The sequence below is a fragment of the Hydra vulgaris genome, chromosome 12, assembly GCF_038396675.1.
Source record: "Hydra vulgaris chromosome 12, alternate assembly HydraT2T_AEP".
Taxonomy (NCBI): Eukaryota; Metazoa; Cnidaria; class Hydrozoa; order Anthoathecata; family Hydridae; genus Hydra; species Hydra vulgaris.
Genome location: NC_088931.1, coordinates 19744648 through 19816736, shown reverse-complemented (window position 1 = coordinate 19816736; position 72089 = coordinate 19744648). Strand labels below are relative to the sequence as shown.

The following is a 72089-nucleotide window of genomic DNA, read 5'->3' as shown; positions in this document are numbered from 1 at the left end:
ATATATATATATATATATATATATATATATATATATATATATATATATATATATATATATATATATATATATATATATATATATATATATATATATATATATATATATATATATATATATATATATATATATATATATATATATATATATACTGTATCATTAATAATAGTAATTATTGACATAAAAAAATAGTGAAGGGAAAAAAAATTTATTTGACCCAATAATTAGTCCAGGCGATAAATTTCTCGGATGTTAAAAATTATGTTTTAACAGAAGACGCGTTAAAGACAAAAACAATTTCGTTTAATTACGTTTTTTGCGATTACAACATAATAACTAAAACTTTCAATAATTTCAAGCAAAAGTTTTGCATTTTTATCAATTGTAGTATAAATGAAGATTATATTTATTATTTTCACTTAGAATCTTCACTCCCCTGTCAGGTGACCAGACCGTTACTATTTACATGTGTATTGCTCCCCACTCAGGTGGCCATACTTTACTTGGAACAATTCAAAGTTCCATAGCAGAATACAAATTTAAAAAACATCATTAAAATTGAATTGGCATTTATGGTTACTATGGAGATTTTTATAAACAAGCAAGTTTTAATCCATCAAATGGATTATCTTTTTTTTATTATTATTATTATTAACTTTTATTTCGCTGATTAAATAATATTATAATTTTTCATATAAAATAAATAACATCGTAAACATAAAAAACCTTGATAAAAAACGCTTTTAATTTTTTTTTTTATAATATATATTACTGTTATAATCAGTCAGGGACTCAAAGAAGGTAAGGATGATGCGTTTATCATCACAACCTTTTCATGGAGCCCCTTTAGTCTCTCAATAAAAAAAATACACTTTAATTTTAAAGTAAAATAAAAATTCAATAAAGCAAAACTCTTCTTTTTTTTTAGTGTAAAAAATTGAAAACAAAAAAGTATTAAAACAAATAAGAAAAAAAGAAAGAAAAAAAAATGTAAAATTAAAAAATCTGAAAACAAATACTGTAAACTATTATATTTATGTCATGAATTAAGGAGATGCATTATAGTTTGTCGTTTAAACAATGAAATGCTTTTTAGGTCTTTAATATTTTTATTTTGGAAATGATTCCTTATTGATTGACCACGGTTTGTAATTAGAAAACTTGACTGCTGTGATTTAATTTTCCCTAGGTGATAGTTGTACCAGGTATTTGAATGCAGATTATATTTTTCAGAAAATGATATCAAGAAATTATCTGAAAAAACGCTTGGTAGAAGATTTTTTTTATACTGATACATAAAAATTAATATCTGTAATGCGTTTAAAAAGTTTCTAAATATCAAGAACCATCATGCTTTTCATCACTGGGGCCGGGTTTACTAACCTATTTAAATAGTTAATTGCTTTGCATACATGGTTTTGCAGACTTTGGGTGCTGGCCCATACAATATTTGCGAACAAAAGCTGACTATGTACAAGACTAAAGTAAAGCATATTACGTAATTTACTATAGAGAAAAGGTCTTGACTTATACAAAACACCTATTACAGAGAACATCTTTATTTCAAGAAGACCAATATGGCTTCTCCGTGACAGATTTTTATCAAAAAGTACTCCCAAAAATTTTGTGTATTTTTCACGTTTAATTTTATTTTTAATGATAAACAATTTAGGCAGCTTTAACGGAAGATTAATTGATTGCTTTTTTTTTATGAAAAAGTGTAAAGCTGGTTTTTTCACAATTTAAAGAAAATTTATTTGCTATGAATCAGAGGTTGAAATTTTCGATTTCAATATTCATAGTTTCAAACAAAGTCTTTGCATCAGGATGATTAAAAAATAAATTTGTATCGTCAGCATACATAATTGTAGATATTTTTTAGGAAGCTTTATGCATATCGTTAATATATATTAAAACAATAATGGACCTAGGATTGAACCCTGCCCACTGAGGAACTATTGAGGGCTCCTGACTTTTCTAGAAATACAAATTGCTTTCTATTAGGCAAATAGCTTTGAATCCGCTTAAATGTTGAGCCTGTTATACCGTAATATTTTCGTTTGGAAAGTAAAATATTGTGATCAACTGTATCAAAGGCCTTGGAAAGATAAATAAAAACTCCTAATACCAGTTCATCACTATCAAACGACTTTATATTTTGTCAGCAAGTATAATAATAGCATGTTCAGTAGAGCAATTACTTTGAAATCCGAACTAATTTTTGTATAATAAATTGTTTAATGTAAAGTACTTATTAACTCTATTATAAATTACTCTCTCAAATACCTTTGAAAATACTGGAAGTAGAGAAATAGGTCGGTATTTAGAAACATAACTGCAATCACCTTTTTTGAGAATTGGATTAATTTTGGCTAATTTAAGTTTGTCAGGGAATATACTACTTTCAAATGAAGATGATATTAAATAAAATAATGGTTTACTAATGCTGTCCAAAACATAAATAGCTACATTACTGGAATTACCATCATATCCACATGACTTGTTGCGTTTAAGTTCAATAATTGCTTTATTAAATTCAAGCCTAGTTATCTTTTCATTATTTATACTAGTGTTGAGTTTTTCTCCCAAAAAATTATCAAGTGTTTTATTTGTCTTAGTGTTCATTCATTCAAGACAGAAAGAAGTTTTGTCCATAAGACACTTTAAAAAAAGTTAATACTAATTTTACAAAACCTACATTATAATTTCTTTTAATGATATGTTTAACCGTTTTTTCAGCTTTTTTTTGTTGATACGATACTTCAACAGCCTCAAGCGATATGGAAAAAGTAGTGCTGAGTAGGATAGCAAAGTCTACCACGCAGTATTTAACTTAGGGTGAATACCTTCAAAGTCCATTAATTTTGTTTTAATCAGGTACAAAAGCTTTGGCGGATTCGTATGATGAGAATGTGTTCGGCTGATGTATGCTAATGAAGCAAGGCTGATTATTGGGAGAGGTCTTGCCCACTGGGCTTCAAAAACTGGTTGAAAAAAATCCTTTGATGCGTTGAAAATTACTTTAGAGTCTCCTGCTGCTTTATAGTTAGTTGCATTGAGTTTCCATCTAAAATATTGGAAAAAAAATATTCGTTGCAAAAGTATTGAGAAATGAAGTCATTGAAGACTAGAGAACAAAATCCTCAGCCACAGTTTGTAAAAATTTAAATAAGAATAAAATTTTTTAGTAATTCAGGTGTGGAATATAAAAATTATTATCGAAAATTGTTGAATATTGCCAAATAGCAGAATAAAGTAATTTATTTTTTTAATTTAGAAAATTATGAGTGGGTCAAGTGATCCTTGACCTGTGCAGCGGATGCCCATGCATTTATACGATTTTGACGGTCATTTATACGATTTTGACGGTCATTTATACGATTTTGACGGTACTGACCCAGCAACTCCCTTTCTTCTACTACTCACTCAAAGATAATAATTTAAAGTATGTCAACGTTAAATACCAATTACTTTTTGCACAAACTGTATGAAAAGAAATGGAATAAATTTAAAAGTGTGTAAAAAGAAATAGAATGAAAAGTCTGTGAATGTCATAAAACTAATGAAGCATGTGGTACTTTTTCAATTAAGCGTAATTAAAAGTTCATCTCTTCCTCTGAATATTAATGTTAATACTATTAATATAACCTTCCCAATGCAAATCTTAAATTAATTTATTAAAGTTGCACTAATGGTCTGGAATAATCCACCTGTTTTCTTTACTTTAGACTTAATAATTGCCCAGTAGTACAGACTGGATAAAGTTCCGGACGTTTAGGTAGATTCATAGTTTTAGACACCACCTCTATTTTGTTAGCATTACACTATTCCATTTTTGTTCAAGCGATAACTGGCTTAATCTGGTCAAAATGTAATGCAATATTTGTGTTATTAAGTTAAAGGAAAGAGACGTTTTTGGAGGCACTCTATAATGCATGTAACGCTCAAAGTTCACTGTTTGCAATGTAATAGATGACCAACTTTTCCTACCACAACTGCATAAAGCTTGCTAGATAAACATTTTTATGCCATTTAAACTTTTTAGGAACATTTTATCGTATAGCAGAGATTTTAAAACTTTTATCTGCAACACGTTTGAAATCACATTTTTAATACGCTTTCATCGAAGAATAAACAGCATTCATATTTGGTTTTTGTTTTATGCAACAATCACGGTTGCTTTTTTTGTCACTGTAATCTGCTTATCATCAGGACTAGAATATTTTATGACACGATAGGACGTGAAGCTAGCATCTAAATGTACTTTTTCAGCTGTGGTGATTCATACTTTACATCTTTGTGTTTGATCTCTGCCAGAAACACTCGGATTTACGCTTTCTGTTAGCTGGACGGCATTTATCGCTGCTTTCTCCCCATCTGTCACTGCCCCACTCTTCCTAATTTTTTTAAATTGCAGTCTGGAAGATGATAACTTTAATTTTTAATTGATCTAAGTGAAGCTTTCAGGTTTTTGTTACATTTGTGCACAATGATTTTCCGGACTTCAATTTTTTTTTTTTTATATGTATATTTTTTGTTAGACAACTTACCAGATTTTAATGAAACTTTCAGTAATTATTAATTCAACAATATGAATTAATGATAAATTAATATGAGTTAATTTAATTAGAAAGTTTATTATGACCATAGGCTTATAAGTGACGTCACGGTTTAGTAGCTTACGTGATCAAGTTTTGAAGTGTGCGTGTTTAAAAATTATACTGCCAGTTTAATTCATTTAAGTTCATTCATTAATAATGATAGTGATTTACTGATTTAAAAAATTGATGATATTTTCTCATCTTTAAAAAGTTTGGGTGGATAACAAGCTATATACACTGAGGCATATTCGTTTAAACGCATCAATTTTTTTCTCTTTATCTTAATTTTTTCTATGTATTGTCAACTGATATGCATGCAAGTTATTATCAAAATAATTGTTGTGTTGTGGGCTAATAAAAACCACAAAAAAAATTTTTCTATGTGTCTTTATTAACATGAGAGTATGTTTGATATACAAAAGCACATTTTTTAATTGGAATATATTTATAGACGCAATCAGGTTAATAACGGTAATTATTAATTTTTAATCACTTTTACACAAATAAATTGATAAATTTTACTGTAATTTGATCTTTTGCTATGCCAGTATTATTTTTATTGCGTTTTACGAAATGCCTTAAGGAAAGTATTTGAAAAATGCTAAAAAAATACAAATTAATTTATATCGTGGCTCAGAAATCTCACCAGCACTTTCTATACGAGAAAAGCAAAAAAAATTGGAAGATCTGACCATGTTGTACGAAACTACATTGCATGTTCTATTGCATGGTCTTTAAACCAAATGCATAGAACTAGGCATTCTATGAAATGGTTTAAAGACCACAACATCCCGGTTCTCGAATGACCAGCTTGTAGCCCGGATTTAAATCCAATCGAGAACGTGTGGGGAATGCTATCAAGAAAAGTTTATGACGCTAAAGCAGCCGGACACCAATTTAAAACTGTTACTGAGTTAAAGTGTAAAATCCTTGAAGCATGGTCCGAGTTGGATTAAACTACACTTCAACGTCTAGTGGAGTCAATGAAAGGCAGAATTTTTGAGGTGATCCAGTGTAATGGAGGACATACGCATTACTAATTTCCATCTTTTAACGTCAAAAATATGACTGCGTCTATAGATATATTCTAATTAAAAAATGTACTTTTGTATATCAAACATACTCTCATGTTAATAAAGACACATAGAAAAATTTTTTTGTGATTTTTATTAGCCCACAACACAACAATTATTTTGATAATAACTTGAATGCATATCAGTTGACAATTTATAGAAAAAAATTGATGCGTCTAAACTAGTATGCCTCAGTGTAGCTATATTCTTTAAACAAAAAAATTTAGCAAACCTATGTTTCTTATTTGAAACTTTTAAAAAGATATAGAATACTTCCTGATAAATTCAAGATACCTAGAGTTTACCCGACCTGTGAGGGAAATAAAAACTCAAATATGTTTTATTATAAACTAATTTCTGTATTATCCGTTTTCTGAAAAAAATTTTAAACAAGACATATTTGTAGATCAGTCAAAAGCATTGACTGAAAAATTGAGAAAGAAAGAAAAATTGAGATACTATGGTGTAATTAGGGTTCGGACTATTGTAGTTGTAACTGTAAAAATTTAATATATTAACACAATATAATACAATTATATTGTATCGTAATACCAGAGAAGTAATAAAAACAATATTGATTGGTACTGTATTGCTGTGATGAAAAGTAATAACTTATGTGAATGTTTTTTATCACAGGGCAAGCAAGCTGATCTTGGTTTGCATTTTAAAACTATAAACGTCTGCAAAATATTGCTTGTTTTATGATAGTCTTATTTATAGTAACAACATCTATGATTTAGCCATTTTAAATCATTAATATTGTTACTGTTTCTAAAAAATTAATACAATAACAATAGTTATTGTTTCTGTTATTGTTTTCATTACAACTACAATAGTCCGAACCCTATCTAAAACTTCGTTAAGTGTTTAGGATTTGAGTGTATATAAGAAGTAAAACGGTCTATTAGATCAATTAAAATTTCAGCTTTGGATCTTTACTATATCGCAAAAAATAGACAAAGTTAAAGACCGAAAACGATACTGCCTGTTTTATGAGTTTCAATTTTCAACGCCAACGACATTCGATCTTTGTCTAAATGTTGGCAAGAGGATACAGAAAGCGATGGTGTATATATTGTTGAAGATTAGTTTTTATTAACTTAAAAATACAATAATAATAGAAATAATTTTGAAAAAACTATCAATATACTATAAACAACTCAGGGGCGTGCATTAGAATTTCGGCTACATCATCTGAAGTACCTAAAAAATAAAAAAACCAAATTGCCTATTCGAATCTATGGTTGAAAATAATAATATTAATAATTCATTAATATGTATAATAAATGAAAGCAAATTAACGCAATATTTAAACAAACTAAGTACGGTTACCAAGTTACTTTTAACAGTTAAAAAATTAAATTATAACGGAATACTAAATAGTTTTACGGTTTCATAATTTTGTGATATGGCTTGTCAATTTGACTTGTTTCTACACAATAGTGTAAAGACTATTTAAATAACAATTTAAATTTATAAACAAAGGTTGAACTTATTTTCGAATTATATAACCTTTTTAAAAACTAGGTATGTAACGTAGGTGTAATGGATGTGTAATATAGGTTTATCGGAACCGGAGGCATTTTTTGAAACCCTATTCAGGCTCAGAATAGGCAGCGATATGTGCAATCTGATCGGTTGATTTTGAAGGAGAGGCTTATGCGCGTTAGTTAAAATAAAAACAAATTCCAAAAAGCATATTGAATCGTAATAACTAAAAGTAATTGCATAAAAAATCTAATAATAATGACCAAAAAATTATGATTTTACTAACTAATTTTGTACATTATACTTATACTTTTACAAAGTTTTACAAGCCAAAACATCCATGTTTTTCAAAAAATTTTCTTGAAAAATAAAGGTTTTGAAAAAGTAGTTTGTTTTTCTAACGGTTTTGATAACTCTGATAAGACATACTTAGTTTTGACAACTTTAATAATTATAAAAAAGAAAACCATTGTAACAAACTATAAAACAGATGATAAAATTTGACTATATTGCGATTTTCATATGATAGATTTTTCAAAACAGAATTATAATTTACCTAATAAAATAAATAGAATATTAATAACTTGGTATGATTTTTCACATTAAATTCCCACTCAGCTCTATCGTTCAGCTAGAAAAATATAGAAATAAAGTTACGTAATAGTTTTTCAGGACTTTACCCTAATGACTTCTATATATAAACTATATATACATTACTAAAACTTTTTAATTTTGAGAATATTGCTTATTAGTTGTTATAGCTAGTCTAGGTAATTTGAAACATTCTCAAATAAAAAATTATTTTAAGCAAGTGCTGATTTGGATTGGCCTCGGTATTGTATTGCAATAAAAGGTTACAAAACATAAGCATAATAAACTATAAGAAAAAGTCCACAAGTATGACCTGATGTCCACAAGTTTGTTTTGATATAGCAAAATGATTACCAAAACTTTTGGTAAAAAATAACTCTTAATATACCACACTTTTATGGAGAACTAGGGGTTACGAGGTAGAAACAAGAAAGAAAATTGCAAACGGACATAATCATGTTGTTGTTTATTTCAAATTTAAAAGTATTTCTTTAGATGTACTCCTAATCAGCTTTCTCAAAAATTTTTTAAAAAGCAACTTCTTTAGAGTTGGTAGAATCACATGGAACATGTAAGCTAATTCTGTAAAACATCAGTAAAAATTTTCTTTTTGCAAAAACTTAAATGTTTAACTCTTTATAAATAAAAAGTTTTTATTATTTACAAGTAATTAACAGATTAAAAAACGTTGTAGCATTATAAACTATCAGAAAAAAATTGATGCCCTAGTTGTTAAATATTTGTTTTAATATAGTAAATTAATCACCTAATGGTATAACTCTTAACGTACCACACCTTAATGGAGACCTAAAGTTAAAAAGGTAGAAAAAAGAAAAATTCCACACATGCAAAATCAGGTTGAATGTGCTGTTTAAAGAATTTATACATACTAAAAACTTTTTTGTTAGATGTAGCTGTTAAATTGAACAAAATACTGGTTAATGTTTTCTATTATTGGTAAAAAATCAAAAAAAATCAAAAACTACTATCTATCAGCAATTGATTTTAAATAATATTAAATGAAAGAATAAACTTTAATAAATTTATAATGTACTTATTATAATGTACTTATTATTAATAATATACTTATTACATTATCATATAACATTATTTTACATTATCATATAACATTATTTTACATTATCATATAACATTATTTTACATTATCATAAAACATTATTTTACATTATCATATAACATTATTTTACATTATCATATAACATTATTTTACATTATCATATAACATTATTTTACATTATCATATAACATTATTTTACATTAAATACTTTTGTAGAGCAAAAATAAATATTTGAAAAATGATAAAAAAAAGTTAAATACGCAATAATTTTTTTGTATAAAATCAAATTTTATTTTTTATGGACACCTCAGATAAGTTTACTAAAATAAATATAAATTTTTACTAAACATGAAGGCTACAACATAACCAAACTTAAGCCATTTCAGGTTAAACAAAAACACATAGCATTACAACTGACTCAGTTCTATTTTCTAATAATTTTATTGTCTTTTTTCCATGCTTTATATAAGGTTACTTTCTATATATATATATATATGTTTGTGTGCCACAAAATTTGAAATCAATTTTTGAAAGTTTTTTTCTCAACCAATTTTGCTCAAATTTTGCACACTTAATCATTTTCGATGACAATACAAGGAAATGGAAAAATTTGACCAAAAAAAGTTAATTAAGTTAATAAAAATTTAATTTGTATTTCCCCATACATTTTATTTATTTGATATGAATTGCGTATTACGTCACAAAAATCATTGATTTGCAAATTATTTGCAGTTTCGAAGACATTAAAGCGCAGCGATTCAAAACCTATTGTTTTAAGTTATTAAGTAATAAGTCTTAAGTTATTAAGTTAAAAACCTATTGTTTTAAGTTATTAAGTTAATAAGTCTTAAGTTATTAAGTTAAAAAAGAAAAATTTAGTAAAAACAGTAATTTTTAAATTTAAAAAAAAAAAAAAAAACAGTAATTTTTCCTTCTACAAAAGATAACAAAAAAAGAATTTCTAGGCCCAATAGAATTCTGCTTGCATAAAGCATGGATTTGAAAAAAGAATTTTTTTTTGATTTACTAGTTCGTTACTCGTTTTCAATAATTTGTTTAACTTTTATCACTTAGTTTGTTTTTTTTTTAATAATTTTTTTTTAGTAATTACAATACAAAAAATAGTCGTTAGCATTTTTTGATGCCATAATTCATCAATACTTCTTTTTGCTTGTAATGTCAGTGTTTATATGTAACTGTCCAAAAGGTACTGTTCAGTAGAAAACATAAATTTCACTTCTTTTGTTAAACTTTTCATTTTAAACTTGAAAACTCTGATAAGCACTTATTAAATAGTTTTGAAAGTATAGACGACAGGTCCGGAAAACACTTCTGCAAGACTATAACAGGTATGTTGTCCGGACCGCAAGCTGGAGTAGAGCCTAAGTAGGAAATCACTTTAGATACAGAAGCTGGAGTAATACGAATGTTAAGCAATCGATCAACCTGTTTGTCGGTTATATCAGGTAGAACGCCACTAGTGGAATCAAGAGATGATATTGATGAAAAGTTCTTAGCAAACAATCCAGTTTTGTCTTTAGGTGAAATGACAAAACCTGAACCATTTAAGAGAGGAGGAATAACAGATCTGAATCTTTAACAGATATTATTGATACTGTTAAAGATTCTCCAGAAGTCATGCAATAAAATACAAGGTTTAATGACTTGAGAATAACGGGCTTTGGCACTAGACAAAATCTTTTTACAATGGTTTCTAGCAATAAAAAACAGATGTCTGTTTGTGGAGAATTGTTTTGCTGATAGATATGGAAGTAATGGTTCGATTCGAAATTGCAACAGCGCAATGTAAGGAAAACCATTGAGAAGAGTGAGGCTTGACAAGGAATTGTTGATACAGAATAAAAGATTCCATGCCAGCCTCAATCCAAGAAGTTATGTAAGAAGCATATTTGTCAGCAGGAAGACGAAAGATTTCCACCCAAGGGCCACCGCAAAGAAAATCACGGCTTTAAGGTAAGAGGTAGGACGATAAGGGGGTTCTGATGATGAAGAAGAATGAGATAATAGTTTAAGAAAGATCAAACCGTGATCCAAAGCACCGAAGGGTAAATGTTGAGAAACTGAGCACTGACTAGGATCAGAAACAAGACATAAGTCGAGTAGAGAAGGTAAATGATTCAGATTGTCTGGAAAGCGAGTTGGAAAGTTGACTATTTAAGTTAGAGATTGGAAAAAGTAAAAGTTGTGGGTCTTAACTCCTGCAGAGTCACTGACACTAGAGCCAAGCCATTCAGTGAGATTCTTTTTATTTTTGTTAGCTTATAGTCTTTGTACTGTTTTAAAGGTAATGATGGTAATAATGTTCAAAAGATATTTATTTTCAAAATTGAATGAAAATAAAGAAAGGATACTAATTGCATCAGTAAACAACAACAGTCCAAGCTTTTTTATGCCGTGCGTAAGATAAATGAATAGCAATGAATAAAAATTTATTTTCAAATATTTTATCTGCTACACCTTTTTAATCTGCAAAGAAAAAAAATATAAAAGTTTACATAAATGTTTGAACCTATAAAAACTATTTACTGGTTTATTAAAAAAAGTAGAATATTTTAAAATCTATTTCTCAAATCTAAAAAGAATAGCCATTAAATTACTTAGAAAAATTCTATTGTTTTAACATTTACGTAAGAAATACTCAAAATAGTATTAAAATTTAGAGATTAAATAGAATTTATAAACTTGATCAGCTGCTGTCTCTTCTTCTTTCAGAAGGCTGCCATTAAATATAAAGATAAGGATATGTTCTATTTTTTTTTAATCTAATCCAATTCGCGTAACTTCTTTTTCAACAAGAATAGTTGTGTAAGTGTTTTTCTTTTTTTCTACCTAGTCTATAGAACATCCAAAAATTTTCAAAAACATGTTCAACCAAACTCAATTGTTCAACCAAACTCTGCAATTTTTCTAAAAGATTTTTATTTGGGACTAATATGAATAACGAAAAATTTCAAAAATGAACTGTTTCTAGAAGTTATATTGAAAACGAAAAATTACTGACCTGCCTATAGGTATAGTGGTTTCGGAAATGCAATCTGTTTTTGGTGTATTTTTTTTTTCTTTTTTAATATAACATCATATAATCATAACATCTTGTTGAAAACAAAATACATACAATATAAAACAAAAAAAATTTAAATAAATTTTCACTTTATTATAATATAGACAAGGAATTTTTATAATTCTACAAATTTACATACTACTCAATCATAGACCAAACATTCATAATATAAGTCTAAAAACCTAATATCACTCAGGGTGCTGCTCTAAAAAGACTAAGTGCAAGCCATAATATAGCAATTTCATAAAGTTATATTTAGAAATATACAAAGTAGGAAAAAAACATTTATTTATTTGAATTTTAAGGATTTCAGTCACGTGACGAGTTCCGTCCTCAAAGTTTTTGAAGTTTTAATACATAGTATTATCAGTGTTTTTAAGACATGTTCTTTTCACAGATTATTTTTAATTTAACTAAGGAATAATAAATTATTAAATTTCAGAAAATTTTTCCTTGGTTTTTCAGGAGTTAATATTAGGAATTGCAAATTACCGGACTTTTGCTATCCCGTGATAGCGGTAATTATTCAAAGTGTTTCCGGAATCCGGAGAAAATTTCGAGAAAGTACATTTAAATAAAATACAAACAATTAAAGTTTTTTTTTTTATTCTTTTCACTTTATTTTTAAAACAATTTTTGTAAGGTGACCTTTAGAAAAACCTTTGCATCCAAATGACTATCTGATCATCTAGTTTTAAACTTTGTAAAAATAATTCTGTTCAACTAATTAGCTAAACACTCTTTCAGCCTCAACACTAGATGGTCAAATAGTTAAAAGTGCATTATAAAGCGTTTCTAAATTATGTGATCTTTTGTTAGTTGCTTCAAACATATTGTATTCTTAACGCATAGCTTATTTTTTGCAATTGACTACAAAAACATTTACTTTTTCACAAATTTTCTAATTTTTCAGCCATAGATTCTGATGACTTTTCTAAACTGAGATTACTATTGTTAAGCTAATCATTATCTCCAATTTTTGACATTACTATTGTTAAGTTTATTATTATCTCGAATTTTTGGTATATTTTTAATTATGTGGGAAATTCAATCAGTTAATTCAATAGCTATATTTATCATCTCTGTTTTAGATGGTATGCAAAATAAGTTATTATACATATCACTTTTTAAGGACTGTGGTTTATCTAAAAACCTTAATAAATCAACAAGATCACTTTTCCTTGTTTCACATATCCTTTCAACTAAAGCATTTTTAAGGTTATTTACGGAATAGCAATTTTGAGCATCTAGCTTTGTAATAATAAATTTTAATTATCATCAGCTGTTAATAATGTTGCTTCCCTTCTACAAATCATTTCAGAACTTGGCTTAAGACTTTTTTCTGAACTTTCAACTACTTCCAGCTCATCATTGGGCAACATGAGTTTTTCTAAACTTAAATCCACCAGAAATTTACTAACTGATTTTTTAATAAATCTTTGAACCATGGCTAGCATTGAATTCCAACGAGTTTTTGAATCTAAAATAAGTATTAGCTCTTGTCCAAATTCACTTTTAGAACAACGTTTTAAAGTATCCATCTCTAAGGGAGATGTTTTAAAAGTTACAATAGTTTTACAAACTTTAACAAAAACCTTATGAAGCTCAGGAACAAGATCTGGAGCTTGGAAACTACTTTCATTTTTATCCTCATTATTATTATCATCGCCATCAAAAACATTAAAATCATTTTAAATATCTTCATTAACAATCTAGTTATTTTCAACTTTCTTTTTGTAAATTACATCAACATTCAACTTTCTTTTTATAAATTACATCAACACATGCGCAAAACAAAGTTGATATTTAGCAAAAGAAACATTTCTTAATTTTTTCATAATGGAAGCACCTTTTGTTATGCGAGCTACATCACTGAAAAATTTTTTATTAAAATGTCAAATTTTTTAATAAGTTTAAGGCAATCATTTGCATCGTGCAATACAATTATTCTCTCTAATCCAAGATTTATAAATCTAGTTTTAAAGTGAAGATTTATATTCATAAACTTATGCCATACTTTAAATATTCATTCAAATCTACACTAAACTTGATTTCTTTTTATTTTCGTTTAAGTATTTTTGTTTTTTTATTCTTCAACTATTTCGATATAATATTTATAAGGTTCATTACCTCTGCTTTAGGTTTTGGTAGGATTATTATGAAGCAACTCACGATTTTGATCTATATTGATATTTAACTATTGCACTTATAGAAAATCCATCAATAGCAGCATATCGAGCCAATCATTCTCTTGATAAAATTTATATTTTATTTTAGAATTATTTGTAGATAGAACACAACGTTTTTTATTTAGCGTTTCAGTTTCACATTCTTTATTGAAAAAAAGTAATTGCCGGCAGTGCTGGAAAATAATTCTAAGATTAATTGCCGGTGTGATAGTTTAAAATATTAGGTTAAAAATACTTCAAAAGCAAAATTCTAACATAGCTTAATGGGTAAAGCTTTTAGTTGTTTTTTTCGTAAAAGTTTATATTTAATTCAAACAGTATTAATTTTGATAAACATTACCCATTATTAGTGTTTATCAGTTATCATTTATTTTTATTTATTATAAATTAAGGCAATGTATTATGTAGGGTATTAGGACCACTTTTTTATATACTTCTAGATTTTTCTATTGAAATAGCTGATTATTATGAAGTTCAAATCTATTTTCTAGTGGCAGAAAACACATTTTTATACGAGGCATAGCGCTTTATTCTGAAAAAAAAAACTTCATATAGACCCAATCCTGGTGAAAAGCTAAATGAAAATAATCCCAAAAAAAAAAAAAAAAAACAAGAAAAAAAAGAGGGACAATAAGACCAAGTATATTCAATTTAAAGTATAATCAAAAAGACTTTATGCAAATGTTAAACCTCTATTTGATAGCTTGAATATCATCTCTTTATGTATTAAAGTACCTTTGGCATTGTATACAATGTCAAATATGCAATAACACATCCCTTTATCTCTTTTATCTCTACTTAAATCTCCACTTAATGGAAAAATTTTTATTTTCTTTCGGTTACTTTCTACGAAATAAACTAATATTAGAAAGTTTTTAACAAATTTTCATCTAATAGAATAAAACATACTTTGTTTAAAGGTTTTTATACAGAAAAAACAGCCGTATAGTAACAAACACTAGCCAACATGATTTTTTTGATATTTCTGATAGTACACTACTATGCATTGTGCAAGCTCCAAACTTTAGTATATTCATCCAAAATCCATTCATCTCTTTCCAAATCATTCCATTCCATCGATTCCAAATCATTCATCTCTAATTCAGATAGTTAACTTTGTGACTCGTTTTCCTGACAACTCTAATCATTAACCTTCACTCCTTAACTTGTGTTTTGTCTGTGTTCTAGTTTCTCTTCAAATTCTCTTTTTCCTCCGTTAGGTGGTTCTGACCATGTAATGATCTCTATAAATCTTTAATCTCGTATTTCTTGTTCGGACTCACCCTACCATCGCACTACTTACTACTAGCCTAAAGCTGAATGGGATTCTTTTCGTGATTTTCTTCGTGACGGTTGTTGACCGTCACGAAGTCATTCGTTGACCGTCACGTCATTCTACCTAACCTCCTAGATTCAGACAGGGAGGAAGCTTTTATTCCTTCTTGTTGGTTCCAAGTCAACCCTCATTCTACTTGATGGTTTTCACCTTCTTTTGCAGCTGCTATATTTAATTATAATCGTTTGTTTTTTTTTCAGCTTTTTTAAAAGAATAACTTTCTTGAGAACAAAATGCTATTTATTATTGTAAGAATTGGATGTAAAAAAGTTTGATGCTAAGATCCATTATTCTCGATTCATTAAATTCCTTATCTTATATCAGAAGCTAGGCTCTAAAGACTTTTGGAAAATCTTTAACTGCGTCATCAACTACTGTTGGTTTAACATTCCACCTCTCACTCTTTGATTATTTGACTCTTGAATATTATGGCCATTCTCTTCCTTTCATTTCAATTAAACAGGTTAACCCATTGTTAAACATTCAAATCACTCCTGCTTCCGTTGCTAAAGTCATATCTCAATTAAAATCTTCTACGGCTTGTGGTCCAAGCATAGTTCCTGTCATAGTCTTACAAAACAGTTCTCTAGACCTCTCTTCAATTCTCTCTAAAATATTTATTAAGTGTCTTACTGAGTCTTATTTACATGCCTGCTGGAAAATGGCATCTGCAGTTCTAATTTTAAAAACTCCGGAAAATATTCTGACCTCTTCAATAATTGTCCGATCAGTCTTCTTTCTGCTATTAGCAAGGTCTTTGAGCTTTTGATCAAATAATTTTCACATTCCATCTTGAGTCAAATAACTGTCAGACAATCTATACGGTTTTTTTCCCCTTGCTCTACGGATGACTTGCTAACTCCTGTGACTGAAATATTTTATTTTGCATTAGATGGAGACAGTGAGGCTAAGGCTATTGTTCTTGACATATCTAGGGCTTTCAACAAAGTTTGGCATACTGGTCTTTTCCATAAACTTGCTTTATATGGTGTATATGGTAAAGTTTTTGAGATCAAAGTCATTCTCGAAGGCCAACACTCTTCTTCATATGCAGTAACTTCTGGTGCAACTTAAGGCTCTATCCTTGGTAAAGTTTTTGAAATCAAAGTCATCCTTGGAGGCCAACACTCTTCTTTATATCCAGTAACTTCTGGTGCACCTTAAGGTTCTATCCTTGGTCGTATTTTGTTTCTTATCTACATTAATGATCTTTCTGACAATCTAACATCTAAAGTAGTTCTTTTTGCTGATAACTCAACTTTATACTTCTGTCTTGACAAAAAGTCTTCTTTTTTCGATCACTTAGAACAGGCAGCCAATCTTAAATCTGATCTCACTTCTGTAACAGATTGGGGCTTGTGAATTTTAACTCCAACAAAACTCAATTATTAACTGCAAATAGCTATTGTAATACTGTTGACATTCCTATATTAATGAATGGCAACCCTCTCACTGAGTTCTCTTCTTTACGTCTTTTTGGATAATCGTTCATTACAGACCTTTCATGGAAACTATATATACAATTGGTTGCTAAATTATTTTTCTTTTAAACATAACTACTGCAGCTCTATCTGCCAAGCTTTAGCCTCTCTTATATTGTCGTAAAGTTGTATCTCATTCTTTTCTACAAATACTATCATGGTCAATGCTCAAAGGAGCTATCATCTCTAGTTCCATCAATTAAAGCTCATTCTCGCTTGACTTTTCATTCAGTAAAGTCTCATTTATTTACTACAATTGTCCATGCATGCCCTAAAAACTTTGTCTAGTTTTTTCCCTTGCACTGCAACCCTTTGGAACTATTTCCTAACTTTATGTTTTCCTGACTCATAGAACCTACAACTTTTCAAGTCTTCTGTTAACCATTTGCTTGCTCTAATACTCTTCTAGTGACTCCCAACTTAATAATGATTGCTTGCAGCCTTGTTGGGAGTAAATCCTAATAAAAAAAAATGTCAAATCAAAATGTTTAGCAAAAAATTGTGGTGACTTGAGCCTGGGAACTAAAATATCTTAAAATTTTGACACCCTTACCCCATAGATGGGCGCAATGAGCTAATAAAAATATTTTTTTTATCTTGAAATATATTCAAATTTATCAACAGGTATTAAATTTGATCTTATAATCTTTTAGTGATATAAAATTATGATCACGTGAGATCTCCACCCTCACGTAAATGTTGTATGTTTTACTTGATCATAACTTTCGCACACTAAATGATTCTTAATTAAAATTAAAAGCCTGTCAATGAATTTGAATATATTATAAAGTAGTATAAAAATACTTTATTGCCTTCTTGCTTTTACGATTGGGGGTAGGGGGCAAACATATTTTGGTATTTTAGTTCCAAGTAATCTCAGTTAGTGCAATATTTTGCGAAATATTTTCATTTTATATTAGTATGAGTAAACTTAAGTTTAGGTAAGCGCGTAGTTTGAAAGTCTAATCTAAAACATCAGAACATCATGTTAATCAATAAACTTTGCCATATATTTTTTATAGGTCGAAAAACAGATATATCTAAAGGTTGAAGAAGTTGGGTTAGATGAGCAGGAATGCATAGAAAAATATCATTATTTTATTTTTGCCAAATCAATAAGTGGGGAGCTAATATGAGAAATGCGCCAATCAAATATAAGTACACGTGTGTGGTTTGCAAGATGCTTTATATACATTAGAAATGTTTCAAAACCATTCCAAAAAAATTAGGACACTCCACTCAGTATAAACAGCTCCATCAGGGCCATCTTTAACCCAGTCCATATACAATTTTTTCCCTTGTAGATTACGTATGGTGACAATATCTGTGCTCTGTGACATTCTAGTAGCACCTCATTTTGCTAATATAATTTGTTCCTTTGGGTCAGTAATGAACCCTGATTTATTTGAGTTGAATGTTTGAAGGGTAATAGTTCCTGCATTTCTCGATGTTTTTTCAACTAAATCAAACCATATTTTGATGGTTTTAAAAATTTCGGCATAGTTGAATTGCTTAAATATTTAGTTTTTCTTGGTATTGTTTTGGGATTTCGCAGCAGGAAAGCTTGCATCTAGTCTTTACTTAGTCGACAATCTATAAAATATGATCAATATTGTTTGCTTTGATAAAGTTTTTAAAAATTCTTTTGCCTCATCTCTAGTAAAACCCCAGCCCAAATCAGCCATTCAAATCACCAATAAGGCATTCTGACATCTCCTTTTCTTGATGCAAAGTTAAAACTGTTTTTCTTCATGGATGAGCATCAATAGATAGTTCACCTTTCACTAGTTTTTAAAAAGCTCTCCTGTCACACCTAACACGTTAGGACGCCTGGTTTATTGACATTTCTTTACTCAAAACAGAATTGCAGGCATCTACCATATCCTGGCTATTTAAATAGGATTTCCTTACTCCCTGTTTTAATTTTTTTTATGTTCGAACCATTCTAAATAAAACATTAAAATAAATTTATTCTCAAAAGTACTTTATTACATACAAAAAGTTAATAATATTGTAATAATATTACGTTAAATAGTACATTATTTTATATACAAAAAAAAATTAGATTTGAACAAAAAAAAATTGTTTTTGAATTTAGTCATATTTTTTTATTTGGATAGTTTGAAAATTATAGCTGATTTAAATTCATTAGGGGATTTTGCCATTTTTTACGAGTCAGGGAGGGCATTAAAAGCAACTTATTTTTAAATAAATATTTTATACTCTAATTAAACAAATAAATAAAAAAATTAGGTTCAAGCATCTCAAATAAGTCTTACTTTTGCTAGTAATACAGAATGTTTTGTGTGTTTTTGTAAGCCAATTCTAAAGGCATATGTTTAAAATGTGTAAACTTTTATTAGAAGGCTCAACGATTGGGCTATTTTTAAATAAATAAATAAATTATTAAATTACTTTTTTTATATCAAAATATTACTTCCGTAGAATTGTGTAAATTTAAAAAAGTACTTACTAAACTTAAATACTGCTTTACTTTCAAGGAGGAAAAAAAAACAAAAAAACAATAACTTGATATAGACTTTTTAATTAAAAACTTAAAACCACTGGTTTGGGCAAAGTTTTTCATAAACTTTGAATAAAATTTAAACTGCCTTAAAAAACATTGATATTGAAAATCAAATTAATAATGGTTATAAAATAGTTGTAAACCCTCAATGTTTTAAACTACTGACCTCATGTTTTAAACTACTGTAAAACCTCATGTTTTAAACCTCATGTTTTAAACTACTAATTTAGTAAATAAACTAATAGCATGTAAAAATGAGCAAATTCCTTTTTAAATAACTGAATTAAGTAATTTAGTTTGAACTAAAACTAATCTTATTGCCCTTATGATCTTATAACAACGCTTTGCCCTATCATTTATTAGACTAAAGTTTTTTAGGTATCTTAAAGTATACATATATCAACTGACATGTAGAGTATGCATAGATCGACTGATTTAGGAATAGACGCAGCGAAGTCAAAATACATCTAGACTTTGCTGCGCCTGATTTGTCATCATTCTTTTTGAGATCAAAACAGCTCTAAACCTTTGAAGTTTTAAGATTTGAGGACATTTTTATGATATTAATTAAAAATTTTATTGCGCGATAATAAGTTTTAACAAGTATACAATAACATGATTTCTGATAGTCCGGAAAACAAAATTTTATAGTTTGGGCAGGAAAGTTACATGATGTGTTTTTTTTTTTTTTTTTAATTCAATTTTTTTGTTCTTTAATCCTTACAAATTCGTAAAATATAATATAATCTTTATAGAGGAAGTAAAAGTAAAAAAAAAAAAAAAAATTACAGTTACGTTATTATTAAAAATAAATAAAATAAAACTGTAAAGTATTAGAAATTACTTCAATTACGGTCACGTCATCAAGAAAACCGCTATGCGTTACTAATATTTTTGGATGCTTTTATTTAAAATAAGGTAATATATATATATATATATATATATATATATATATATATATATATATATATATATATATATATATATATATATATATATATATATATATATATATATATATAAATATACCTATTTAGCAAATCGTGTATCTACTTATATTTATGTGTATTGAAATAAAATTAAAAACTTCTTTTTGTAATAGAAATAATACAATACAATACAAATAATACAAAACAATACAAATAATAGGCTTATTTATCAACACTATATATAGTGTTGATAAATAAGCCTATTATTTGTTTTTGTGTTTTTGTTTACGCTGTTGTTTTTGAGTTATTTAGAGTTTTTTGAGTTATTAGAGTTTACATTATTTTCGGAACAAAGTTAGTTTTATACATAGTTTTAAATGTTTTGAGGTTAATAAAAATTCATAAAGTTGTTAGTGTTTAAAATGAGATCTTTTAATAACGTTTTCAGAGTATTTAAGTTATTCGATTTTTCCAGTTGAGCATTTTTTGATATTAATTTGTTATATAGATGAGGACCACGGTACGAAATAGAAAAGTGCGAGAGTTTTTTTAAAAGGTACATTGAAGTTTCCCGTTACTCTGATATGGTATCTATTTTTGCTAGTTTGAAAAAAATACTTTGAAAAGTAAGAATGACCAAGTCCAAGTTTATATTTGAGCATAAATAACAAATTTTGGAATATATTGATTTGATATACATTTAATGCTTTCAAATTTTTTAAAAGTGGCTCAGCATGCGAGAGTCTATCCTTATTAAAAACTATTCTTGCAGCATGTTTTTGTTTTTGATTTAGTGTGATTAGTTTGGATCGATTAGTACTCGCAACATTAGCGTATATGTAGTAGCTTTGTATAAACGAGAATTATAGAAACTTTAAATTATCAGGAGACAGTATAGAACTAGCTTTGTAGAGGATACCAATGTTTTTTGATATTTTGGTATTTAAAATATCTATATGTGACTTCCATGAGATGTTCTCATCAATAAGTATCCCTAGAAATTTAGTTGCTTGGGTTTTCTCTATTTCTTTAGTATCTATATTTAGCGAAGTTAAATCGGGTGGTATTTTTTTGAAAAAGAATGTATTTGGTTTTTTCTGTGTTTAGCGATAATTTGTTAGATTTTAACCAACTGTTTATTTTTTCAAGTTTAGTATTTGTAGTTTCATAAAGTTCTGTAATTGATGAGGATGCATAAAATAAATTGGTGTCGTCCGCAAACATTAAGAAATCCAGTTTACTTGATGTTTTAGGAAGATCGTTTATGTATATTAAAAACAAAAGAGGTGCAAGAATGGAACCTTGAGGGACACCGCATTTTATTTTGAGTAATTTTTAAAAATTTTTTCCACGAGCGATAACGCATTGTTTTCTGTTTAGTAAAAAATTTTTGAACCAGTTTAGTGCATATATAGATAGATAACGTGATCTACCGTGTCAAATGCCTTAGATAAATCAACAAAGACTCCAAGGACGTATTTTTTGTTTTCAAAGGAGTTATTTATATTATTTATATGATCAAGAGTTGCGTGTTCGGTTGAATATTGCTTTTGGAAGCCAAACTGTTTTTCATTTAGGATTTTGTTATTTGCTAGATATTTATACAGTTTATTGTATATTACTCTCTCCAAAAGTTTTGAAAATACAGGAAGCACTGAGATGTAAATGCATCACCGGTTTTTAATATTGGTATTACCTTTGCTATTTTTAATTTATTCGGTACGAATCCTGTAATAATTGAAGATTTAAATATTTCATAGATTAGTTGTTTTGTCTCCGGAAACACATTTACAACTATATAGCTACAAATGTCGTCTATCCCAAGGGCCTTATTCGTCTTAAGCGAGTATTTTGCAATTTCTAGTTCTTCATGGTTTAGTCCAGAGAAAATATTTAAACAGAAATGTTGGTTTGTGATACAGGTTTCGAAGGAGATATCAGGGCATTGAATTTTGTAGCCATATTAGGGCCTATGTTTGCAGAAAAACTATTGAAGTTTTCAGCGATAGAGGTTTTGTCGATATATTCAGTTTCGTTAACGATAATTTTATTGGGAAAATTATTTGATTTAGTATAGTTATTACCTTTTATTTCCTTCAATACGTTCCAGGTTTTTTAATATCACTTTTGCTTTTTTGTAGTTGTTTTGAATAATATACTTTTTTTGAATTCTTTCTAATTTTTTCAAATAGATTTTTGTATTCCTTGTATGTAGTTAAGTTAGTTTCGTTTCTGTTTTTTAAATACTTGATAAAGAGTTTTTGCTTTGTTTTTGATGATTTTCTAATCCCGTTAGTTATCCATGGGCAGTTTAAATACTTTAGCTTTATTTCTTTCTCTTCAACAGGGAAATGTTTATTGTAGTGATCTAGAAAAATATTTATAAATAAATTGTATGCGGAATTTGTGTGTCCAAGGTTACATTCTTGATACACTTCATCCCAATTTACTACCGATAGCGAGTCTTTAAAAATTTTAATAGAAAACTGATTGACTTTTCTTTTATAAACTTTAGTTTTAGAATTGTTATAGGTTCTTAAGTCTTGAGATAATGAAAAATAAATAGGAAAATGGTCTGATAAATCGGTTTTGATAAATACTGCTTTTAAAGAAGTTTCTAGAAATGTATTTGTTAATATATTGTCTATTGCAGAGACGGAGGTTGCGGTTATCCGAGTAGGTTTGTTGATGATTGGAAGGATACATAATTGAAACAGATTATCAAAAAAGAGTTTAGTAACCGCATTTTTTTTGTAGTTTAGACTGTTAATATTTAAATCCCCTATAAAAAAAATATTTTTTCCCTTATCATTTATTTTAAGTAAGATTTCATTTAAAAAATTTGAAAATTTAGTTATATCACCTTCTGAAGGTCTATAGCAAGTGGAAATTATAATATTTTTTGATTTATTATCCGATTCCTCGATAGTAAAGACTTCGCTATCAGTGTCAGAGATGGAGAGGTCTTGTCTTACTTTGAACACTTGATTATCTCGGATATACGTTGCGATCCCTCCTCCCCTTTTGTTTGTTTTTCTTTCAAAAGATATTAGTTTATAATTTGGAATTTGAAAATTTGTGTTCGTTTGAAATGATATATCAGAACACACGTTTCAGTTATGCAAAGTGTTTTAGTTTATCAAAATTTGTATTTATATTTTAAAAGTTTTTATTTCAAAGTATTTCGAATCAAAATTGTTTCTGTAAAAAATTTGCGCATCTGAGTCGTAAAAATCATTTAGTAAAATATTATTAGTAGTTTTGAAGACGTTGCAACCCAGCGTTTTAAAATCTTTTGTTTAGTTTTTGTTTTCTTTAGTCATTGTGTAAAGTGCGGTAAATGAAAACGTGCTAGCGTAATAAAATATTTGCAGAACTATTTCACATATCTCGACTTGGTTAAAATTGAAATTATTTACGAAAATCTTTGACGAATATTTTATCATATTTGATAATAGTAAATTTACCTTCCTTTCGAAATCTTTTTACATCTTCCCAAAGTTTTTTTCTTATTTCCATCGTTTCGTTCGCATAGTCTTCATTAATGAATATTCCGGTTCCTTTGAGTTTTTTTGATACCGTTAAGATTTTTTTTTTTTTGTAAGTCAAGTAGTTTAATAACTATAGTTCTTGGAGATTTATTTTCATTAGTTTTCCCAATGCGGTGAGCTCTTTCAATGATTACGTCTTCAGAGATTCCCAGTTTGTTTCTGAATAGATCTTTAACTTTCTTTGCAAAGTCATTCCAAGATTCCATGGGCAGCTCAGTTAAGCCATCAATCCTTAGGTTATTACGGCGTGAACGATTTTCAAGGTCAATATTTTTTTTTTTTAATTTTTAATTTCCATGGCCATCAGACTGTTAGTTTCCGAAATTTTTTTTAAGAAATTTTCTTCCAGAAAGTTGATTCTTTACTTTACTTTATTGATGTCTTTTTCAATTATTATAACCTTCGATTTGCTTTTATTGAACTCGTTTTCAAACCGTTCTGTTATTATTTTTAGATAAGCACTTGTGATATCGCTAAATATCTTTTCCTGTTTTTTTAAAAGGTTGATAGTTTCAATAAGAATACTATGTCGCAGATGAAAAAAACAACAACAAAAAAAAGTGTTAATAAAAACCATGAGTATCGAAAAGAAAATCTCGGGATCCCGGAGAAATTTTCGGTTTAATATTTTCCCGGGGACAATCCTTATTTAATATTTCCAAGGTTTTTTGATAAAAGTTGATTTAGTTTTTGATGATTTTAGGATGATGTAACATTTTTTAGCTTTGTTTTTGTAATTATTATAGCTTTGTAATTTTTATTTTGCGTTTCAAAATCATTTCAAAAAATATTTAACCTTCTGTTTTTTCTTTGTATCTTTTAATTGGTTTTGCGACGAATTGTAAAGTATGAAATAAACTAGAGTTGTTACGACTATTAAATAACTCGACTGTCAACTAAATCGACTAATATATTTTCTAAAGTCGACTTAAATCGACTATTAAATTTTAAAAGTCGACTAAAAGTCGATTTATTCGAAATATGGGAATAATTTTTATTTTACAGTCTTTACAATCATATTAACAATGTGATTGTAAAGAAAACATTTTGATTTTAAAGCTTCACGACTTAATATTGCCTCAGGGCCTCGACTCACCTTGAAGCGGCCCTGTATGAAAGTATTTATGAAAATCAAAAGCATCAAGTAAACAAAAGGAAAAAAAAAACAATTAATGAAATACATAACCGATTGTTTAATTAGATATAATTGTTTTCCTTTTTATTATGGAGTTATTAAGGTGGTCCCAGAAGTTCTTACGGTCTCTTATTACAGAGCACCGAAAAGAGCCTATATTAAATCCTATAGCAAATACCTGAGCTGGTTATTTTTGTAATCTTTTTGAGTGGTTTAAAGAGTATGATACGTTTATACATAACTATAGTTAAATCAAATTGATGAAACAGCAAAAAACGTTAACTCGAAAAATTGTTGAGAGAAATTAATCATTTTAGTTTTTTTTCTAATTTGAAACTTTTATAATCTTATGAAAATACATTTAGTGTTGACATTTAATTACACTAAATGTTAAGTGTTTATTTAAGAAAATATTTATAGCTTTTATATTTTTTAATTTAAAAGCTTTTAGCCTAAATAAAACACCCGTTTTATGAGTTAACGTTAAATGTAATTTTATAGCCAGAGAAAAGCTTTTCTCTTGTTATAAAAAAATAAATATAAACATCTTTAAAGATGTTTCATTCGACTTGTATTTTGTTAGTTTGTAGTGTGTTTGTAAACTTTACAACCCTGCATTATTAAGGCAAAACTGCCAATTTTTGACTTAATGTCTTTTGACAGTATACCCACGATATACACTTCAATGAACAAGGCCGGAACCCTCAAAATAGGAAAGTGTTGCCATATATTCGGCAGCCGAATATTTAGTGCTTCGGCCGAGCGTCAAGCCGAATACTCGATATTCGGCAAAACCACGATCCGTGACATCTCTAGTTATAATAATACATGCTTTTGTTTTTAAACGAACAAAAATAAAAGATTGGAAAGTTAAATCGAATGAAAAGATCAAAGGATTATAAGATTTTCACTCGACTAAATCGACATTTAGTCGATTAGTAGAAAGTCTATAGTTGATATTAAATCGACTGTTCGCTTTTCTTAGTCGACAACAACACTAAAATAAAAGTTTAAAAAAGTTTGGACAGATATTTGGGATTATCCTCTTGTTCTCTTTAGCCATTATTTTAAGAAATATATATATTTTTAAATCGTAGCAATAAATATCTTAACATCAATAGTTGCATAAAATTAATGTTAATGCATCTTACAGAGTGCTCGATGTTCATCAAGAACAGAGCAATAATATTTTTGTAAAATCACTTAAACACTTTAATTTTTTCTACGATAGGTTGTTTTCCTTCAGTAGGTTAATCAGAAAGAATGCATAAATATCAAAAAAAAATTTGATTTTGATTTATAACTTTTAACTAAACAAAAAATCAAAATTAATTTCTGAACGCAAACATGAAAATAAGTTCTATTTAATCAACTCGATGGGGTTATGTGCATTTGAAATCATAATCAATTAAGCATTTTTACACAACTCTCTTCTTAACTTCATTTTTAATATCAGCTTAAACCGAATTATGTCAAAAATATGTTTTTGTGATTCAATTATCTTCAAGAGTAATCTAGTAATAATTTTTTAAGTTTAAATTATTTTTAATTATTTTAAGTGCCCGTATTTCTGCTAAATATAGTTTGCTGCTAATGTCTTTAGCGGCAAGTAAAAGATTATTCAGGTGTGGCCAATTTTAAAGAAACTCTTAAAATTTTATGATTTAAATACAGAGCTGCAACATTATAATACTTGGTGCCGTGACTAGTGGATCAAAAGCCCTCACAAAATCTTGTATTAGGACCCCAAAAAACCTTCCATTAAATATTACAAAAAAAAAAAAGAAATTTCTTTTCTACCGTTATAAAGTTTAATATTTGTGCATTGTAAGGTGTGTGTGCGCGCGCCTATATACACATATATATATATATATATATATATATATATATATATATATATATATATATATATATATATATATATATATATATATATATATATATATATATATATATGTTCCAGTACTTTATAGAAAACCAATAAACATGAATAATTAAAATTATTTTACAGTGTATTTGACAATAAGTATTTAATGTTAAGTTTTTTCTATGCTATGACATAAAGGCACTAAATCTTGCATCACTTTTACCGCACGTTCTGCACATATATTTGACCCTTGTGTTAGAATTGGTGTTGGCTCTGTGGACCAAAATGTCTTCAACAATTTTAATGCTTTTGGATGCAATGTCTTCAACAATTTTAATGCTATTAGAATGTAAGCAAGTAGAACAAAAATTACTCTCAAGTTCCATCTTGAATTGCTTATAGCAGGAAGTGATTTGAAATTCACTTTTGGAAAGGTACCTGTGCTTTTGAAATTTTTTGTGCATTGAACTTTTTATAACAAGCAGTTAAGTGATACAGGAAGTCCATGTCATCTCGCCAGCAAATCCAATTCACTTTTGTCAAAGGATCTCCAGTATTCTAAAGTAATAACTTCAGGTTCTTGTACTCTTGCTGTAATCTTGTCACATATGGGTAATGAAGATTTGGTTTTGTTGTTGATCTTTCAAAAAGATCATTCATAACATGTAAAATATGGCGGTGGCATCCTAAAAAAAGTTTTTCTAGTCCAATGGTTTTGAAATGTTTCTGTGACAGTGTTACTACACCAATTTATATTCCGATATTTACATGTTGTGTCAGATGCAACCATTTTTATGGCTAGCCACAGCTCATATTCATCCAGCACAAGTTTTATATCATTAAATATTGTTTCACCTTTTCCATTCATAAGCTTGAGAACAGCAAGTCTAACCTTTCTCTTTTCATATTTCAAAACTACTACTTGATGTTCCATTTTCTCTATGTGTATTCCATCAAAGTGTAAAGACCGCTTTTCATTTTTTAAGTTCTCCATATAATTTGCTTTCAACTATTCTCCTTCTTTCCCGACATCTTTGTAGACACCACTATGAGTTGGAGTAGAAATAGAAATTCCATTTTTTGATAAAGTTTTGCAGACTTTATGTGCTTTTTTGGTACTAATCTTTGCAGAAATCACCAAATTTACAGACAAATTTGTTTTTTGTCTTATAGATGATGATGACAAACTTTCGACATCTTTAGCTTCAGTATCACTGCTCTTCAGTTACTGAATAACCTCCTTCACTAGCTGATTCATCGAAATCTCGGTCTTGGCTGATTTGTTTCTTGAACATTTGTTTCTTTATCAACACCAGTTTTCTTGGATGAATACCTTCAGTATCTTCAATCGTGGAACAATATCTAACTCTTCCATTTATTGACATTTGCAGACCATAATATTTTTATCTTCCTGACACAACCACTCACCTTTCTCATTAGTTTTATTAAACAATCGGGTAAAATTTTGAGTTCCGGGTTTTCGACTATTTTTGTCAAGTGTTTTCAATACATTTTCTATTTTTCTTTCTGATGGTGATTTACCTTGTAAAATTGGAATATTCAGCTTTCTCCATATAAGTTCAATTTCTTTAGCCAACTTACTCCTTTCTGCTTTTTACATTTGATGAGAAACTTTTAAATTAATCAATAATATGCTGTTCTGAAGACATTTTATTTATTTCACTAATACTTTTAACAATAGCACATATTCTTGGTGGCTTTTTCAAATCTCACTAAATTTGATTCCCAAACTTTCTTATTCTTGTCTGAAGCAAGACCATTTTTAGCGATTTTTGTATGTCTATTACGTTATTTATAACTCATTAGGATAACATTAAAAAGATAGGAAAAATTAATTTCAGCTTGGGGGGTAATCTTTTTCAAAAATTAACATTAAAAACTTATATTTTCTGTTTATAAATATAACTTCTCCACTCATGGTGACAGGGGGAATTAAAAATTCTTAAAAATTTTTTAGTCATACTTCTAATATATATATATATATATATATATATATATATATATATATATATATATATATATATATATATATATAAAAGCTAGAGAACATAGTTCACTAAAACTTATTCACATAAAACGCAAATATCATTTAGTAACGATGCAACGATACTTTTTTAATACTCGAGTTTATAAAGTGTTGTTTTCAACGAATAAGTTAAATAGTGCCAAAAACGAAGTCACTACTAAACTTTTTTTAATTTTACTTTCAGAAAAGGTAATTTATTCGCCTTTTGTAAACTACTTTTGTAAACATTGTTTGTTTTTGGCATTTTATGACTTGGGTTCCAACAGGCAATCTTCCACTTGTCAAAAAGATCCATAAGATATTTTGATTAGGAAAGCAAAGAAAAATTAAAACAAAACGAAAGAATAAATACAAAAAAAAAACACTTTTTTTTTCCTCAAGAAAACTCATAATAAATTTATAAAATAGAAGATACTGTATCTGAAGATTTTGTATTTGGCGACGCAGAGTCGTGAACCACAAATGTCATAGATTCTTGGTAAGACAATATTACCGTAAAAAGGATTATTGCGATTAGTGCTACGCCAGCTAAAGAGTAAAAATAAATCACTGCACTGAACCCTTCAAAATAATTTTCAGATGTAAAATAGCCAGTGCAAATAACCAACAAAGTTAAAACATGACCTATGGCAACCATGAGGTAGTATACGCTTGTTATCGTCTTTTGAAATTTATCAGGACATAGCTTGCACGCCAAACCTAAGCCTTAAAAAAAAATAATTTAAAAACAATAATTCCCAAAAGGTTATATTTAATATCAACTCAACTTATCTTCTTTTTTTTTTTCATGCGCACAGATGTATTTTTGCAATGAAATTTTGACAACATATATAAATAAAAGTAATTCATTACTAATGTAACGTGTTACACACAATATATAATAATACACAATAATGTATAAGGATCTGAAATTTGTTAAGATCTGCATATAAACTAAATATACTATAAAGAAATACTAAAGATTTTAGAATATTATAAAGAACCTATGGTTCTAGAAGAATTTAATGTACAAATCATTTTAAAATAATTTAAAAAAATAAAATTTAGTGACAAAAACATTTAAAAAATTTTTTAAAAAAAGATTTAAGATTAGCATTAAAATATATAATACCTGTCAATCCAACAAGCATTTCACTAATACCAAGAAATATAAACTGGGGCACAGCCCATAAAATGTGTACGTGTGAAACATAAGAAATGTTTGCTTTACCGATAACATGGAACTTAGTTCCTTCTTTCTGAGCATAATGTTGCATTATGAGTTGCAGTGTGCCAGCTAAAAGTAATATTATTGAATGATAAGTTGCGACGCTCCTACTTAATTATTTTTAATGATAAATAAATAATTATTTTAAATGATAAATTTCTCATAAATATTTTTTTCAGGTCAACAAACTAAAATATTTTAATCATATAAAATATAATATATATCAAATATAATACACACACACACACACACACACACACACACACACACACACACACACACACACACACACACACACACATATATAAAATTATTATAATTTATTATAATTGACTTAATTATTCATTTTTTCAAATATTTGGAATGCTCCAGATTTTAAACCAATGAGAGTTGACAAACATCTATTATTAGAAGGAAGAAAAGTAACGATCGATTTAAGTGGCAACACTAACATATTACCTGCTCGTAAATAGCAAGAATACCGACTACACTATTCAGATATGCGGCCATAAAATCAAGTCATAAAAAAAAGTTGCAAACAAAATTTTAAGAGGTATAAAATAAAAGAGAAAATTTTCAAAAATTATTTACATTAATTTTTTAATGTTGCAAGATCAGATGCATTAGATTATGCACAATGAGGAAGCATCTTTAGTATTCTGACAAAAAGACCTCTTCAGTTTTAGTTAAGGAGATATGGATAAGAATTCGGCCCAACAAAAATCTCGAAAAATAAAATAAGCAGAAAAAAATTTAAAACCAAAAGAAAGGAATGCTAAAGATGCCAGGAAAAACCAATAAGCTATTTAAACCTTCTATCAGGACTTTTTTCTAGTGCTTCACCTATATATGATAATGAAGTTGTGTTTTTTCAGCTATATATTAATGAAGTTGTGTTTTTTCAAGGTTAACCTCAATCAAATCTGAAAAGAATAACACTTGGCCCGTAGCATAGGTCATCAACAAGCTTTTTTTAAATAGCTACTGGTGCTGAAGCCCTTGGACATAATCTGGATATCATATCAGTAACTTGCAGCACTATCTCTTGCTTTGAAATGGCTACATCCAAATTCAAAGTATCCAAGGACTAAAAAGCATATTTAACCCAGGTGCAACTTCTGCTGCACTGGGATGAAAAACTCTTACCGGATATTGTCTAAACTAATGTAAAGGAGAATAGAATTACAATCATAGTTACTGGAGCTAGAGAAAAGCTGCTTGGACTTCCCTAAATCATATGGGAAACAGATGAGGAGCAAGCTAGTGCTTGCATTAAATTATTGCCCAATAAGAAAGTACAATTAGCAAAGATCTAACCTTTAATTAATGAACTTTTATCTCATCCTAAGTCTAACAAATTACTCTCAGTATTATATAGATACAGTATTATATAGATACATATATACAATACAGATTTCAATCCTTGTTCTGCTGCTGGCTTTTTAACTTTTATAACAGAAAGTTATCATACATTAAATGGATGATAAAGCCATGAAAGTGGTGAGGCAAGAACTATTGCTTATGATATACCAAAACTTTCGATAAAGTCTGGCATGCTAGTCTGTTTTTACCCATCAATGTTATTGATCTTCCAGATAATCTTATCACAGCGACTTTATCTGCTAATGATTCAACTCTTTGATCACTTAAAACAACTTGCAGTGGCTTCTGAATTTAAACCCAAGAAAAACTCAGTTATTTACTGCAAACAATTAACCATATATTCAATGCATCCCAAAGTTAGCATCTGCTAAGGTTGTCTCTCTATAACATGTTAGTCATACTCTTACTCCTGATTACATTCTCTATTTCTATAAATCTTTTGTTTGCCCTTGTATGAAATACTGCTATAATATTTGGGCTGGTTCTTCTAATGAAATGGACCTTGTCTATAAAAGTGGTCCAAAAACACATTGTGCAATCTATGTATAAAGGATATTTATTACAGCAAAAAAGAAACTTTTTCTTTCTTTTTGTTAAAGAAATACTTTTCTTTTTTCTGAAGATTATATCGATATATATATATATATATATATATATATATATATATATATATATATATATATATATATATATATACATACATATATGTGTGTGTGTGTATGTAAATAATAAAATCAAGGATAGAATCGATTGATGATCTATTATGTTCAGGTGCAAAAAAATAGTTGATGATTATGCATGCTATATTTAAACCAAAACATAAAAACATTTTAATTGTAAATACAAACCTATTAATATAATTCCTAATGTTGCTATTTACATGGTAATATGGTTACCATGGTTTTACATAGTAAATAATAACATTAAGATTTATATGATAAATTAAACTATCAGAAGAATACTTTCAATTCGAAATTTTCTATGATTCATACTAGCCAGGATAATGTTTAACTTATAACTATATCTTAATTCAAAGAATATACCCAAAAACTTATTTGATACTTTATTGGATAGAAGAAAAAGAAGCAATTTGAAGACAAAAGAAAAAAAATATATATATTTAAGAAATAAAAAAATATTAATTTTGAAAAATAAAAAAAATTTTAAAATAAAAAAAATGTTAAAATAAAATAAATATCAAAATAGAAAAAAGTATATATATACTTAAATAAAGATAAATATTAAAATAAAAATAAAAAAATTAAGTATTAAATTAAAAATTATTACTTATAAAAATTATTACTTTAGAGTTAATAAGATAATAATTTTTCAAGTTGTATAAAAATATCACTAATAATATAAACACACAATGCAAAACATACATTTGAAAGTTAATATTGTTGGCATTAAAAAACCTGCCCAATAAAACCTGCCTAAAAAAAACCAATAAAACCCAGCCAATCTGGGTTTTATTCGGTTTTTGAAAAAAAATTTATAATTTTATAAATTATTATAACCAACAATCTGAAAGCATTTTATAGTAGCTAGCTATTAAGGGAAAACTTCAATTCAAACACAAAATTTTTAATAAAAATTTTTTACAGTGATATCTAACTATCTTAAAAAATCTTATTGAATGAACATTCATAATAAGATTTTATAAAAATCTTATTGAATGAATTTTCATTCAATTCAAGATGAAATTGAAGGAATAATTATTAAAACCAACTATCTATTTTTGATACTGTGTATATATTTGTACAAGCTTTTTAGCTTTTTCACTTCTCACATATTTTATTTCTAACTTTTGACCAGTTAAAACCAAACTAGGAAATTATTCTTTTAATTGATCTAGAAATAAATTAGCAAAATCCTGTAGGCAATTTTTTCTGAACTGATTTCTTGTTTCTTGGATTAATTATAGAACACCAATCACTGCTTAATATTGTTGATATAATTCGATCACTTAACATCCTAGTATAAAATCACAATCTATTAATTTAAGCAAAATTAATCAAGCTACAAAACAGGATTATGATTGTAAAGCCATTTTCTGCCTCGCCTTTATTTTCAATCATTAAATATTTTTATTATTACTTAAACCTATTTTTAATTTTCCTTTAAGTTTAAGGTTTAAGTTTCCTTTGGGTCTGTAAAGACTTTTTTAGTAATGGCAACTTTAATTCAAAAAATTAAATACTTGATCTAAAACAACACGTTTTTTGTGTTGGATTTGAAGACTGTTAGCTTCTCTAAATATTGCTAAATTTTTAATAATATTGAACTGATATTGTTTTGATGACATCAAAATTGCTTACAAGGTTTTGGCAAACTTATAAAACTAAAAGATGCCAAAGAACTTGTTCTAACTTGAGATGATGGTCCAGCTATCAGAGCAAATTTACTAATATTAGAATCATTACTTGGAAATACATTATCACAATTTTTATTCAAATATTTTTACAGATTGAGATTGCTACTTTTTTATCTTTTATATTATTCATTGTTTATTGATTGTTCATACAAATTATGAAAAATCTATTTAACAAAATGTACATAATAATAAAATATGCTCAGAATGATTTTTGAAATTGAAGCAAAATTTTTTAATGAACTGAATTTAAAAACAGAAGATTTAAAAAAAAAAAAGAAATAGTAAAATAGAAATAGTAAAGTAGAAAACCTATGGAGATAAATAGGTTATAAAAAAGTAGATTAGAAAAACTTTGGAGATAAATAGGTTATAAAAAAGTAGATTAGAAAAACTTTGGAGATAAAGAGGTTATAAAAAAGTAGAGTAGAAAACCTTTGAAGATAAAGAGGTTATAAAAAAGTAGAGTAGAAAACCTTTGGAGATAAATAGGTTATAAAAAAGTAGAGTAGAAAACCTTTGGAGATAAATAATTTGGAGATAAATAATTTGGAGACAAATAGGTTATAAAAAAAATATCTTCTACTCATAACTTATTAAACAAAGCATTTTTTTTTTTTTAATGTTATTAATTTTTTTTTTTTAATGTTATTATAATCTTTTTTAATATATCAAGAGTGAATTAAGTGATCACAAATTGCGATATCTGGAAAAATATCTGGCCTTCAAAATTTAAGTTTATGCAAAACTGTGCACTTTGTTTCCATGGGGCAAATTAACTTAAATTTGTTAGCAATAAAGATATAAAAACAAAACTAGAGATGTGCTGGAACCAGTTTCTGCTAAATCTCTGATTCTGGGTACCCAGAAGAATATACCAGGTACAAGTCCTGGTACCTGGTATTGGGTCCATTTTAAAAAGTTGCAATAAAAGTTTGTGAAACCTCTAGCGCTGAATTGTTCTCACAAAATAATGCTGATTAATTTGCACTAATTAAGTTTGCCTAAATATATATAAAGTTTCTTATGAATAAACAACTATATTTGCACTCAAGGTCACAAATTTAAATTATGCAAACTAAAGTGTAAACTTGATGTCCATAAATATTTTTACTCCCCAGGGTTGTTAATATTTAGAACAACTTGCTGTTTCACATCGTTAATGCCAAAAATATCAAGAGCTTTAAAATTAAAATTAACTCTATCAACTTCGAAAATACTGGTCCGGCTAACTAATTTTTGTTTTATAATTGTGATATTATATATAATATATATTTTATTGTAATTTATCACTATATAATTGCCAATATACGCTAATTAATCAAAAATTATGATATGGAAAATTAAAAAAGGGACAAAGAATTGCAAAAAAAAAAATTAAATTAAAAAGTGAGACACGTCTATATTGAGTAAATAGAGCTTTGTGGTTATCAACTTTATAACACTCTTAAACTTATATCAAGAAGTTTATTGGTTGAAGTTTAAACTAAAAGCAATTCCATTAATAATATTTTAACAATTTAAAGTACCACCTAAACAAATATTTACAGCACTCAAAGTTAATATTTATTAAAAATTTCTTTTAAAATACCGGTGCCAGGTACTGCAACAAAATGGCCTATTCCTGGTCTCCAGGAAAACAAATTATCAGGTCCAAACCAGGTACCCGACACATCACTAAACAAAACAAAACAATAAACTTATGACTACAAAAGTAACAACACTATAAAAGTGAAAATATGAAACTTGGTCAACGTGTTGATAATATGGAAATATTCATTTTAAGTCTCAGACCCACTTCCAAAATGGTTCTATCTGTCTCCATGGTAACTGGATCATGTCAGTAGCAGCAATTTCAAAATATGAAACCTGGTCAACATGTTGATAATATGGAAATTATATTTTTGTACCAAATCATATCTTTGAATTATACTTGCATGTTTTTATGACACAAATAGTTTAACTATAATAAAAATTTAATAAATATTTTTTTAAATAATAGTAAAATATTGAATTTTAATTTTTAATAAATATTAAAAACAGAATGTTATATATGTCAAAAGTTACCCCCTGAAATTTTACATAAACTTTTGAAACCTGTTATTTAAAACTTTTGGTAAATTATGAATTAAACACTCAATCACCACAACATTTGCAAAGTGTGGTATATGGAAGTAATGCTTTTACACATTTAAAAAAACCTCTACAGCCTTTCTCTATTTTGGAACACATCCTGTAGTTCACTGCACATTTTGGAAGCTTTTGTCCAAACAACATCGTAAATATTATCTTCCATATTCCAATTCCACTCACATTTATTAGGCAATGATGACTTATTATATAATGATGGTGCCCAGCAAAACAAAGACTGGTAAACAGCTCTGGAGATGTGCTGTTGTATAGCATCTTTTGTAGGGGGTATGGCATCAGGTAAATGTCCTTTTTTAAAAATAAGTCTTTTCTGCATTCATTTACAGTAGTGTAAGAACTTGTAAGGTCATATAATAGCACAAAAAATCTTTCAATTAAGTGGAAAATACTGATGTCATCCTTTGAGAGACAATTAAAAATCAATTGCAATGCGTTAAAGAGATCTTTAAACTTTGTTCAAGTTTTCTGGAAAATTTTTTTTCTCCTACCAACAAAAAATGAAACTTGTTCACAGCCTGTCATTGCATGAAATAAAGGTAAAAATTGCTGTTTTGGGTCAACATTTTAAAAGATCATGCTGTGAAATAAAGCGTTGGTTCTTGCCATTACCAAACCATATCCATAAATATTTTGCAAAAATTTAACTTATGAAAAAGCCCTGAACCTAAGATTAGAAAAATATATTCAGTACATTCAAAAACTGCTTTATGAACCACCAACTGCTATACAATAGCTCCATCATCAATCAATCATTAAAAGGGTTTATCTTTGTGTGGACAGTGCAAATCATTGAAAGAAGTTAGAAGTTCTGATTCAACTGCGTAGCAGTCCATCTTTTAAAAGTGACGGTGGAAAGTTGTAGTTTTCATAAGCAAAAAACGATTTGACAGGAAATGTACAGTTGTAAAAATAATAACCAATTTATTTTTGAGCACAGATTTGAATTTTTTAACTTCTTCTTGTATTAACATAAGTAAAAAGTGGTAGATTGTTTTGTTTTATTGGATTTTTATTTATTTATTTTAGGTGCCCCAAGAAGTCCTTACAGTCTTATCACAGAGCACCACGGAAGAGCATTTGAAGGGAAGTTCACGCCTCCTTCCTTACCAATGATATATAACTTACCCAGAGGTAGTGTTGAACCATGGATCTCTAGCTTCTGAGGCAAAAGCGCCTACCACTGCGCTTGAGCTGCTCATTACTATGGATTGAATGTAGACTCCTTAAACTCCTTTATTCTAATTTGGAAAAAACGGTGGAATATTTTTTGTCCCAAAAATCTCAATGAAATTAACCTTATTTACCACTTTTATCAACCAAACTCTAATTTAAAATAAAGTTGTACATAAGTTGTTCTTTATTTAAAAGTAATTTTCACACACAAATTATTTCATTACATAATAGGTTGTTCTTTTTGCTGTTTTTATTATAGTTGAAATAGAAAATTAAAAATTAAGTTTTAAAATCGCACTCATCAAACTAATCTTTACAGAAAGTTACAAACAGAGAAGACTTTAGACATTTGCCAACAAATAATATTGGTAATAAAAAAAATGTATATTTTATAATTCACTATGTAACCCAATACAACCTGTATCATGTCCTGCTGCCTTTGTAAGATTTTTTTTTAGGCAAAAGCTAGGAGATGCTAATTATGACTTGACTTCCCCTGTCTTGGGCACTTGGTTGAGCAAAGGCTAGAGATAACATCTTGATAAAAATACTCATCTTGGGCAGACATTAAATGCATTTGGCTGCTATCTTGTAGAAGACCTCCTAAGAAAAAAATTAAGGGGTAAACAGATTTTATCTGTTGATGAACTTTGCACCTTTTCTTCATCTATTTGGCTGGCGTAGATGTATTTATAATACATTATTTCCAATTTAGGATGTTGAATGCTGGATCTTCTTGACTCATTGCATGGGTTTTGCTTAGGTCTCTGTTTTTATAACTAGGCAACTCATTCTACTATCTCCTAATGAGGGTATAGCTCTTAAACTCAGTTTTATGGTTCTGAGACCAACTGGTAGTCAGTTTCCTGAACTATGTGGTAGCTCTCAGAGAGACTGTTTCCATCATCAGCTGTAAAATATCAGAGTACTAACAGTGCTATGTTGTGCATGTATGGTGTCCCTATTCATACCTTTGGTATGGATTGTTGAGGCCACATTTGGAGCGCTTTATTACGGCTTCGGGTTTGTTAATAGATAGTGTACTGAGTACTATATGTGCTTTAAGTCAAGTTCTTTAACCAATTTAAAAAATTACTTAAGTATCAAAAACTATAAAACACAAAAAACCATCATCATCACCAAGTTTTCTAAATCTATCATTCATTAATATTTGAGGTCTTTGAAGTAACTTTTCTTCTGTTGAGTCTTATCTCTTGCAGACCTACTTGCTCTTTGTGAGACAAATTTGAGTTCAGCTGTCTCATCTTGTGATCTTAGTGTTGATGGTTATCTCACTTTAATTCATAAAGACTCCAATAGTCACATGCTTGGCCTGGGGATTTACACTCATAAGAATTTATATATTTGTAGGTTTGAATCCATGGACTATTAACTTATGTGCTTTCGTTTAACACCAGTTCACTCTATCACCTATCTCTTTGTTCTATATTGCTCTCCTTTATCTCAAGACTACACTCTTTTTGATGTTATTTCTGATCAAATTAGCCAAGTCCTTTCCCTTTATCCATCAGCCAATATCTTTGTTGTTGGAAACTTGAATGCTTATCACACTGAATGGCTTGGTTCTAGTGTCAGTGACTCTGAAATTGTTAAGGCCCACAACTTTTGGCTTTCTCAACCTCTAACATAAATAGTCAACTTTCCAACTCACTTTCCAGACAATCGGAATCATTTACTTTTTCTGCTCGACTTGATTCTGATTCTAGTCAGTGCTCAGTTTCTATTGTTTTCTTTAACAGTGACTATAATAAGGGCAAATCTGTGGTTCAGATTTTACTACCTCACCTAAAAACAAAGCTGAATTGTTTGCTAAGAACTTTTCATCAATTTTATCTCTTGGATCCACTTATCACATTCTACCTGATATAGCTGACAAAATTGTTGATCTATTACTTGACATATCATATCGCTCCAGCCACTGTATCTAATGTGGTTTCCTGCTTAGACTCTTCTGCAGCTTGTGGCCCGGATAACAGACCTGTTAAAGTCTTGCAGGAGTGTTCTACGGAGCTGTCATCTTTACTTTCAAAACTATTTAACAAGTGCTTATCAGAGTCTTGTTTTCCAGCCTGCTGAAAAGCAGCATCTGTTACCCCTATTTACAAAAGTTCTAGAGAGTGATCTGACTCATTTAACTACTGTTCCATTAGTCTTTTACCTATTATAAGCAAGGTTTTTGAGTCTTTAATTAACAACCACTTAACCTCTCATCTTGAATCTAACAACTTACTTTCTGATCAACAATACAGTTTTCAATCTTCTCATTCTACTGCTGATTTGTTAATGGTAATAAGGCTCTTGACATTTCTAAAGCTCTTTGATAAAGTTTGGCATGCTGGTCTTCATAAGCTCTCTTCTTACAGTGTGTCAGGTAACATCTTGAAGATTATTGAATCCTTCCTTACCAATTGTAGTATTAAAGTTGTTCTCAATGGACAGCACTCTTCATTTCCTGTAACTTCAGGGGTTTGACAAGATTCTATCCTTGGCCCTATGCTTTATTTAATTTACATTAATGATCTCCCTGAAATTTTCACATCCAAGGTGCCATTGTTTGGTGATGATACTACAATTTATTCCTGTTTCACTTCTGCTACAGCATGGGCTCTCAGTAGCTGGTGAGCTTTCACTCAGATCAAACTTAGATAAATTTTCATTCAGATAAATTTTTTTCAGATAATTGTTATTGCAACAATTTAGATCTCCTTATATTTATGATCAATAGTGTGCTTGATGAGCCATCTACCCTATGTATCTAGGATTAATTCTTACTTCTGATCTTTCTTGGAAACCATATATCAAATCTATTGCAAAATTAGTATCTGCTAAGGTTGCATCTTTTCATCTTGCTCGCCACTTTCTTACTCAGGATTCTGTTCTTTATCTCTACAAATCTCAAATCCATCCTTGTTTGGAATACTGTTGCATATCTGGAGGGGATCTTTAAATGATGCATTTTCTCTTTAAAACAAGGTGCAAAAACGCATTGTAAAGATATTTGGACCTTCTCTACAGTCAACCTTTAACCACTGTCACATTGTCGTAATGTTGCTTCTCTTTCATTTTCTATAAATACTATAATGGGCACTACTCTGAAAAGCTAGCATCTCTTGTTATATCTACTAAAATTCCTTCTTGTGTTACTCGTCATTCAATTAGGTCTCATCCTTTTACTGTTTTTAAGTGCTCCAAAAATTCTTATTCCTCTAGTTTTTTCCTTGAACATCAGTTCTTTGGAATTCGCTTCCTTTAAATTATTTTCCTGATTCCTATAATTTGCAATCTTTAAAGTTATCTGTTAATCATTATCTTGCTTTATAATTGTCATCTTTTCTCTTCCAGTAACTTCCAACTCTCATAGTGATTGCTTGCAGCCTTGCTGGTAGTAAAGATATTTAAAAAAAATTGCTTTGAGCGCCTCTATTTTGGTATGAAGTGGCCCCATCATAATGACAAAAACTTTTTCTCTGTAGTCTTCTTTACAATTTCACTGTACCAGGTTAGCTAAGAAATACAATGGCTGATCAAAAGTAATGACAGATGTTTAACCTTTATCAAATTGTGATGCATTGAATGCTGGAAAAGCTATGTTGGAGCTGCATTCTATTATTTTCCCTTGTATTTCTCATCTGCAACGTGATACAATCATCTGAAATAAATAAAAAAAAAAGGTTTTATTCAAAGCAGCAGTTACTGCAAAGTAGTTCTATTCTCTCTAGTTCTAAACTCTATTAGCCATTTGTGTTGATAATTCCATAAACCTGTTATAAGACATTGATATTCCGAGTTTATAAAGTTTATATATTTGCAAGTTTTTGTATGTATTATTATGCTTACATAAATTGCTTTGAAAATTTCTCCAGATTTTTGTCTTTTTTGAATCTTGGTTTTTTTTGTTGATTTTGACAACCACATTTCACTCTATTGTGAATTATCAATTGAGTTATTGCTAAAGTTGCTTTTTTTAAACTTCGACTACATTCATTACTTGTGTTCATTTGTAAAACAGTGTCAACAAATGAAAGAAGCAGGTACAAATTCTCTTTAGCAATCTTGTAAAAAATAATCATTAGAATATCTTAGCGAGATTAGCAAGAATATCTTAGATAGCAAGATTAGCAAGATTTTACCGCAAGATTTTAGCTGTCAGATAAAATGAAAGATTTGTCTTCATAATTTTTTTCATTTCCGACATTTTTGTCAAATGTAAAGTAGGAAAACTTTATATAACTAAATTCCTTTAGATTTTCTACATGTGCCAACAATCTCTGCTTTAATTTTGTTGTATGAATCCTTTCTGAAATGCTTCCACCAAGTTCACTGATCTTTTTATAGTTGAGCAAGGTCAAACAATTTAAAAGACATTTAAAACTAAGCTAAAAGCCAATTTAAAGACGCTGTTATCATTATCCTTTGTTTCTTGTATCATATACTGTTTCAATTCAGCAAGAACCTGGGCATCAATTTGTTTGTCAGAATTACCGTAAGACATTTTATCGAACTTCTTTCTATCTAGATCTTCTATAGTGATTTAGCAGACAAGTAGAGTGATTTGTAGCATCTGGGGCTATCAGATCACCATACTACATCTAAGTACTATCTTCAAGGATAGTGGCGCACTTTCTTACATATTTATATTATTTGAAATGGTTTTACAAGCTGTTCTTAAAGAAGCCCTATTAATTGGTAGGTGATTCATTACACAAAAATTATGTTCGACACCATCATCTTTCTTCTTGTAGTCTAATTGGTTTAGTAGTACTTGTTTATCAGCCCTTTCTAATTTTATATCGCTGAATTTATTATTACATAACTTATGAAATTCTGCATCATGCTGAATAAACTATCCATTAGAATATTTCAATCTACATTATCAAATAATATTGTAATTAGTAACTCGTCCAGGCTTTCAAATCCCCTGCACTAACGCTTGAGTTTTTGATACCCATATGGAATGATATAAAGTGATCATTTTTTAGTGTTTTTGACTTAAAAAATGTCCCTAAACATGTATCTTTTTACTCTAACTATTGCATCGTCCACTGTGCTATATTTATGGCAATTTAACAAAAGAATGGAAATATCGCTCTTAGAAATGTAAACAAAGAAAATACTGATTGTTAAATTTATATACAACAAAAAATATAAAAATGATGTACTGATTGATAGGTGTTTTAAAGAATGATAGCTGAATTTCAAACTGGTGATCCCTAGTGTCGCCAACTCAGGTCTGCCTTGATGTCATTTGGTACCACATATAAAATTTATCTAAGACATGAAATTGGAAACGGAGTTTTGGTCCATAATAATCCAAGTTCCACATGTTTTAATAAAAATAACTGTAAGTATTTTACACTTTGTTATAATTGTAAATTTTCATTGTGATTTTGATTAGATTTTAGTTCACAAAGTTATAAACAAGGATCTTAATTCTTAGTCTAGGTAACTATGGCTAGATGTCATGTTCTCTTAGTAACACTTAGCCTAATAAATTGTCCTTAAACTAATGAAAAATACCCCCATACAAAATATTACAACCGATTCTGCTAAAAAAACTTAAAAAAACAAATAATTAAAAAAACGGAGTCTAAAAAGAAATTATATGGGCTTCAAATAGGATTGTCCAATGAAAATCAAAGAACAATATCATGCATAACCCAGTTAGTTACCAATGAAGATATCATGATAGTACAAATTAGCAATGACTAATCGTTGTTCTGCCATTTCTTGTCCTGAAGTGGCTATTCATTGTTCCATCATCACTGGCTAGCCACGGCTGGTCCATGAAAAATCTTCAGAGCAAAACAGAGCTTTCCAATGTTGGCAGCTGCAGTTGGTCCAGCGCAACAGCCTACACAGGACCAGTGCGGGACTATTATATCCTTGCTATCTGGAGAGTTAACCAGCTTGGGACTCTCTGCTTTTCCTACTTGACTAAACCAAACTGGTTGAAGAGACTAACATAGTTGAAACCATTGTCTGTTGATGCATCAACTTGAGGATTAAAAAAACCTAGTTTAAATACTAAATTTTAATTGACTACAAATTTGCAAAATATTCTGAAACTAGAAACAGTTATCACTTAACAGTTTTTGAAATAAATTGCTTCTACAAACTCTCCTGTTTAAATAATTAAGTTAATACATCCAGCTCCAAACATTAAATATAAAGAACATATGTTAACATGTGATTCCAAAAAATCTAGACAAATTAAATTCTAAAATATTTTTAGAAAGATGACTTATTTTTTAAGTTTTGAACGATGTTTCAAAAAGAGCAATGTTCATAGAGTAATATTACAAAAAATTACAAATTTTCCATTCCTTGTCTGCGAACTGTATCAACTCTTGTAAAACTCTCCTTACCAAGTCGATGTACGCGCTCAATGTCGACATGTTTGAAGCAGTAGTTGATACGATTCCTCAGATGGATCAAATTTTTAGCTTCCCAACAATTAGCATATACTGCTCTCTTGATTTCATTCCAAAAATCTTCAATAGGTCACAATTCTGGTACATTTGCAATATTTTGACTTCTGGGCACATATTCGACATTTTTGGACCTCAAAAATTCTTGAACTTTTTTTGAGTAGTGAAATGATGCAAGGTCAGGCCAAAAAACTATTTCATCATCTTTATGAACAGTCTCTATAAATGGGAGCAAACATGATCTCAAACACATGTCTATGTACACATTTTCATTGACAGCTTGACCAGAAGGTGCAACATAATGCTTTGACAATCCCTTTGAAGAAATTGCAACCCAAACCAATAATTTTTGTTCAAATTTTGATTTTCTTTTTAATTTAACATCATTTGGTGTCGTAGTAACATCTGATGAATAAAATCCACTTTCCTAAAATATTACAATTACTTAATCCAAAATATGATTAATCGCCAATGATTACCTGTTTTTTTCGAAAAATTTCAACCAATTTAGAGCACTTCGGACGAACAAGAGATTGTTGTTCAGGAGTTCTTTTTGGAGCCTTAATTTTTTTATGATAATGAATGATTGTCTTCTGCTTTATCGTTTTGCATATGTATGATTGATTGACATTGAATTTTTTAGCAAGAGAACGTTGACTGATTCCATGTTGATGGTCGATTTTTTTTTCCAATTGTTTGATCTTCTTTTTTGTCATCTTAACTGTGTTCCTACCACTTCCAACGTGTCGTTGGGGTAATATGTTGTTGTCTTTTCATTTTAGAATATTGTAGAGCGTAGATCTTGGAGTACTTTCCATCATAAAATGTTTTACAAGTGCGTTTTTCGAAAGTTCTGGGTTAATTTCAATAAACTCATACACTTGCTTTCTTTCTTGTTTCGAAGTAACTTTTTTCATCATTTCAAATTTGTTGCTCAGTATAAAATTAATAAGTTTTGTAGAGAATTTAATTCTCTACAAAATGGCGTGCAAGCCAATCAAAATTGATAAATTTACGCGGAGAAAAAATGGCGGGAAGTTTGTCCAGATTTTTTGGAATCACATGTTACTTTTTCAAAAAATTTTAATCAAATTGCACACATCTGAGATTATTTTGATAACACAGAAAAATTTTTATATTTTGGAAGATTCCTTCCCCTTCATCTTCAGTAAATGAAAAGGTCTGTAAATTAAACAATTTCAAATGGTATTTCTAAATTTAAATGGTTGCAGAGTAGCGGTTTAGAAATTTTTTAGGTAGCGACCTCAGACCGCTACCAAATTTTTTTAGTGAAAGTGCTTTTGCAACTCATTGTTACCATGGAAAGTCTGCATGAAGCGGAGTTGCGCAGTAGCAGATTAAGTCCCACTTCTGCTGATACTTATATAATAATAAAAACTTTAGGAACTTTTACAACTACATAATTTAAAATCAACATAATAAAAATTTATGAAATCTTTTGAATTTTACTTTTGATTTTAGCAACTATTATTTTGTTGAACAACAAAATAATAGTTAATAATAAAGTTAACAAAATAACAAAATTATTTTGTTTGGACCAGATTTAATATTAACAACTTGTTTGAACCAGAAAAAATAGAAATTAATACAGTTGACATTTGGTAGTTTTGTTTTGGGGTTTGCCAAATACTGTAAAAGGGATCCCAAACTCCCAACACATGTTGTGTTCATATTAAAGATAATGTTGAAAAAAAGGTTCGAACCAACTTTTTTTGATTAAAAATAAATAATGAATACATACCGAGAAAAACTAATCTTGTTGTTTAAGTCGAAGCTCACCTTCTCCATTTTACTCTAAAATTTGTATTATTTGTATTATATAAAAGTAAAAATAATAAATTATTTTCATTTTATAGGAGCAACTTATTTTTTACAGATATCTTAATAATTTTAGATTTATATATCTTACTTATATTTCTTTTGTTTTTAAATTAAAACAAATATTAAAGCTTCACTTACTAATCTTATGATTTTCATACAAGTATTTTACATTATATAGAACGTTATATATAAGGGTTCTCATTTTTGTGCTAGAGAGCGCAGTATTATGCATTCTGAATCTTACTTAATTTCATTTAAACAATCGGAACTATTTTCTAACTTCTCTGGTAATTTTTACACAATAACGTTTTTTGTTCTCTCGTTGAAAAAAAGTATTTATTAACAATTAATTTCATTAACTGACAGTATTAATTATAGATATTTGATGAACTGTTAAATTCTTTTATTATAAAAAATTTTCATTTATGCTAATTTAATTTAAATGTTGTAACGAGCGTTTAAAAACATATTATATTTGGTATTTCCCAATTTATGCGTTGTATTTGGCATTTGTCTCTTAACATGGAAAATTAAAAAACTAACAAAATTGACAAATACAAGTTTTCTAATAAACCCAATATTTTATTAAGTTAAGTTTTCCAATATTTTAATAATGCTACACAATTTTGCACAATTTTCGCAACCTTTAGTCATAATAATTACAATTTTGTAAATAAAATGAAATACGAAATACATGTTTTTCAAAATAAATTTAATTAAATATATTTTCACATGGCTAAATAAACTTTGTGAATATGTGAAAACACCTGATGAAAATTTTACTAAACAATAGATGTGACGTCTGACTTTTTCGCGCAAAATTCTAGTAGTTCGGAATGTCAGACAAGAAAACTTTGTTTTTTCTCTAATATATTTTCCATACTATGAGAAAAAATATATTCCTAGGGCTTTTTTTGATCTTAGAATAAAACAACACAATATCGCATAATTTTTATTTATTACTTAGTGGTTCTAAATAATAAGTAAATTTAGTTCAAGTTAATATTTCAATATTTACAGTTGGATTATAATTAAAAAAAGATGTTCAATGTTGAACTTTTTATTTAGTTATTTATTTTTTACCTACTTTTGTTATAAAAAGACTTTAGTACCCCCATCATTAGAATCATTTTTTTAAATATATTTTGACATGATTATTTAAACTAAGTTTTTTTGTTTGACTTCCCGAACTTCATGCAAAACAAATTCAGAAAAAATATTGTTTAACCAAATAAAAATGCTATTGCAATTAATTTTATACGCGTAATTAATATAAAACAATTTTTTATCAGAATCTTGATTAAGATAACAAATACTTCATCATTTATTAACATTAAATATAGCGCAATAACAATTTATAGCAAAAAACGAGCATAAAATATTTGAGGTTTTTAATACCTTTTTAAATGTTAAAATTAGAAAATAAATAACTAAACAAATAATGAAAAAATTTATGAATAAAAATAAATAAATTTTCCAGAGTTTCATTTTTTAAAAGTTTACTGTGATGTCAAATACTATAACTTTAATGAATTAAACGCACTTCAAAGGAATTACCGAAGTGTGTATATTGCAACGTATAATTTCAAGACTTAAAACTGTGAGTAAAATGGAGAAGGCAAGCTTCGAATAAAACAACAAGATCAGTTTTTCTTGGTACACATTTATTATTTATTTTTAATCAAAAAAATTTGGTTCAAACCTTTTTTTTCAACATTATCTTTAAAATGAACACAACATGTGTTCGGAGTTTGGGATCCCTTTAAAACACATGTTTAAAGACTTATACTTAATTATTGTTTTACTTACCTTTTTTTTTTTGATTTTCAATACTTTTCTGTTATAAATATTATTCTTTTTCAGTATACCAAATATTGAAACAAATTAAATCAAATAATATCAAAAATATAAATACCTAAAACCATAGAAAATAGAGCACACATCATTCCTACAATAATCCTCCACTTTGTAAGAAAACTATAACCATTTCTACGAAGAGCAGGAAACACAACTTTTTCAAAGATTTTTACAAAAGTAAGTACAGCGATAATATTAACAAGGGCAATCCACGAAACAGCAAATGTATAACTTCCAAATGATGTATTGAGGTGAAAAGCTTGAAAAATAAATGTGCTATAACCCTAAAAAAAAAAAAAAAATTAGGAAAATTGACAATAATTTCGTCTATACAAATAGCAATTTAAAAAACAAATTTAAAATTTTTCTCCAAAAGAAAAAAAAAATCATTCTTATTATTATTATTTTTTTTTAAATAATAACTTATTTAAAAAGTCCCTACTGTGAATGGATTTTTAAAAGTAGTATGTTTTACCCAGAGGTCACAAGACATGTTTTTAAACATTTTATTTAAAATACATATCTTAGATGTTTAAAACACAACTTGTGTCTGCTGGTTGGATAGATAGCCTTGTTAAGAAGTGACTTTATGTACAAAATAGCAATTACACAATTAGGCAACTTACCTAAAACAAAACTTTTATCTGTTTAAATTTTTATTCAATATTGTTTTTTGTTTATGAAGCATTTATTTAAATTAAATTAATTTATGTATAAGACATGTTAACCACATTGTGAAGTAATTTTATTTATTGAGTAAAAAAAAAAACCAGATAGTTAAATAAACTTTTTATTAAACAATTTGAATACAATTTTACAAATTAAATATTTAAATTTGACTTTGAATAAATGTAAAATGGTTTTACAATACTTTTTAAAGAAATAATTCCTTTTCATTTGCAAACTAATTCATTTTGCAAACGAAAGCACATAAAAGAATAGTCTGTGGATTCGAACCTAGTTTTCCAACAAATTGAGGAATTCTTACAAATATAGATGCCCAGGCTAAGAATGTGACTATTGGAGTCTTTACCAATTAAAGAAAGATAACCATCAACACAAAAATCACAAGATAAGGCAGCTGAATTCAAATTAGTCTACTAAACAAAGAACAAGTAGGTCTGGTGAACTTTGCAAGAGATAAGACTCAAAAGAAGAAAAGTTACTTCAAAGACCACAAATATTTATGAATGATAGATTTAGAATACTTGGTGATGACACTGGTTTTTTGTATTTTATATTTTTTGGTACTTTTTTTTTAAATTTGTTAAAGAACTCGCCTCAAAGCACAGATAGTACTCAGTACACTATTTAATAGTCCAAGCAATTGCCTCATTACTACTAATAAATCCTAAGCCATAAAAAAGGGCTTGAAATGTGACCTTGACAATGCACACCAAAAGTACAAACAGGGACACCATCTGTGCGCAACATGGCACTGTTAGTACTTTGATATTTTACAGCTGTTGATGGAATCAGCGACTCTGAGAGCTGCCACAGAGTTTGGGAAACCTGACTAACAGCAGGCCTCAGAACCATAAAACTGAGTTTTAGAGCATTAGGAGATTGTAGAATGAGTTGCCTAGTCATAAAAACAGAGACACAAGCAAAACCCATGAATTGAGTCAGGAAGATCTAGGATTTAACATCCTAAACTCGAAATAATGTATTATATATACATCTACGCCAGCCTAAAAGATAAAGAAGGTATGCGAGGCTGGTTAACAGAATCTGTTTACCCCTTTATATATATATATATATATATATATATATATATATATATGCAGGCTTCAGCAGGAGTAAATGAATGCACAAGCTATAAATAGCCAGTCTTAACCCATCTTCGTGGGCTGCGAAGACGTATTATAAAAGTTTATTTATTTCTTTTCTTCTTTGTAAATAAAAATTTCTACAATAGCTTTATTGACAAGTAGGAGTGACAAATCATTTAAGAAGACTTATTAAATGATTTAATAAGCTTCGAATAGTTGGATAGTGGTCGTCTATAAATTATGTCACGAAGTTTTTGAATGTTTTTGACCTTACCTTTTGACCTTTTGAGATATTAGTTTTTCGTTTTTCAAGTTAAACACAGTTTTTATCTTTCACTCAGAGTTATTAGTGCACGCTCTACTTAGTGAGTTTTTGTTATTATGTTTTTGTGTTGGTTTTGTTTCTAGATTTTTATTCAGACTTTATTCTTTTATTCTCCAGTTTTATCAGTTATATAATTGGATTTTTGTTGAGTTTATTCCAGATGTAGTCAAGCCAATAATTTGCAAGCAACGAAAAAAATGCCAAAAATACAACCTTCGCAACCATCACATTTCTTTATTCAAGCATCTTGACGTTTGCTTAAAAAATTTCGCAATGAACGTAGCAATTTTGCAATATCTATTTGAATATTAATATATTGCATTTTATAATATAATGGGATAAAATATAACATTTTTTATTGCGCTTTTTTAGTTGATTCATTTTTCTATGTAAATTAAATTAAATTTTAAAAATTTAACCATGATATCTCTAAGCTATAAAGATATAGTGACAATTACATTGAAATCTTTTTTTAAATAAACCTTGAACCAAAGAGTTCTATTCTTTTACAACTGTTTTTTAACTGTTCAGACTAAAATTTTAATTATTACTATCATTTCCGTTCAATTTACATCATACTCCTTCGTTTACTCTTAATTGATTTTATATTCTTTTCGGAAATAAGGAGAAAATATGTTGATGTGATATGTAAGTTAAAATTCCAGGTAATCTAATTTTTAATTTCTAAGAGACTTAGTATGAATAGATTTTTTAAGATTCTGGTATATATACTTCTTAAATATATTCTTCTTATATAATAAAGACATGTATAAAAAAAAAACATTTTATGAATTAAAAAAAAGAAAGTCTTTTTTGCATTTTTTTATTAATAGAACCAAAAGAAGGGTATTAAATGCAGTATTATTTTATAAATCAGATTTATTGCTGTAAAATATATTTAAATATAGTGCAACTATAAAAAACGAAAATAAAATATGAAGAAATCATATAGTATTATCATATAGTAAAAATTGATTAGTCTGTTGATTATAAATGAAATATTCTATTTTTAACAACAAATTATATATTAGCACATTAAATAAATTGCCGCCTTTTTCAAAAAAAATAACAGGAAGTTAACGCAGAAGTATACAGGGAAATATGCACTAATTAAACAACTTTAAAGTATGACAAACTAGTTTATCAATCAATTAAGCAAAATGCGTGATTATACAAAAAAGAAATTGTCTTTAATATCAAGCAGTTCTTATTGTATAAGTTTACAAATTTCTAAAGAATACTGAAAAGCCAGACTATATAAATTCTTTTGCAACACATGCATATTTTGCCTGCTTTTTAACATACTAATTATTTATCTTTTAACATAATACAGAATAATACGGAACAGTTATAGCTGTTTAAAATAACTTGTTCGATTTTTATTTTTACATCAGAATATTCAAAAATTATTTTTTTCATAATTTTTTTAGCATATCCTGAATGAAATAGTTTTGTTTTTTAACTAGCAAAAAATTGGCTTTATTTCACCCATGTAAACTGATTTCCATGGGTGAGAAGTTGGGTGCGGGCTATAGCCCACCATTCCTGGTGAAGTCTGTATGTATGTATGTGTGTGTATATATATATATATATATATATATATATATATATATATATATATATATATATATATATTGAAGAAATTAAACAAATACTATACATAATAGAAAATCTAAATAAATTAAACAGAAAAAATTTTGTCAAAAAAATAACTAAATATTTTACTGTTTTTGTTTTCTTTGGCGTTTGTTAGTTGTTTTTTTATTTGTTATTTGAAGAATAAAAAGAATTTTATTGAGAATGCTTGAAAAGCTTACGGGCTTGTGTATTATTAATTTACTGAACTTTTTAAACAAAATTTTTAAGAGCTTACTTAAAAATTTTTTAAGTTTTTAAATACATTTTTTCAAACAGAGCAATCGTTACTTTCATTATTTCTAGTAATTCGTATTAACATAGGAATTGGATAATATAAAGGAAACAATTTCATATAGGCATTAAATGTGGTAAATACATTTATAAAAGTAACCATATTATTCTTTTATTTAATTTCTTCGCTCATTACAAAATTTATTAAAGAAATAAAATATTTTACAAATAAATAGCAATTTATTTTCTTATTTGCCTATTATATAAGTATTGAGAAAAAACATCAAGTATAGAAAAAAACATTTTTAATAGTGAAAAGATGTCAAAACGAATAAACGTAAGAAAAAAACTCACTTTCTATTAACCAGGAATTAACATAGCTTGTGTTTATAATGTAAAACTGTTTTTAGGCAATATTCTGGAAATATCTGAAGAAAATCCTTTCCTTATCAAGTTGATAAAGCAGTCTCCTCAACTAATTTTACTTAGCCATATAAAGAAGATATTTGTTGGGTTTCGATAACGCAAGTTTTATGCAAAATGTCATCTTTTATATATACTTTCATACTTGTTTTTATAAATATAAATTTTATTGTAATATATAAAACAAACTAAAGTACATCAAAAACTCTATTAATACAGTATTTATTAGTGCATCTATAAATCTATTATAGCTGCTAATTTTTAGAAGTTCATTACTTCTTACTGAATTGTATGTTTTTAGTAAATTTGTATAAATTAGGAGGCCTACCATTTATAGATAAATTAATTTCTTACTCTTTAAATTGCTAATTTTGTAAATGATCCATCAAAAATCAACTTCTTATATTTGCAAACAATTTTTTAGGTTTTTTAGCTAGCCATTATGAACAAAATATGACATTAAAAAGATTAATCTCAACATTACATGGTCATTTGAAAATTAGAAATTTTAAATAACCATAGCTCATAAACCACGAAAAAATTTATGCTGAAATTCAATGCCAACATTTTACAAAAGTAAGTCTAGAGTTTCATACAATAAAAAAATCTCCTCAAATTTGATAATTAATTTTGAAATTTTTATATATCATTGCATCTTTTTATATCCAGGTTGACAGATTGTCTTAGTGTACAAAAATAATGTACTCAATGTTTATAAAGAAAATTTAGGATTTAATAAAAAAAATACTTAACTATTTTTTTCTTTTTTAGAATCACGAGGTAAAAAAAATTTAAAGTATATAAGAGAAAGAATAAAAAAAGAATGTACAGAGAATATAAAAGAATTTTTGGAAAACATATTCATGAAAAAAAAAATATACAAATACAAAGACTTGTTAAATTAGTTTTAAAAAAGATATAGAAAGGCAAATTTAAAAAGAGAAATAAGTCCACTGAATATCCATTTATGACAGGAAAGACTTAATTTTTTATAACTATAATATATAAGTTAAGTATATATATAAAAGTGTAACTTATACAACAATCAAAAATGCTAACTTTGTTCATTTTAACAAAAACTACAACCTGAGCATTACAAATCCAGTAGGGAATAAATGAGATAAAAATTTGCGACATTTTAAAAAAAGATTTGGCTTCTTGGACAATTGAATCTGAATATGATCCGCCAAACTTGGTTCTTGCATAGTCAAGCCAATGTTGTGGAGAACCTTTAAAACTTGTAGAATCATCAACCATTTCACTGTTTAAATAAAACATATTTGACATATTGATATATCACTAACTAAATTTAACAGTTTTTAATGTTATCTGCGATTTAATAACATGTTTTTATATATTAGTACAAACTTAACTAATCAAAATAGAACAAACCTCTTGCATCGTTGAGATAACTCTTTCTTTATCTTTCTGCTTTCTTTAAAAAGTAAAAATAAAAGCTTTATACTGTATTTTTTCAATGAATCTTGTTTAACAAATTTTGACCAACCCATCATAAAAGAAGCCATTCCAAAAGCAAGTGAGACACAACACAGCCCGTAACTTACTTCAAAACTGGCAAATTCTGCAATACCTAGCAAAAATGCTATTAAAAATATTGCACCTAAATGTCCTATCCAATACACATTATCTGTATATGCCTTTAGTTGCTCTGTGAATCTAACTTTAGACAACTGTTCATGCCCAAAATCACCTAGTAATGTTTTGCACAAACTCTCTCCAATGCAAATAAAATATAAAGGGATTAAAACAATATACCTTAAAGTACTATTATCAACAATGTAGTGCGACAATCCAGATATAATAGCAACTCCACTAATGAAAAATCCAAAACCAATCATTATACCCATTTTCCTTGATAAATAGTCATCTAAAAAATTTACTGCTGCAGCAGTAAACCATGATAAACATGTGAAAACAAAATAGCATGCAATAGCATATTTTGAACCAAGTTTTAAATATAAATAAATATATAGCAGCAGACTGGTTATTATTGTTGTATAAACTACTTTTTGAAATATATCTGCTAGTGTAATATAAGAATAAATATGTTTAGTTTTTGAAATAGTAGCATAATCAACTACACTCGTCCTCGTAGTGGTAGAGAATAGAGTTGTTTCTTCACTAACTTGATGATAGACTACTGTTTCCCGATGACTCATATTTTTAATAAATAAATATATATATATGTAATTTTTTATATAATAGATAATGTGTATCTTTTAGTTAAGGCATATTTTAATTAAAGCAATTTATTTATTTATTTATCGCATACTCAAGTTCGGGGTATCGTAACGGCGGATATATATATGGTTGTAACCATGTTCAGTGTTGCTCTTACAAGTATTTTAATCGCGTCAGAACGCGGTTAAAGTTATTGTGACCCACTGCGACGCTTCGCTGTAAGTTACAAACAACTTTAACCGCGATTAAGCTTTTTGGTTAAAATTGTATTAAATGGGTTAAAAATATTTTTTGCTTAAATTGAATACTTAAACTGTAAAAACTAAGCTCTTTTTTTGATAATTTTTTGTTTGTTTGTTTGTTTGTTTTAGGGTTCGGACTGTTGTAATGGTAATGAAAACAACAACAGTTACAATAACTATTGTTATTGTATTAATTTTTCAGAAACGATAACAATACCTGTGATTTACAACTAGTTTAATACTGTAACACAATGACAATAAATATTGTATTGCAATTCACCTTCATAATACAGTTACAAAATCTGAAAAAAAAAGTATTGTAATGACCATCTACGATAACAATAAATATTCTATAGTAATGGATCTTTATAATACAATAACAATTTATTATTTTTCTAATGAAAAAAATTTTTATAAAAAAAATTATTATGTCAAAACTCGGATATGTGTTAATAGTCCAGTCGCCAAGCCAAACCTTGAAATAGGTACAACTAATATTTAATTATTGATTCTGTTTCTATTTTATTTACTGAAAAATAATATTCGGGGTGCCAGAATGCTATATTTGGGCAACTTTAAATATTGAAATTTAAAGTTAAAGGAGTTAAATAACCAAATAACAAAAGTAAAAGGAGTTAAATAACCAAAGTTCACATATTTTTCTGCAAATAAATTTAAATAAATATGTAAGGTCGTCCATAAATTACGCAACAACTAATAAGACAACGAGAGTTTTATAGACGTATCATAAAACGCCGTAGTTTTACAAAGGCGTTTTAGGATGCGTCTGCGTCTCAGTTTCTAAATCAGCTTACTAACATAATGAAGACTGGCTTTGTTGAACAGTCTAATGTTTTGATGTTTGACTATTATATACTATATTTATATATTTTACACTTTTTTCTTTATATTTTCTATATTTTCCAGGTAAACCATTAAAGAGTCAAAGTCACTTTTGTCTTTATTAGAGAGCATGAAATGTGTTAGATCAAATTAGTTCTTTCATGATCATACGTAATGCTGTGAGGAACTAAACCATTAGAGTAAATTAAACTAAAAATGTAAACTAAATGTAAACGAGTAACTGCACTAACAGGGTCGACGACACGGGCTTCGAAGTGGAGAAGCACAGTCGTCAATTTTTCAAAAAAGTTCTCTATAATTTGAAATACCTAATAAAAAATAAAAAATAAAAAAAAGTCCATGGGATAAAAATTACGGGGTAGGGGGGGAGCAAGTGTTGTTGGCGTTGGGCATGACTAAATCGTATAGATTAAATTTAATGAAATATAAAAATAAATAAAAAATCATAATTCCACTAAACCGTATTAAATAAGTAAATATACAAAGAGTAATTTCATAACTAAGTATGAAAAGAGTTATTTCACTAAACTGTATTATTCAAGAGTTAATTTAAACTGGATATAAAACAAAATATTTCCACACCGTATAAATTTAAATATAATAAAAATTAAAAATAAACCAAATACAAAACGATTGCACTAAATCGCATAAATTAAATTAAATTTTTACATAAACTAAATATAAATTAAATTATTGTACTCGGTGTAGTTTTGGCGATTTACGAATTATTCGAATTCTTTTATTTGGAATTAGCATGGTTTTATCAGCGTATTATGTCCAAACAAGAGCTTTAGATGGTAAAAAAATTTTTTGCTTCAGGTTTTTTAAGATTTAAAGAAACTTTTCTTTTTTCAATATAATTTTCAAAACGTTTTTACTACCCGTAATAGTGAATCTAAAAAACACCGTTTTGGAGTCTTTAGATCAATTCCGCTCATCGGCGTCAACATGAATTTACCAAAAGTCTTTAGAAAATGCTCCTTAATTTACTATTGATCCTAGCACTAATCAGTTCTGACGTATATTAACTATATATAGTTGTCAAAACACAATATTTCTATCAATTTTCACAGAAAATACTAGAACCCCGACTAAGAAAGAGCATATGATTAATAAAAATTGCCAACAAACGATCAGAACAGATCATTTTGTTAAACTATAATGCTCATTTCACCAAAAAAAGTATTTATTTAAAATCTTATTAAAATTTGGACAAGCGATAGTGATTTTAAGAAGATTTTTTTTGTTTTTAAAAAAAAAGAATCTTCGGTCTGGTTTTTTTCGCTATGAACATTTATATTTTATGATAACACAAAAATTATAATTTTAATTTTTTTCGTTTTTTCATAAATCGCAGACCTGATCATTTAACGGAAGTATGTCGGAGTCAACAAAATATCATACAGGCGCTATAATATTTTAAAATTGCCGTAACTACACCGAGTACTAAACTGTATAATTTAAATAAAATACAAACTAGATATCAAAACGAATAATTATAATATAACGTATATACTAAATTAAATTAAACGATGATATGTACTAAACTGTGTAAATCACATTAAATTAAATACAAAAAAAACCGCACGTATTTCATTTATGTAGTTAAAGATTATTATTCTAGTTACGAAAGTGCATTAACAAAAATTGAGCATTCATATTCTCTCATAACTGTCTATTTTGACTCGTCCATATTTTTCAATAAAAACATAAATGCACAACATAAACGTAATTCAATTATGAAGATTCCTTCCTTTTTATAAGCTACTTTTGAACGATACATCAATTAAAAATTATTTATAACCACTTGCCTTAATATAAGCTTACTTTGGTGTATCTATGTTTCTCTATGCCTCAGGATCCCAGTAAGCACGCAACGTTTTATTTACGTTTCAATCACGTGTATTTTACGTGACTTCGTCCAGGTTACTATTTTACGTGAAAGTTACGTGCCAAAATATCGCGTCTTTCGTAACTCTTTTTATTCTTAATAAAAACCGGTCAGCGCAAGAAAGTATCACTCAGAATACGATCAAAGTCCAATGACAAAAACACGTAATTATGCGTGTATTATTTAAATTAAGTTATGCGAATTTTATTTTAATTATTCCATCTTTATAAAGCTTGTTATTGACAGCGTGCTCGTAAGCTAAAAAATAATAAAATTATAGTTTTAAAAATAAAAAAAGTTTTAAATGGATATAGAAATGACGAGGTATATGTTAATTCTAAAGTTTAATAAGCCGCTGTAAGGATTTTTTCAGTTTGTATAAGTTTCTTATTCTTATTGTCAATAAGCGTAACTTACACAAAAAATTACACTTATTGTCAATATTATTGACATAAATGATTGATTAATTATTGACAATAATCAATCAATCATTTATTTCACTTTATAAAATAAAATTAATACAAGGCTAGGATCAGTCACAAACAGTTATGTAACTGACAAAAACGTGACGACCTACAAATATTATCCGTAAATTTGTAAAAGTATATAAACTTATTACTATTAAGTTTATATACTTTTAATAAGTTTATATACTTTTTAATAAGTTATTAGTAAATTAATAATAATAATAAAATTAATAATGATAATACAGTAATAATAATTGTAATAATAATAGTAGTAATAAAAATAATAATTATAATAATAACATTAGTAATTTGCAACAGTAGCAATAATAAAAATAATAATGTCAATTATAGAGATAATAATACTTTACAATAACAATATGTGACATAGAAGTGGTCATTTGAGGAAGTGCTATAAATAATACCATATAAGCTATACCTACATTTATTTAAGACATATTCCAAAGAAAAAAATTTTTAAAATCGAACCACCCTACAAAAAGTTATGACGTTTTAAGTACCGATTTTTTGATATTAGGATTTGTTGAAGAAACTGTGGTAAAAATAAAGTTTTTATTAACTAAAACTATTATAACTTAATCAATTCTTATCCAAAAGTTTACATCTTGGTATCAAAAGATAGATACAAGAGTTATCTACAAATTTATAAAGGTTTCTAGATTACGGGTGCATCCGGGGGCAAAAGGGGGCACAAAAACAGCATCCATACCGGCAATAAAGACTAACAATATTTATAAAAAAGTGTTTTTTTTAATAAAAATGTAAGTTTTTATATACAAGATGTTTTGTAATTAGTTATCAGACCACAGTCAAATATAGAAGTTTTATCATTGTCTTTGGGTGGATGTAAGGGTGATGGTTTTAAACACCCTATTGTCAAAAATGACTCTTTTTTTATATATATTCATCTTTATAATTAAAAAGAAATCTAGTATCAAATCAAAAATTATATTTTTTTATTTACTACTTTACAACATCACTAGCAGCGCACCCTTTGTTTTAAGGGGTGTAGATGGGGAAGGGGGCGTGTCGTCGCCCCCCCCCTCCTCTTTTACAACCTAAAAAAAATTATATTTTTAATGAGATTTGAAAAAATATTTAAATGTAATTAAAATAATAAACTTTATTATAAAAACATCTTTTATCAAAATTCAAAATACATCACATAGTGCTTAGTAGTAGTTATAGATGGTTCCCCCTCTGACCTGAAACAAATTTTAAAAACAAAAAATGTTTTATAATATTACTTTAATTAGTTTACATCTTGGCTTTTAGTTAATGATTAAGATATTAAATTCCATTAATGAAACTATATAATAATCATTGTTAACAATAGGCACAACGTGAATGTAAGCTAGACCCGTCTATCAAAAAAATTGCAAGTTCCACTACTCACTTTATATTTTTGCACTAAAAAATTGCAAGTTCCACTACTCACTTTATATTGTTCCACTACTCGCTGTAATTTTTTTTGTGCAAGTTCCACGACTCGCTGTACATATTTTTTGCAAGTTCCACAACTTCGTGTACATATCTTTGCAAGTTCCATTACTCACTGTACATTTCTTTTGCAAGTTCCACTACACGCTGTAAATTTTTTTTGCAAGTTCGACTACTCACTGTACATTTTTTTTGCAAGTTCCACTACTTGCTGCATACTATATATATATATATATATATATATATATATATATATATATATATATATATATATATATATATATATATATATATATATATATATATATATATATATATATATATATATATATATATATAGTCAAAAAATATTAAAATCATGTAGTAAGATAATAAATTGCATGTCCAATATTATCAAAAAATAATGGCAACATATTCACATTAGGAAAACATCAACTCAATGAAAACATCACTGGAAACATCAACTCAATGAAAACATCAACTACAATGTCAGCAACTAGCTGGAACTTTTTAAAATAATAATCAACAGCTTCAGAATCATTTTCTTTTCTAGTCCAGTAAGAAATAGTAATAGCCTTTCTATGTTTTTTTTAAGATTTTCTATTCTGCTATTGTGCAAGACTGTTATTGCTGTATCGGAATCATATCATTCATAATTATTATTGATATAGTATGTATTAAATATATATTATATTATAGTATATATTTAATATATACTATAATATAGTATATATTAAATTTATAATATACTATAAATAGTATATTAAATTTAATATACTGTAAATATATTATATGTCTATATATTTTTAGACAAATATTAGTATAATACTAATATATGATATATTCTAAATACATAAAAAAGCAATATATTATATTATAATATGATATAAAGCTTTTTAAAAATGTAATAATGTGATTGGACTGAGCAAAATACATGTATTATTGATTTATTATATATTAAAAAATGTTATTTTTACATTGATACTTTATAAATGTAATATTAGTACTTATATCACAAAATCATTGTACAGAAAAATTACATAAATTTTTTAATAATTATTGTTATTGGCTTATAGAAACGAATAGTTAACATCCTTCAGTACCCCCTCCCTCCTTCTCCCCAAACAGAAGTCAGAAAAACAAAATTTAGGTACCAAAAGTGAGGGTAAAAATAGGGTATCTGCTAGTTAAAATAAATTCTTGAAATTTGGCAAGTGCTTAGAAAACGTATAAACTTAAAAAAAAGAATAGGATAGAAAAAAAAAAGATATCTTCAGCATTTACTAAGCACAAGAAGTACAGCACACTTTTTGATATCAATAAATAACACTTTAACTTTCGTCAATGTAATAAAAAAATACTCTTTAAAAAAGTTCAACTATTCTACTTTTAAAAAAACTTCTAAGTTAATATAAAATTCTAAAAAAATATGCTACAAAGCACCATCCTACCATACTGCCTCAACGCCAAGTTCTAAAAACGTGGAACAGTTTTTTAGCACAAAAATCGGTTCCGTAAAACGCGGAATTTGACCTACTTATATATATACATATACTTATATATATACAATATATAAATATACATATATATATATATATATATATATATATATATATATATATATATATATATATATATATATATATATATGTACATAAACATATATATATATATATATATATTATATATATATATATATATATATATATATATATATATATATATATATATATATATATATATGTATACACATACACACATACATATATATACACATACATATATATACATACACATATATATACATATACACAATACATACATATACATAATCACACATATGCATTAATGTAAATAAACACAATAATAATAAATAAATAAGTAAACACATACATATACACACAATACACACTCAGGTTCATACAAATATGTACATATATGAAACAGAAGGGTAAGGAGTAGTAGAAGAGATAACTGATAATAGGTTTGAAATAAAAGAAAACTAAAAGCTTTTATATTTTAGAAGAATAGACAGAATTAATTGAAGATATAAGATAGTGAAAATGCTGTGTTAGAATTTTATTGAGTGTTTTTATGAAGGATAAATTTTTTGATATTGGCAATGAAAGCATGTTTGGGAGATTTATTTTTATTGAAAGTGGCAGAGAGTTCCAAGAGTGAATTGATTGGTATTTAGTAGATTGAATACCATATTTGCTAGTTTTTTTTTAAGGTAGAGCTAGTTTATAACAAGATATTGATCTAAGTTTGTAATTATGGATATCACTTGTGAATTTAAAATAGTTGTTGAAAGCAATAGGCATGGTATTATGAATGATATCCCACAAGATGAGTTCATCTAACTTCAAGATATTTGATAAACTATACAATAAGTCTGGATTAAAATTACTTGGCTGGAAATGAACTATTCGTATAGATTTATTTTGAAGTTTTATAAGATTTTTAAGATGAGTAGATGAAATTTGGCAGCCATACCTTAGGTGGGAATTAAATATAGCATGCCAAATATTTATCAATGTTTCGTAGTTGACAAAATGCCATACTTTGGAAAGCATTCTATTAGCTCGACTTAGTTTGGAAGATATTGCTTTTACTTGTCGGTGAAACGATAAACTAATATAATGCCTATATTATTTGATCTTATTTATGGTATTAATTTTTTTACCGCTTATTCTGAAATTAAGTTTTTTTGTAATTTTGTTGCTTTGAGATTTAAAAGATAACTATTTCAGACTTGGTATAATTTTGTTTGATCGTAGCCATTGTACCAAACATGCAAGGTCATGATTAAGATTTTTATTTAGTTTTTTAAGAGATTTACTAGCAATAAGAAGATTGGTATCATCAGCAAAATGATATGTTTTGGAGAATTTTACACATGTGTGCAGATCGTTTATATAAACGAGGAATAGTAGAGGACCTAAGATTGAACCTTGTGGAACACCAATACATGTAAACCTAGTATTGGAGGAAGTGTTTCTAATGCTTACAAACTGAGAGCGCATATACAGGTACGACTTGAACCATTTGAGAGCAACTCCTCTGACACCATAATGATTTAATTTAGACAGCAAAATCTCATGATCAACAGTATCAAACACCTTCTGCAAATCAACAAACACTCCATCAGCAAACTGTTTTTGATCCAGAGCTTCACGTACATATCAATGAGTGCTTGATTTGTACAGTGCTTTTTGCGAAAGCCAAATTGAAGGCTATAGAGACTATTAGATTGATTTAAAAAGTTTTCTAATTTGTTAAACATGAATCTTTCAATTAGTTTGCCAATATTTAAAAGTAAAGATGTAGGTCGATAGTTACAATGATCTAGTTTGGATCCACTTTTAAAAATAAGTACAACTTCAGCAACTTTAAACAAGTCAGGAAACACTCCAGTTTCGAATGATTTATTCATCCTAATGCTCAAATGTTTGTATGTGAGTATGCGTATGGATGTATGTGTGTTTATGTGTATATATATAAGCGTATGTGACATGTATGTATGTATGTATGTATGTATGTATGTATGTATGCATGCATGTATGTATGTATGTATGTATGTATGTATGTATGTATGTATGTATGTATGTATGTATGTATGTATGTATGTATGTATGTATGTATGTATGTATGTATGTATGTGTGCGTGTATAAGTATAGATGTTTTTAAATATACCATTGTTATTGTTATTATTGTTATTATTGCTATTACCTTTATTTTTATTAATATCATTATTTTTTATTAATATTATTATTTTTATTAATACCATTATTTTTATTGTTATTAATACCATTTTTATTATGATAGTTATTATTAATGTTATTATTATTGTTAATGTTATGATTTTCATAGTTGTTATTATTTTATTCTTATGTTATTATTCATTATTATTAGGTGTTTACAAATCATTAGTAATTATACTATTTGTAAACATCCTTGAATTGTAAAATCATGTAATTCAGAATATATTGATTAATTGATTAATATAAATAAAATAAATAGTAGTAATTTATTATTTATTATTATTAGTAGGTTAATAATCAATAATAACAATTATGATAATAATTTTATAATAATCATATTATTGTAGTAGTATTATTGTAATATTATAATAATAATATTAATTATTGATTACAATAATATTGTTATCAATTTTTATTATTACGTTATTAGTTCAGATGTATAAATCATCTTTTGCCTCATCAAATAATGAGGCAAAAGATGATTTAAGTCTTTAGGGTGATTTGTTTAACTTTTTTTTTTTTGAATATTTAATTTTTACTTATATCAAAAACATTCAAAGTAACTATGGTTTTGACATATGCAAATTCAAATTTTAGATAAAAAAATGGTTTGTATTTACAATTCTGTCGAAGAAGCTGAACACTATCTTCTATCTGTTAATGAACCAACAAAAATTTCAAGTTTGCAAGATTTTTAGTTATTATTTGTTCTACAATATTTTCTTTGCATTTATTTTGAAATTAATAAGATCTTCACATTTCAGGTAAAAGTGATATCTACATATGTGATTCGGTTAAAGAAGCCAATCAATGTCTTCATAACTATGAGATAGATAATACTGTTCGCTTTGCTGCTTTTTCAACTCCAAAGGATTTTGGTAGTACAGGTAAAATTTTTGGAACAATGTAAACTAAATGAAAGTTCAGAGTTACTTTATTTAAGTTGTGATATACACTTTGCAATAATCAGTTATTCAAATTTATGGAGTTTTTTGTCTCTACTGTGTTTACAGCTTATGGTTATATCTATACAGTTTAAATAATAAACAGTTCATACAGTGTTGCCACCAAATCAGGGAGTTTAGGGAAAGTCAAGGGAATTTAGATATAATCAGGGAAAATATAGGTAAAAGTTTGATTTCATTTAAAATCAGGGAAAGTCAGGGAATTTTTTAATTTTAGTTTATTAATATTCTTTTTTTAGGTTACTATTTTAAAAATCATATCGCTCAAAAGATTGTTCAAATATATTAATATTTAATCATTATGAAAAAAATTTAAGTTTTTTTCTAAAAAAAACTTAGTTATTAGTTTTGGTCTTTAGCATCGTTTACACTTTTAACAAAAAATATCAGGAAATCTCTAAATGGTTCTTTTCAAAATTTTCAAATGGATCTAAATATTTGGTTTTGGAACAGCAATCTAAATCATGCTGAATACAAATACTTTGACTCAAATTTTGGGCCACCCAAAAAATTTACTCGAGTACAACCACATCTTTGGCAACAATCAATTGCATAAATCTGACAAAACTGTGTGTGGATGTCCCAAAAGTGAACTGGTGACCTCTTGATCTTATTAAAAAGCAGTGTGAGCAACAAGAATTTCCTAAACTTCTTAAAACTAAAAGTTGCAACCTCATGTAATCCAATATGCTTTTAAAACTGGTTTTCAATCAGGGAGGTCAATGAAAGCTTTGAATGACTTTTGAGTGACAGACTAAACTGTGTATTGATGAGATAAAAATCAACTGTTAACCTTTTCATCTTATTAAAAAGCAGTTGAGCAACTCTTAGACAGACACCCTAATGATTCCATTTCTCTTTAAATATTTGTTTTCAACTGCTTAAAGCTTAATGAGTTTAATATTATATAAATACATTTTTGAATAACTTTTGTTTCATTTTTTAGATATATTTTCACACAAGCACAAAGTGTTATGGGAAACATCCCCAGAATTTTTGAATACACCTTTTTTGTTTTGTCATCAAAAAGGTTTGATTGTCATCATGGCGTTGATCGGAATTCTAATGCTAAGCAAAAGTATATCGATGCAGAAGAAAATCAAAAAGTAACAATTAAATAGTCTTATTTATTATTGTAACAAATGTTCTTTAATTTCACTTAAAATTCTTAGATTAAATAGAACAAAAGTAGATGTTTATGTTTATTATACTACTACTACTACTACTACTACTACTACTACTACTACTACTACTACTACTACTACTACTACTACTACTACTACTACTACTAATAATAATAATAATAATAATAATAATAATAATAATAATAATAATGATAATAATAATAATAATAATAATAATATATTATTATTGTTGTTATTATTACAGAAGTTTGATCATTGTTACAGAGGTGAATATGTGATTATTTAAGACACCAAGAAGTTTGAATGTCCTGCAAAAGTTAACATAAATGAGATTGTATATTTTACTAGTTTAAAGGTATTTTACAAAACAGCATTTTTTTTTTTTTTTTTTAGTCACATTTTTAATGAATCTATCGTTGTTAGAAAAATTATAACAATAAAAAGAATGATCGATTCTGTCATTTTATTTTCAGGTTGTCAACATGACAAATTATTACAAAAACCAAGTATCAAGAGATATTTGAAATTCTTTGATGAAGCATAATACTTTTGTATTTTGTAGAAAAATTAAAGTTGAAATAGACTGCCTATTATGTCACCGAAATCATCCACTTGGAAAAGTAATTGCTTTGCGCTTTGATACTATATTGCAAACTGTGTTAATCATTAATTCTTCTTTTTTTTATTATTATTACTATATATTTGAAACATATTTTTCAATAGTTTTATGATTTGTTTTATTTATATTATATAAGTAGTATTGTAATGCTAGTAGTAATGCTAAGCATTATTTTTATACATGTACAAAGTTACAACTAATTTTATATTATTTGTGCGTAATAATATGTACTTTTCATATCTTGCTACTGTTTTATTAATTGATGTAGTAGTACTAATACAGATAAGTAGTTACATTTTGTGTTACTCAATACTATTTTTAGAGTGAACTCCTGTCTCGGAAAATTGACCATCGATTGTCAACAAAGATTTCTGAATTTGTGAAACAAGGTGTTTCAAATGTATGTGAGATGAAGAGGCTTTTAAAAATTATGGTTAGTGATATGTTTAGAAAAAAAGATTTGCCTCCTTCTAACAACAGAAGGTTCTATCCAAAAAATAATATCATTCGTACGCACATAGTCATTGAACGTCATAAGCTTAGGTAATTTTTTTATTTAATTTTTAGTACTTTTAGATGTTTCATATTATCAAAAAGTTTTTTGATTTATTAATTTTTCAGATTCTCAAACATTGATCAAGATTGTTTAGAAAACAAAATAAATGAGTGGAAGGTTTCTGACGCCACTGTCAAAATACATTACCATCCAAAAAGAAGTCATAGTAAGGATGAGCTGTTGTTTTTTTATCAAGCTGGTTGGCAAAAAAAGCTTCTAAATAAATATGGTAATGAAATGGTGTTTTTAGATGCAACTTACAAGACCACTAGATATTCATTACCATTGTTTCTCTTAGTTGTTAAAACTAATGTCGATTTTCAAATAGTTGCAACATTTGTATCTGAAAGTGAAACTTTTGATACAATAAAAAAAGCACTTAATGTCATCAAATCTTAGAATTTTGATTTTCAACCTTATACTGCATGACTGACTATTGTAATGAGGAGATACGTGCTTTGTAATCTGTTTTTATTGGTGTGTTTTTCCAATCTGTATTTATTTATTTAATATTTAAGTTATAAACTTCTTTAAAGGAATCATTTTTTATATTTCATGCGATTTAAGTTCATAATCATTTTAAATAAAATTTTGTTCTCTTATTAGGGTTTGAAGTATTCATCTGCGATTTTCATAGAGAACAGGGATGGGATCGTTGGATAAAAAAAACTTCCAATGGTTGTTTTAGTAAAAAAGAAGATATTTTAAAATTGTTAAGATGTATAGCTTGGTCAAGATCTGAAGAAGAACTAGATGCTATAAAAGCGTTAGAGCTTTCTGACTTTTGGTGTCAAGATGGTTTTTCTAAATTAAAACATGTTGAAATGTATTGGATACCTATAAAAAAGGTATTTATTATTAAACATGAGTTTAAATAATTAAACCTTTATTTGAGAATACATTTTGTGGCAATCATTTGGTTTGGTTTGTATTATTTTAAGGTGAGGTATGTAAAAGAAGAATTTCTTTCTTATTCTTTAGAGATGGATCTGGTGGTATAGGCAAAATCGTCTTCTAATTAATTGCAACACAAACAATGGTGTTGAAAGACAAAATGAGTCATTTAAGTATTGCTATTTAAAGAAATACAACAACTCTTCTTTGACAGGCATGTTAACTTTATTAATTGAAGAATTCTTCACTGATAAGCTAGAAAGGTTAGTTTAAAAGAAAAGTTAAGTCAATGAACTGATGTTTGAAAGGGACTATTGTCAATTTAAAATTGTTCACAGTAATGATATTAATATAATCTTTTTATTTTTATAAAGTTTTATCTATTTAATTTAGCTACACTGATGCCAACTTCAAAATGGATGCAAGATACAGGAGATATGGCTGTTGGGTGCCAAAATATTTATATAATTGCCCTCGTAGTTTAGTTAAGCATTGCTTGTTGCGAAAATCTACTGCTGAATATATGGATTTGAACACAGTTGTAATGATGAAACATGGTATCTTTACTGTATCTAGTACCATTGATTCTTCTACAAAATACTTTTTGCATTTTGGTGATGAAAATATTATGCCAAAATGTACTTGTTATGATTGGATATCAACAGGCTATCCCTGCAAACATTTTTTTGCTGTATTCAAAAAGTATCCTGCTTGGTCATGGAATACATTATCAAAACTTTATGTAAATTCTCCATTCTTAAATTTAGATAAAGATAACTATGATATATTCCATGAAAAAAAACCTTTTAGATTTTCAAAGTCGCTTTCATCTTTAAAAGAGTCATCTATGTCTTTAAAAAAAAATACAACTGTAGAAGATCAGAATGACATATGTAAAAAACATATTCCCATTTATTCTAGTGTCGATGTTAGGGAGATGCTTAATACTATTAAGAACTTATTATTTGAATTTGAGGCAAACTCTGATGAACTAGTGATGTTACATAAAACTCTTTCCACTCTAATAGACAAATTAAACAAAGGAAGAGTAAGAGAATCTGGGATTCCTGTCACTCAAACAAATAATAAACTAAGCAAAAAACATATTTCTATTCCTGTACGGAAACCAATAAAAGCTCAAACTAAGCGTGTTGGATCACAAAAAGAAAAAGCATCAAATGCTTCTAAAGTGTTTATAGTAGCAGAGAGTTACTTAGTTGACTTGATTGAACATAAAATTGTTGATGAGCCTGTAAACAAAGAAAGGTTTGTTGTTGACCATGAGATAGTTATTTCACATATCAATGATGAACATTTAGTAGAAAAACTGGTTTTACTTCCTAAGACAAAACTCTTATCAGATGATATGAATGATGTTGTCAGACAATGTCATCCATTCAGTACAAAAAATGATAACTGATATTTCTGGTCTGCAGGATCCAGTTTTGGGGCAAAATTTGTCATTTTGTGTGGTAAAGGACTCCTTTGTACAGGTATTACATGATGGTGATGTACACTGGCTGACAATAAGCACTTTTGGCTGCTCTGAAGGTGAGGTATTTCTGTTAGACAGCATGTTTAAGGGCAAAATAAAGAATTATGTTGTCAGACAAATTTGTGCAATAATGCAGTGCACCAAAGACAGTTTAAAAGTATAAGTCTTACCTGTGCAACAACAAATAAATGGTGTAGACTGTGGTTTGTTTGCATTGGCGTTTGCACAGCACATTGCTTGTACCGGCTCAAATCCACGCTACATTTCATTTGAAAATGATGAAATGAGAAACCATTTATTTAAAAGTGTTATAGAAAACCACTTAAATGAGTTTCCAAAGACTGGAAAATTGACTAGGTTTTGCAAAGAAAAAGAATTTAATTTTACTCTTTATTGCGTATGTCGGCAAATTCGGATGGCTTCTGATAAAGTTGTCAAAGATACGTAAGTGAGTTATTTAAATTATGTTTTAGCTTTTCAATCTAACTAGTTACATGCACACACACACACACACACACACACACACACACACACACACACACACACTTATTACTTTTATTTTATTTACACACATTACTCTTATTCACATTTTTTTTTACTGTTTTTTGTGTTAATACATTTAGGCATATGTTGCAATTTGGAAAATGTAAATGTTGGTTTCATCGTGTTTGTAAACGTATACCTGATTTTTTTTTAGAATGTGAGAGTGTTGAATGGTTTTGTTCGCAATGCACAATAACTTTACCATGTAGTACTTTAATTTAAAAGAGATTTTGACTTTAACATTTATAATCCTTTTTTATGTAGTTTTAGTAGTTAAGAATTTTTTGTTTTTGTTTTTTTGTTATGGTAGGCAAAAAGTGTATGCAAGATGAAAAATCTTATGTAAATAGTTTTTCATTTTCTAATTTTTTAATATATAGTCTTAAAGGAATACATGATTTTTGAATGATAGCAATGCCTAAAAAGTTGTGTTACCTAAATAAGGTTTATTTTAGTCATCTTAGTTAAGGGACTCCCTCAAGTAAGATGGTCTGGTTAAGTAAAGGCATGTTCAAGAACAAGATCAATTTTTTCAAAGCTAAATGGTTCTTTTTCAACTCTGAAAGTGGTGTTGTTGTCTTTCAATTTATTTATTTTTACCGTAAACACTTTTAGTTTCAGTTTAAGTATAAATCTTAGTATTTGTAATAAGTATTTATTATTAATTAAATTTCAATGAATATATATTTTTTTAATATATAATAATTTTTTTAAACATAACAATTTTCCTTTTTTTTTTAGTTGCGTTTGTCATTGCTTTATTAGTTTGCCTACTGTTGAAACATGGTTTTAATTTAGTAAATTTATATGATGTGAAATTTACTCTATTAATCATCAGATAACAGTTAGGGAGAAATTGGAATTCTACATAATTAAGGTAAAAATGATTTTGTTTACTGGTATTACCATTAGTTGCTGATGGTAACATTACAAAACTAGTTTTTATGGTTGATTGTGTTTCAGCTCTTTAGTGTTATACTGTAACATTGATGACAAATATATAACAAAAACAACATGTTGTTTTGTGATAGTCATTATCGATAAAAGCTTTTATTACGATTGTAAATCTTAATTATATGTTTTTTTAGCACTTATGATATTTCGTTATATCACAAATAATTATGACAACGTAAAAAATATTTAAGGATTTACTTTTAATTCATGATATAATTTTTCAAATTGCTCAACTCCAATTGTCCCTCTAGTTTAAATATTTTAATAAATGAAATCCCTTGAGTTCAAGTATTTTGTTGTAAAGTGTAATTATAGTTAATGATTGTTTTAAAGGTAACGGTCGATTTGAGTTACTTGTAAATAATTGTATATCTATATAGACGTATTTGTATATAATATAAAGACATAACTGTAAATATCAAGAGAATTAGTATATAAATTATGTTGAATTACGTTAAGGGAGAGGCGTTTTACGCTGGACTTATAAATTTCTTTTTGATGTGAAACAATAAGCTATTTCGGCTAAAATGTCGACTAAAGTTGATTTAAAGTTAATTCCGGAGTTTAGCGGAAACGATCAACAATCAGTCGCAGAATGGCTGGAAAAAGTTGAACTGGCATGTAAACTACAGACGTGCTGAGCCGAGGATGTTTGAAGATCAAAAGCAACCAAATTGTTATGAATGTTAACTCCCAATTCATTTTGCAAGAGATAGTCATTTGCGATAAAATAGTAATCGAAACAAGTCGGGTCAAAGATGGGAGAAAAGCGATGTTTTGTCTTACTCGTGTCAAGAGAAAGGACATCAAGAATGTGTCCAAAAAACGTGCCGAGGGAGAAGATGTTTGCGCCAGTTCTCTCCCTAAACAATCAATAATGGCGTTACCTACTATACGGTTGGACATTAATGGCGTTTCTCGGAATGTGTTAATCGACTCAGAATGTACCTGCTGCATCATTTATAAATAATGTGCGCCAAAAATTAGAAAACAGTTAGCGTGGTAACTGTTAATGGACAAAAACAACAGTGCGAAGACGTTAGCCGAACTAGAATTGTCACACCTAATGAAAATGAAGTTTTTGTGGAAGCACTTGTAGTTGACTTCAAACCTCTTTGTTATTGTTTTTGATGGGTATGGAATAGTGGCTTTTGGTGGAGTATCAACATCTGCAACTCGTGATGTTTGTTTTATGGGAAGAAACGAATCATGTTTACTTGGACTAAAAGGTGATATTTCAAAATATGTCAGTAATACGAATATAATAGCTCGGGATTTCACAGCTTTGTTTAAGAAACAAAATCAAGAATGGATAATTGCGTGGAAATGGAATAATAATTCTCAACCTGAAACTCTAGTGAATAAGATTGCTGAATACACTATCCCTGTTGGCATAAAACACGATTACGAAAAAGAAATTGAAGGATGGATAGAGAAAAAATGGCTTCAAAAGTACGATTTGAAGAAACACGGTCCAATAAAAGGTTTGGTTTCTCTCATGGCAGTGGTGCAGCGAAACAAAGGAAAAGTGCGACCAGTTTTACACAGATGCGTGTGCTGACAAACTTCAAGATTAGAGACGGTTTGGAAAAAATGTTTCAATAATTGATTTATCTTCAGCTTATATGCAACTAAAAATCGATGAGAAACTCTGGACTTACCAAAATGTTTTGTTCCGTGGACAAAGTTTTGTTTAACACGTTTGGGATTCGAACTAAACGTTGCGCCAGTCATAACGAAAGCGGTATTGGACAAAGTGCTATCGCAAGGTGAAACAATCTGGAAAGGAACGTCATCATACATTAATGATATTTTTGTTGAAGACATAGTACCTGTTTGTCGCGTACTTGATCATTTGGAAATCTATGGGCCTAATTGTAAGCCGGCGGTCCGCGTATCCGACGGAGCAAGAGTTTTTGGTTTACAAGTCAGAATGGAAAACAAAAAGTTATGTTGGAGAAGAGATAACGATTTTTGTGAAATTCCGAATTCACTAACAAGACGTAATATCTTTTTTTTGTGCGGAAGAATGACAGAAAATCTTCCAGTTTGTGGTTGGTTGCGTGTAGCGTTGTCGTATGTTAAAAGAACAGCAAACGCTCTGACAAAAACGTCAGGCAACAAATTGGGTAGATGCTAGTTCAATCGTACTAGACGTGGTTGTCGAATTTAATGGCAATATAATCGATGACGCATGTTGGTTAAGAAAACATACACAGCGCATATAAGCAT

General features: G+C 27.9%; 1 protein-coding gene and 1 long non-coding RNA gene across 2 annotated transcripts; both read right to left on the bottom strand.

The window, feature by feature from the left end:
* Positions 1-6747: 6747 nt before the first annotated feature.
* LOC136087682 (uncharacterized) lies at positions 6748-8695 on the bottom strand. Its single transcript, XR_010641980.1, has 3 exons — positions 8520-8695; positions 7719-7793; positions 6748-6877 (listed from the first exon to the last, which is right to left on the bottom strand). It is a non-coding gene; the product is annotated as an uncharacterized LOC136087682 (long non-coding RNA).
* A 20625-nt stretch (positions 8696-29320) lies between these two features.
* Positions 29321-54110, bottom strand: LOC100211818 (solute carrier family 15 member 4). The gene is made up of 5 exons (XM_065812473.1): positions 53190-54110; positions 52884-53058; positions 47467-47692; positions 30087-30251; positions 29321-29680 (listed from the first exon to the last, which is right to left on the bottom strand). The coding sequence occupies exons 1-5, from the start codon at positions 53975-53977 to the stop codon at positions 29373-29375; spliced, it is 1662 nt and encodes a 553-aa protein (XP_065668545.1). The 5' UTR covers positions 53978-54110; the 3' UTR covers positions 29321-29372.
* Positions 54111-72089: the final 17979 nt, after the last annotated feature.

Excerpts from the sequence above, each read along its gene's own strand:
- LOC100211818 (XM_065812473.1), bottom strand. The coding sequence starts at position 53,977 with ATGAGTCATCGGGAAACAGTAGTCTATCATCAAGTTAGTGAAGAAACA. Across the intron at positions 53,059-53,189 it reads TTATCTCAACGATGCAAGAG|TGAAATGGTTGATGATTCTA; the intron begins GTTTGTTCTATT and ends TTATTTAAACAG. Across the intron at positions 29,681-30,086 it reads AATGCTTGTTGGATTGACAG|GCTTAGGTTTGGCGTGCAAG; the intron begins GTATTATATATT and ends TTTTTTTTTAAG.